The sequence below is a fragment of the Salvelinus namaycush genome, chromosome 31 (genome assembly GCF_016432855.1).
Source record: "Salvelinus namaycush isolate Seneca chromosome 31, SaNama_1.0, whole genome shotgun sequence".
Taxonomy (NCBI): Eukaryota; Metazoa; Chordata; class Actinopteri; order Salmoniformes; family Salmonidae; genus Salvelinus; species Salvelinus namaycush.
The window spans coordinates 37,303,149-37,364,096 of NC_052337.1; the positions used below are offsets into that span (position 1 = coordinate 37,303,149).

The 60,948-nt window shown below is 41.7% G+C and overlaps 3 protein-coding genes and 1 pseudogene across 4 annotated transcripts; 3 read left to right on the plus strand and 1 right to left on the minus strand.

Moving 5' to 3' along the window:
• The first annotated feature begins 5,098 nt into the window (after window positions 1-5,098).
• On the plus strand, window positions 5,099-10,110 carry LOC120026156 (eosinophil peroxidase-like). The gene is made up of 12 exons (XM_038970978.1): window positions 5,099-5,247; window positions 5,863-6,047; window positions 6,188-6,320; window positions 6,511-6,640; window positions 6,757-6,963; window positions 7,111-7,474; window positions 7,752-7,912; window positions 8,128-8,386; window positions 8,511-8,681; window positions 8,881-9,118; window positions 9,253-9,529; window positions 9,610-10,110. The coding sequence occupies exons 1-12, from the start codon at window positions 5,132-5,134 to the stop codon at window positions 9,622-9,624; spliced, it is 2,256 nt and encodes a 751-aa protein (XP_038826906.1). The 5' UTR covers window positions 5,099-5,131; the 3' UTR covers window positions 9,625-10,110.
• A 15,947-nt stretch (window positions 10,111-26,057) lies between these two features.
• LOC120026143 (protein-lysine 6-oxidase-like) lies at window positions 26,058-38,738 on the plus strand. The gene is made up of 7 exons (XM_038970964.1): window positions 26,058-26,829; window positions 27,018-27,126; window positions 33,456-33,587; window positions 37,097-37,250; window positions 37,446-37,541; window positions 37,781-37,896; window positions 38,077-38,738. Exons 1-7 carry the CDS (start codon window positions 26,202-26,204, stop codon window positions 38,081-38,083), a joined length of 1,242 nt encoding a protein of 413 aa, XP_038826892.1. The 5' UTR covers window positions 26,058-26,201; the 3' UTR covers window positions 38,084-38,738.
• Window positions 38,739-40,720: 1,982 nt separating this feature from the next.
• LOC120025883 (sorting nexin-24-like) lies at window positions 40,721-49,583 on the plus strand. 2 transcript variants are annotated; one of them, XM_038970596.1, is made up of 7 exons: window positions 40,723-40,902; window positions 41,446-41,529; window positions 46,016-46,120; window positions 46,256-46,350; window positions 46,475-46,504; window positions 47,646-47,710; window positions 47,887-49,583. In XM_038970596.1, the coding sequence occupies exons 1-7, from the start codon at window positions 40,834-40,836 to the stop codon at window positions 47,955-47,957; spliced, it is 519 nt and encodes a 172-aa protein (XP_038826524.1). In that variant the 5' UTR covers window positions 40,723-40,833; the 3' UTR covers window positions 47,958-49,583. The 2 variants fall into 2 exon arrangements, with proteins under 2 accessions (XP_038826525.1, XP_038826524.1); XM_038970597.1 differs by lacking the exon at window positions 41,446-41,529 and having other exon boundaries at window positions 40,721-40,902.
• Window positions 49,584-49,829: 246 nt separating this feature from the next.
• Window positions 49,830-60,668, minus strand: LOC120025595 (annotated as a pseudogene).
• Window positions 60,669-60,948: the final 280 nt, after the last annotated feature.

The following is a 60,948-nucleotide window of genomic DNA, read 5'->3' on the forward strand; positions in this document are numbered from 1 at the left end:
ATGTTGCGCTTGGTGACCTCTGACTGTTTCATCCTAACATCGTTGGTGCCGACGTGGATAACAATATCTCTATACTCTCTACACTCGCCAGTTTTATGCACATACTTTCACACAAACAGTAGATATCCTACGCACATACATACACACAAACAGTAGGTGAGTTTTATCCTTCTCCATAGTTCTCACCACTGTGTATCACTACCCAGCCGACAGTTCCATTCCCCCGAGATTAGGGAAACCTTGAGAAGTACTCCCTGTCCTATCATAAGTTTCTCAGAGTTCTAGCCAGGTCGGTTCAAACACAGTTTAATTGTTCTCGGTAATTTCTTAGGCACACACATGTATCTCCCTCCTGTAACGATCTGGGTGTAGTGGGTGCGAAGTCAGGCGCAGGAAGCAGAGAGTTCAGGGTAGTGCTATTTAATGCACAAACGGCGAACATAAGCCACCCCACGAAACACAGGGCGCACACAAAACAAATGCCCCAAACAGGGGGACTTAAACAGTCCAGCAAAAACCCACGAAATGGGAAACACGTGCACAAAGTGCACCCTAGTCACACAAACAATCCCGCACAAAGAGCAGGCGGGCCCACTGGTTAACATAGCCCGACTAATCAGCCAAACACAAAACAGGTGAAACCAATAAACAGAAAGGGGGAAAAGGATCAGTGGCAGCTAGTAGGCCGGTGACGACGACCGCCGAGCGCCACCCGAACAGGAAGGGGAGCCACCTTCTGTAGGAGTCGTGACACCTCCCAGTCCAACCTAGTTGGACTTATGTTTAATACTTTAATTATTCCTTATACATGCTATATAACTATAATCTCTAATGGTTAAGTTTCAGGGTAGAATTATTTAATCATTATCTCTAAACATATAAATTATTTTATCAGGCTGTTTTTCATAGTTTGGGCTAGGGACCTTAGTTCCGGTGAACAGAAATCTTAACACTACAGCATACAATGACATTTTAGACGATTCTGGGCTTCCAACATTGTGGCAACAATGGGGAAGGCCCTTTCCTGTTTAGGCATGACAATGCCCCCGTGCAGAAAGCGAGGTCCATACAGAAATGGTTTGTCGAGATCGGTGTGGAAGAACTTGACTTGCCTGCACAGAGCCCTGACATAAACCCCATCGAACACCTTTGGGATGAATTGGAACGCAGACTACGAGTCAGGCCTAATCGCCCAACATCCGTGCCTGACCTCACTAATGCCCTTGTGGCTGAATGGAAGCAAGTCCCCGCAGCAATGTTCCAACATCTAGTGAAAAGCCTTCCCAGAAGAGTGGAGGCTGGTATAGCAGCAAAGGGGGGACCAACTCCATATTAATGCCAGAACAATGTCATAAATCGATAGAATGAATGCTTCAATCCAGTTGACACTTGTAAAGTTTTCTCTGTCATCTCTGCTTCTTTCATGGAGCAAAGGACTGGTGACAAAATGCAATAACTAAAAGAAAAACAGGAATGATTTTCTGTGCAAAATTTTGACCGGTTGTAAGGAAACAGAAAGCTGTAAAAATGACCCAACGTGTTTCTGATAAGATTTACATTCGGCTTGGATGCATAGGCTATTTTGTGTGGTTGAAATAGTCTACTATCAGCTTTTATGATGTTGATAAAGATAGCACCTCTACAGATGGTATCTAACTGTGTATTTGCATGCTTCGCAAGATGCTGAAAGAAATCAATCATCTTTCTCCACTCCTGTTCCTAAGTCCAAATTTTGCATGCATTTGGTGTATCATTTCACGCAAGAAATGTATTATTCTGCAGGAGTTAATATTAAGGCTATGTGAGAGGTTATAGACCTAGTGTCCAGATTTCAGTTTCCATTTAACCTATCTGAACAGTAGGCTACATACAGTTCCCTTGATGTGCCATAGCCCTATTTGAAGTCCCCCTCTTGTGACTGTCAAATTTGTATAGCCCTCACAACCATCACATATAACATAGCTGGCACTGCTATCATCCTCTTTTACCACTTCACCAAATATTTTACAAGCATTACTTTTCTGGCATTCCCTCTCTTTATGTTTAACTCTCCATTTCACAGCTTTTCTATTGTTGAATTAAACTCTGACATTGTCCCCTCTGGATCAACGTTAACTTTTTCTGCCCATTCCCTAAAGCATTTGGCGATTTGCGTGTAGTATATTTAGCGCACATAGCCTACATTTAAGGCATGCTTCAGTTCGGCTGGCGGCTATCCGAAGTCAGCTACGCAAACCGAACGAGTGTGCTAGCATACTCCGGGGAGAAAAAAGCGGCAATAGTATTGTTTGTCTATTTTGAGATGAAGTCACAATTAATCTAACCTACTCAAGAAATCTGTCATTCATTTTGACGTTTTTGCAGAGGAGATCTTAGTCGCGCAATTTTACATCTAACTAAGATGTTGTAACGACCCTGGGTTTATAAGCGCGGAAATCGACTCTGCCGTTTGAGCATGCTTTTGCGGCACAGTCGATAGCGCGCCGGACCTCGGGCTAGGAGGTCGAGGGTTCGAGACCTGCTCCCTGCCTGTTTCATTACACTGGTGTCGGAAGTGATCGGACCTCGCATCCACGACAGTGCGTGTGCTTGGCCGGTGAGCGCGTTCCTGTAAGACGTAAAGTCGCAAGCTAGCGCGAGGACGCGCTCTTTGAAAGGAGGGAGTAGTGTAACGACCCTGGGTTTATAAGCGCGGAAATCGACTCTGCCGCTTGAGCATGCTTTTGCGGCACAGTCGATAGCGCGCCGGACTTCGGGCTAGAAGGTCGAGGGTTCGAGACCTGCTCCCTGCCTGTTTCATTACAATGTTTTATGCAGTATTTCTCAATTTTAAAAAAAATCATGAAAATGTGTCATTTCTCGTTGAATGACAATAAATACTTTATTGAATAATCCCTACTGTTTACCAATCAGCAAAGAAATGGTCTTAGACTTCAGCTACCGACTTCGGTGTGTGCCTGAAGTCCAAAACGAACAATAATGTCACAACATGTCATCATAATATATGTACAAACTCTTCCCGAACTGTTTCGACTGGAAAGCATTCAACGCCTTTAGGCCCTAATAATGCGTAGGCTTACGTACTAATGCCAGATAGGCCAAAAATAATGAAAGAAAAACCTCAATGTAGCCTATAAATTGCCTAAAAATGATACATTTATGGAGTTTTTAAGGTATTGTTTTCTCTTTATTCAACCCAGTCGCCCTTCATCCACATAATATTTCATGACCCTTAACCTGCCCAACTGCTGGTTATGAGGCAACCTTTGCATCACTAATAACTAAGATAGCTACATTATTTTAATGGTGTGTTGACCTCTTCTATTCTATACTGATAGTATCTTGTGTTGAAAAAAGACATGGCATATTACATACCATAAATTCTTCTTCATGTGTAATGTTGCAAAGTATCCTCTACCTCTAAAACTCAACTCTGGACCTCAAAGCTGGTTCCACCGCTTGTTTTCATTGTTCCCCTCTAATCAGGGACTGATTTAGACCTGGCACAATAGATGGGTGCAATTAATTATCAGGTAGAACAGAAAACCAGCATGCTCCGGACCTCGTAGGGTAAGAGTTGAATACCCCTGTGAGTCTAGGCTATGTAACTTTACCGAATGAAGAAAACTATAAGTCTTGGCACCTTCCATATGATAACATCAATAAGTGTCACTCTCTGAAATCAGGATGAAAATGTTTCAATTTCTTAACCAGGTCCAAAGCATTGGTGTGGCTGTTTTATTTCAAATTACCTTAGTCATGCTAATTACCTTAGTCATGTAAATTACCGTAGTCATGTAAATTACCATAGCCATGTTAATTACCTTAGTCATGTAAATTACCGTAGTCATGTTAATTACCTTAGTCATGTTAATTACCGTAGACATGTTAATTACCTTAGTCATGTTAATTCCCTTAGTCATGTTAAGAGTTCATGATCTTACTTCCCTATGTAGGCCGCTTCTTAAGTAACAGTTTCTGTGTGGAAATAACATTAAGAAAAACATGATGACAACAGACTAAAGCTATAGTTGTAGGATCTTGCTACAGCAAGACAATAATCCTGCAGGGAATCAAACACCATGATCAAATAGGCACTCAAGTAAAGTTGCAAAAAATGTGGCAAAGAAATAAACTTTATGTCCTGAATACAAAGCATTATGTTTGGGGCAAATGCAACACAACACATCACTGAGTACCACTCTTCATATTTTCAAGCATGGTGTTATGGGCATGCTTGTTACCAAGACGACATTGAATGTTCCTGAGTGGCCTAGTTACAGTTTTGACTTAAATCTGCTTGAAAATCTATGGCAAGACTTGAAATGGCTGTCTAGCAATGATCAACAAACAACTTGACAAAGCTTGCAGAATTTTTAAATGAATAATGGGCAAATATCATACAATCCAGGTGTGCAAAGCTCTTAAAAACATACCCCAAAAGACTCACAGCTGTAATTGCCGCGAAAGGTGCTTCTACAAAGTATTGACTCAGAGGAGTGCATACTTACTGTATGTAAATGAGATATTTCTATATTTCATTTTCAATACATTTAAAACCTTTCTAAAAACATGTTTTCATCTTGTCATTATGGGGTAATGTGTGTAGATGGGTAGATTGTAGATTGAATTCAGGCTGTAACACAACAAAATGTGCAATAAATCAAGGGGTATGAATACTTTCTGAAGGCACTGTGCATAATTCAGTCAGACACCTCAGAAATGACAGATGACAGGAGGCGAGGCCTTGCAACATTAACTATAAATAGAATAGTTAGAGAGAGCACCATACATCTTCAATAAGACTTCACAACAACAGTTGTTAAAACAAAGGTAAGACAATTGTATACACTTTTTTATGCAGTATGTTTCATTCTTGTCTATTAATCAGGTTCCATTTTTTCTCTGTTATACATGGTCATTCTGATCCATGTGCTATGAATCTGTTATTAATATTGTGTAAAAGTAGTATTTTGTGAAAAGTTCTCTCTCACACATTCTGAAAAACAGCTAAGGGCCACATGACATTTCAGAGTGCAGCATGGTTTTTCGAAAGATGATCGGATGAACCCCTTTTTGATTTTCAGAGATGAAGCCGTTTCCCTCCCTCCTGGCATTGGGGTTGTGCCTGATGTTCAGCCAGCCAGACCTGTCTACAGAGGAAAGCTTGGGTAGCCCATTCATTCAAAGTTCGGTGGAGGAGGCAAAGAGACTCGTAGATGAAGCTTACAAGTACTCCAGAGAAAAGTGAGTGAATCTGACAGTTGTCTTTGTAAATAGCAGCACTAGTATCACTGTCTGCATTTAGCAAAATTGTCTCACTCAGTCGAACAGATGGATTTGCACTACGGAAGTCTTTCTTATTCCTCTTTATTTCCATTTATTTTACTTCTTGTATTTCCTTTAGAAAATAATGGTTTCATCATTTCAATTTCTCATTATTTCTAATGATTAGGCCATACAGATTTAATGAAATGCTTAACAGATTTTTTTTACAGTGAGGCTAGAGAGAAAAAATTATAGACCCTCGTGTTAACTTCTTAGTTCAACACTGAGCAACCTAATCAATAAATACTAGCCTCTTGAGGGAGCCTAAAAGAGGTATAGTTCTGTCACAATCAAAGAGGAAGTTGTGTATCTCTTCAATGGAAGAATTAGGACCGAATTTTTGCCATAACCATGCAATTTTTCAGTAAAACTTTAACATTTTTCAGATTTGTATTTTATTTTTGATGAAGGGAAGAGGAGCCTGTTAAACATTGAATTACATTTGTATGGCATTAGTACTAAATCTGCCTCTGTACTGAGATTCTATTCAACTTCAGGAGCATGTTTCTGTTCATAACTTCATCTTCTTGTCAGGAGTCTGGAGAGAGTGCGTGGGCAGTCCACCAGGCCCTCAGATGTCCTGCGTCTCCTGAAGCAGCCTGCCAGGGACACACGCTCTGCTGTACGGTCTGCAGACTACCTGGAGAACACCCTGAGACTGATCCATGAGAAAGTCCACAGCACGCACAGGTTGCACAAACGCTCGCTCAACGCAACAGGTCAGTAATACACACCATCATACATACACAGACATTCACTCCGTGAGAAATTCGGAATACATATTCACTCAGATATAGACACACACAGTCGTAATAAGTACACATTCAAGTCTTTGTTATCCCTCTCTCTTGTTTCTCAGACCTGCTCACACCAGAGGAGCTAGACACCATTGTCCGGGTAACTGGCTGTGCAGCTCGTGTCAGCAAACCCTCCTGCCACACCACACCCAACATTAACAAGTACCGCACAGCCACTAGCATCTGCAACAACCTGTAAGAGCACCAGGGCATGGCGGGTTTAATACTTTCACGCAACAATCTGAAAGCCTTGCACACAGAAGTTGTGTAGGGTGGAATGTAAGGGGAAGTTCACTATGTGTACACCATGTCTGAGGTCGGCTGTGTATCGGCCGCAGGAGATGCAACCATACCAGTTTCTGTGTATTTTCTTCATGCTTATCAGGAAGTACCCTCGTCTTGGAGCTTCAAATACACCCTTCACTCGTTGGCTGCCTGCTCAGTATGACGATGGGGTCTCTCAACCCAAAGGCTGGGACCGAAACACACGCTTCAACAACTTTATGCTCCCTCTGGTATGATGACAAAAAATATAGTTGGAATAACTGCTACTATGTTACCACAAGTTATGTATGAAGTAACATAATTGTTACCCTCTGCCCTCTTTCTCTCCTTCCCTCCGTGTTTGCAGGTAAGGGAGGTCTCTAACCGTATCCTGGCAACCAATGATGCTGGTGTTAAGTGCGATCGCGAGTTCACACACATGGTCACCCTCTTTGGCCAGTGGAACGACCATGACCTGACATTCACGCCCTTCTCCCCCAGCATCCGCTCCTACAGCAACGGCCTGGACTGTGACGAGAGCTGTGAACGCTCCGAACCCTGTTTCCCCATCCAGGTCAGTCACAGCTCTCACATCACATCCCACAGCCTTCATATCCCACAGCACTATGACTATACAGCCATCTCTGTATATCTTGCCATTTTCTATCCATGGTCCATGGATTATTAGGTCTTCAACGTCTGTTATTTCTTCCATGACCAGATTCCTCCCAGAGACCCACGCTTGCCCACTGGCCGAGACAGCTGCATCCCGGTCTTCCGATCAGCGCCCGTGTGCGGCACAGGGGAGTCTGCTTTCAATTTCGGTGGCGTGGCCAACAAGAGGGAGCAGATCAATACCCTTACGGCCTTCCTGGACTTGGGGCAGGTGTACGGCTCTGAGGAGGGGTTGGCGCGTGACCTCCGTGACCTTACCAACGATGGAGGCCTGCTGCGTGTCAACAAAGAGTTCACAGACAATGGGCGTGAACTGCTGCCCTTCACGAAAGTGACGGGTAACATGTGTGCCACCCGTCAGAGAGTCACCAACCAAACCAATTCCAAGGAGGTGCCCTGCTTCATTGCAGGTTAGCCTTTTAACTTTGTCTGTCTGAAGAGTAGACCATCTTCTTAATACTAAGTTGCACCCCCTTTTTCTTCATTGCAGGTTAGCATTTTAACTCTGTTTGTTTGAGGAGTATAGACCAATGTACAGTATATTTAAGTGAAAGTCTAAAGAACAGAACGAGACCACGGCTCAACATTTTCTTCCAGTAACTTCACATTTTAATTAAAGCAATTCTTTAACCATCATGTACAATAGCTGCCCCGACACAGACAAACAAGTCATTCTCTGTCTGCCAGGTGATGCCCGTGTGGATGAGAACATAGCCTTAACATCTATTCATACAATGTTCATGCGTGAGCACAACCGTCTGGCACGTGCCCTGCGTCGTCTCAACCCACAATGGGATGCTGACACACTCTATCAGGAGGCCCGTAAGATCATGGGTGCCTACACGCAGGTACCACAAATAGACACATATCACTGATACTCAGGGTCTCAGTTCCTTCTCTCCGCTACTCGTCCAGTGTATACTCTCTAACACACACTCTCTTTCCCTCTGCTTCTCATTCTTACACGTAAATATTCTTGAATATTCTCACAGACACAGCTTCCCTATCACATACACATCTACAAATGTGTCTCTCTCACGCTCTTCCTTTCAATCCCTCCTAGGTGTTTGTGTTCCGGCACTACCTGCCGCACATCGTGGGCCCAGACACCATGGCCCGCCAGCTCGGCCGTTACCCTGGCTACGATGAGAAGATTGATCCCAGCATTGCCAACGTGTTTGCTACAGCAGCATACCGCTTTGCCCACCTGGCCATCCAGCCCATGTTGTCCCGCCTGGATAGCAACTACAGGGAAAATGCCAAGTTCCCCAGTGTGCCTCTGTTCAAGGCCTTCTTCACCCCCTGGAGGCTGGTGTTTGAGGGTGAGTGGTGGGAGATAATCATAGGGATGCTATGAAGACCCCTTGCCAATTGTTAACTAATTAACTTTGATGGTAGAAAAGGATAAACATTTAAATATTCAATTCTCTCTCTGTCCTCCTTCAGGTGGTATCGACCCTCTGATCCGAGGTCTGGTGGGTCGGCCTGCTAAGCTGAACACCCAGGATCACATGATGGTGGACGCTCTGAGGGAGAGACTTTTCCAGTTCGTACAACACCTGGCTCTAGACCTGGGCTCCCTCAACATGCAGCGGGGACGTGACCATGGCCTCCCTGGTACACCTGCCTTATCCCCTCTACAAACTAAACTGATACCACAGATAAATACATCTATACCGTTATACTCACATTAAAGTTTATCCTTTACGCATGTAAACACCAACTCTAAAATGTCCTTCATCTCTCTCTCTTCCTCAATATAGCTCTATCAATCTGTTCCATGCATTAATTATTTTCTTTCTGTCATCCAACCTAGGCTACAATGCTTGGCGTAAATTCTGTGGACTCTCAACTCCTAGGAACCAGGCTCAGCTGGCTGTGGTTCTGAACAACAAAGACCTGGCCCGCAGACTGCTGCAGCTCTACGGCACCCCAGCTAACATTGACGTGTGGATGGGGGGTGTGGCTGAACCTTTTGTACGAGGAGGCCGCGTCGGGCCTCTCTTCGCCTGCCTCATAGCTACCCAGTTCCAGAGGATTCGCCAGGGAGACAGGTGTGTGTGTGTCTGTGTGTGCGCGAGCTTGCATATTTGAGTGTGAGTGAGAGGGAGTGGTTGTTTGAGTGTGTGTTTCTCAGTCAGAGTATGCATGTGTGTTTCATGTCCTCATCATGCTTGTTGATCTACAGGCTGTGGTATGAAAACCCAGGCGTCTTTACCTCGGCACAGAGGGCTGCCCTTAGTTGTGCCTCTCTGGCTCGGATCATGTGTGACAACACTGGCATTCTACAAGTCACCAGTAACCCCTTCAAGATCCCCAATCGTGGGACCAACGGTATCATCAACTGCAACCGTATCCCACAATTCAACCTCCAAGCCTGGATTGTGAGACCAACTAAGACCAAACAGCAGGACCAGAACCAGGAGCAGGAACAGGAGCCGGAGCAGTCAGACCAGGATAACAAGGTAATTGGTTCAAAATCAGTTAATAACCCATCCACCCCTCTTTCCAAAAAATCACCCTCTTTTTCTGTATTCCTTTCTAGGACCCCCTGAAGTGAGGCCCCCCCGGATCCCAGGGGCCCAGCAGCAACGCCATCCAGCAGCCCTCCGCCATCTCTGTCCAGCTGGCCGACAACTTTTGTTACTTTTTGTGTTTATTCATTCCGAGGCAAAAATCCAAGGAGTAGCCTAACGTATGAAATACAATGCATTGATTTGTGCAAAGGAATGCAAAATATTTTATCAAAACGTTTACAAATTATAAAGTAAAGCTATTACTAAACAGAAAGGGAAACTACTGCTAAATTCCTCTATACACACCGCCTCAAAAGTATACATTGGCACTGAACATGTAGGACTACTGTAAATCAGTTAGTAGTTTTAGTAGCACATTTGTATAATTGTAATTAGTTTATTATCAACAAATTTAACAGTATTAGGTTATATTCGTAGCATACGTTCAAGTCAGTTATCATCAGACTTTGTTAAATGAAGCACACTTCCTGGATTGTGTAATTATTTAAATGTGTACTGCACTCCTATTTTCTTTACTGCTTTTTATGATTTATTTAACAAACATTTAATTTGATTGAAATATGTTGAATATGTCTAATTGTGTGAATATGTACTGCATCAGAAAATGACATTAAAAATGAACCTCTAACGTTTGTTTGCAGAACGCCATTGTAGCATAGAATAATAAATTGGAAGTTGCCTGTCACTTGTGCAAATGCATGTACAGATTATTTTTGTAGTAAGTATTATTGGTTTCTCGCAGTCCTAAACTGAACTGTACACCAATTTACAATCATATCATCAATCATAAATAATTATAAAATAGTGAAATCCTAAACTAGCGAAACACTTTTAATATAATACAATGTAAAATATGCAATATATACAAAACAACAATACTACAAAGACAGGAGCTGTGTTCAAATACCCATACTAACATACTGTATACTACATACTTAATGAGTATATACTATATACTATTAGTTCATTTTAGTATACTGTAAATTAACGGTATCGTTTCAGTAACTAGAGCTTCTCCTGTCTACCGTGAAGTTGATGCTGTTGCTATGATACCTCTTGCTAGCCTGTTTGCATAACAAATGCGATTTCGGGTGTTTTCATAAATTCAAAGTGCGCTCTTGGCATTCGTAAATCCAGAGCTTTGTCAGATTGTCCATTTGTAAATTCAGAGCGTTTCACTCTCGGAGCGTTCAGAGGGCACACTGGTCGAGGAGTAAGGTTGATCCGAGCTTTCAACGGCAGCCAAGCACCCAAGCTAACTGGCTAACGTTGGCTACCTACTTCCAGACACAAATGAGAGAACACCTCACTCTGCCCATTTTACTCGCCCTAGCAGAGCTGGTTAGGCTGTTTTAATGTTATCCAGGGTGTTGGTGACTGTAACTGTGCTGCTGGCAACAACTCTTTTGCTGACGTTTACTGACACCAGCCATATTCAACAGGTGTTTCGTAAATCTATCAGTTATTCTGCACTAGAGGACTCTGAAATCGCAGTAGATAGCCATTGAAACGTACAACTATACCACTTAGCTAAGAATGATGTAAATAATCAAGTCAATAAACGTTGGGTAGTAAGTTAGCAGATAGTTAATATACTACCTGGCAAGTTAGATGTAAGTTCGATGAACGTTAGGTAACTAGCTAACATACCGGTACATACTTCTGTAATGCTATGGGGTTAGTATGGATAGCATAGCTAACAAATTGTCAGACAACATAACGTGTAAAGTAACTTATTTGAAAAGTCATTACTTTATTACATTGCTCATGTCACGGATGCCTCCAGTACTGTTGCTGCACCAGTTTCAGAGGTCTACGTCACCGGCCTCTAGAAACTGAACTGTGTCATTACGCACACCTGGTCCTCATATTCTCCCCTGATTAGTAATTGTATAAGTGTGCCCTTTGTTCAACATTGTCTTGTCGATTATTGTTCCAATGTCCGTTGGTCGTGTGAGTACCTGTGCCTTGTTGTTTTGGCTTTCGGGCCACTTGTATTGTGCAGATGATTACGGGTCTTGTCCCATGTTGTATCATTGTGCACTTGTGTTTTCAGGTCTCGTCCCGTGTATTTATTCGAGGTACTCCTCGCTCTTTTGTTTGGGTCTCAACCCTGTGTTTTGTATACGTGTTTGTTTGCTCTTCGTCCCCTTGCCTTTACATGGCACGCTGTAATTTGGGTAAATAATAAAAACCCTATTACGCATTCCTGCGTCTGTCTCCTGACCCTTTTATACCAACGTGACAGCTCTACATTTTCTTAACATTTGTCATAATTAGTTAAAGCAACAAATTTGTATCCGCTGTCGTCGGACTTCGGCTGCATATTTTCTTCTATTACAGTTTTTCTCAGTCGCTTTGGTGCATTTCTTAGATCAAAAGTGCAATTCTTGATACTACTTGTACAAATTCCAAATCATCTAGTCACTTGTGCACATTAAAGCAATTTCTTATTCCTTTGAACAAATTTCAATTGATAATGTACAAGTCAGCTTTTTTCCACATTATCAATTGCTCATGTCATATTGATCAAAATATAGTAGATGGTTCTCTGTTGAATAGTCTTACCCCTCAAAACATCTAGGCATTAGTTCCTTGCATAAGCCATTACATGCAAAATTGTTGAACTATTTGTCATAAACTGTCAAGCATAGTTTTACACATTTCTATTAGACCTTTTGTACAAAAATGTGAATTGATGAATCGTGCAGGTGAAATTGACCCTCACTCATGAAGGAATGTAAAGTGTTAGTTCAACCAACAATCAACCAGTTGTCTAAATTGCTCAAAGGTGCATCTCATGAAGAATCAATTGGCAAGCATATATAGACAGACCACAACACAGAGTTGCAATTTTCCAATAATGGATGGACCAGGAAACGAACAGGGTCAACAGCCAAGAGGAGGAAGAAGAGGAGCAAGGATGTGTGGTGGAAGGCAAAACAGAGGAAGAGGCAGAAGAGGACACAGGCGCATATCTGATGACATAAGGGCCACTATTGTAGACCATGTTGTCAATCATGGCCTTACAATGGCTGAGGCGGGTCGAAGGGTGCAGCCGAATATTGGGAGATCAACCGTGTCCTCAATAGTTCAAATGTTTCGAAGAGAGAACAGGTATGTCCACCAATGTACAGTGCACTGTTACTGTATATAAGCAGTATACCGTATACTTCCTACAATGCTTCATATTACAATAGTCCACTTGTATTTCACAGCATACAGAAATATACTCTATACAGATACATACTGCACCTTACATGCACCCACCTGTATGTTTTACAGAAATGTGTGTTCGCATAGTTTTTGTCTGTGTGAAAGTGTGCGATGCATCACTGCATTTTTCCCCACATAGGACTGCAAGATTACCTCAACCCTTTTCACACAACAGGAGGCTATTTGCACCATGGTCTGAGCAAACAATGCCATGAGACTCAGGGAAATACAACGGACCATTATAGAAGACAACGATGTCTTTGAAAACATCCATACGGTTAGCATCTCAACCATCGACAGGGTGCTGCATAGAAACCAGATGAGTATGAAACAGCTGTACCGTGTACCGTTCCAAAGGAATGAGGACAGAGTTAAGGAGCTACGGTACCAGTATGTACAGGTAAAACATATGTCTATGTAACTACTTTACAGCAACATTTTATAGTGATACATAGTACAGTAAGCATAAACTGCACACATTTCCATTGCTGTGGAAGGAACATAAAATGTACATATATTGCATGTCACTCTTCCTTACCAAAACAAATTCAACTGTGTGTTCTGGGATATAGCGTATAATGGAGTTGGAATCAAGTGAACCCTCTCACAACTTTGTATACGTGGATGAGGCTGGCTTCAACCTGACCAAATGCAGAAGGCGGGGTCGGAATATCATCGGTCACAGAGCTACTGTGGATTTGCCAGGCCAACGGGGAGGAAATATCAGCATGTGTGCTGCTATTTCGGAGCATGGTGTCCTAACCCATATCCCCCTTATAGGGCCATACAACACCCAGCATCTACTCAACTTTTTAGAGCCTCTCTACAGGGCTCTCATCCCTGATGATGAGAGGGGTCTGTTTAGAGAGGATTTGCCAAAGTATGTGGTCATTTGTGATAATGTGAGTTTCCATCGATCAAGCATCATAAGGCAATGGTTTGTGACCCACCCGAGGATGCTCATAGAATTCCTCCCACCTTATTCACCATTCCTTAACCCAATTGAGGAGTTATTTTCAGCATGGAGGTGGAAGGTGTACGATCGTCAGCCACACACACAGATGACCCTGCTGGCTGCAATGGACGCAGCATGTGAGGACATCACAGTAGACGCCTGCAGAGGATGGATAAGGCATTCCAAAAGATTCTTTCCACGTTGCATTGGAAGGGAAAATATCCGGTGTGATGTGGATGAGAATATGTGGGCCGACAGACAGGAACGTCTGGATGTGTAGAGACAGCACAACAGTGCTGCGGGCAAAGTTGTGCCTTAGGGGTGGTTTCCTGTGTTTCTTTTTAATTTCGTTTTTTTCCCTTTGTGCCCCTTGGGTTGTCCAGTCTCTTTCAATCAATAACCCACATACAGTAATATGTAAATAGTACTGTTGAAATTGATATATGCCATAGAAGTGCAGCCTTGTGCATTTTCAATACAGTAACTGTCATCCAAACTGTAGCCTAAGTTTACATCAGGTAATACTGTCAAAGTACACAGTTACATTGACAACATGCCTAAACATTTTGATGACCTTGTTCGTGAACAATGACTCAATGACTTATCATTCTGATGACACTGACATGATCATTGGCATGAATATTTACTTTTGAGAGGTACTAAGGATTTTTAGTGACTGACTAGCTTCAGAAACATATCTATTGTATATTGCAGTTTGTACAAATTGTTCTGAGAAATGCACTTATTATTTTGCACATGTTAGGGATGATGTGAAAAATGCACCAAAGCGACTGAGAAAAATTGTATCTTCAAATCTGAAAAGTTATGAAGCCACACTCATTTTTTTTGAAGAATTGCATTATGGACCCTAAAAGCATGGAAATAGAGTCCACTGCATGCATACTTCGTATTTTGGCGAATTTAGTACGTCATCCGGGAACTTTTGGCATTCTAAGTATATCCATAAGCATTTTGTTAAGCTGCCACCAATAAGCATACCATATACTCAATTCACGTCACAAATAGTGCAGTTAGTATGAGTATTCGAACACAGCTAAGGTTTGGGGTGGCAGCTTAACAAAATACATCTTTAGAGTTCTTAAGTAGCTGTTTCTATGGCCCCTGGGCTATTTGTTGTGTGCATTGATCAGTTTAGTGAAGTATGTAATAGCAGAGTTCTGTGCGTGTCATGGGAGTGTTCAGTTTGTGGCTGTTGCTGGTTGCCCATCCAGTAATCTGGTGTCTGGTTGGGGGGAGCCAGTCTGCAAACGGGGAGTTCTGCAAGGATTTAGCAAATGAGTACTTGGTCAATGAATTCTTCAGACTTGCTGGAGACCCTGCTAGGGATGGAGACTCACCGCACGTCAGCCATCCCTGGACTACACAAACGACAAACGACAAACTTACACCAGGGTCTGTAAAGCTTCTCCAGACACTGTGGACATTGAGGGTGTTTCGGTTCTCTGGGCAGAGAATTCGGTGTTCTAATGTGAAACAGGTGTTCTGACCAGACATTGAATTGACCAGACATGCTAATGTGATTAGCATGAGGTTGTAAGTAACAATAACATTTCCCAGGACATAGACATATCTGATATGGGAAGAAACATAAAATTCTTGTTAATCTAACTGCACTGTCCAATTTACAGTAGCTATTACAGTGAAATAATACCATGCTATTGTTTTAGGAGTGCACAGTTATGAACTTGAAAATGTATTAAGAAACCAACTAGGCACATTTGGGCAGTCTTGATACAAAGTTTTGAACAGAAATGCAATGGTTCATTGGATCAGTCTTAAACTTTGCACATACACTGCTGCCGTCTAGTGGCCAAAATCTCAATTGCGCCTGGGTGGGAATAATACATTATCACCTTTCTCTTGCATTTCAAAGATGATGGTACAAAAAAACAGGCGGATCCTTAATTAAATTAAGAACAAATTCTTATTTACAATGATGGCCTACACTGATAGATGTTCCTATATTGTTTTACCTCCACTGTTGGCCAGCTCAATTTCAATTTCAGTGTTTTCCTCCTTGGCCATCATATATCTTATAAAGGATAGCTATGAATGTACCTATGCCCTGGACTTGCATTTTGTTGTTTCAATCCCATACATAGTCTTGAAAGAAAGGAAAATGTACTACTTCCTACCCGGACAGTTTCTGATTGATAGAGGATACTCTTTGTTGAAGGTCAAGGCTGTGTTCAAATAGTAGCTGTACAGTGCTGTATGTGCAATTTCACTGGATTTGTTTTAGGGTGGGTGAGAAGGCACTGTGTTTGCAAGACAACCTATTACGATTAAAGCTACCTGTCGTTTAGCTTTCTGTCCCTAATGTGTCATGGTGTGTCATCTCAAAATGTATATTTTGATGGAGTTTCTTGGATGTGCCTCTGACTGCAAGCCAAGGGTCAGAGGAGAACACAAACATATTCTACACGTCCTCAATACAAGGTGAGACTACACTACTAGAGACACACAAATTATGTTTTGTAGGTCTTTTAAAATGCAACTGCTCTGTAAAATGTCCACCAAGATACTATTGGTTCTCTGTTTGGTACCTGCAACATCTTTCACAAGATAAGTGCCAGTGTTGCACACCCAATAACTTCCAAAATAAAGGGCCACCACCTGTTTGCTGGTTGGCTGCAATATATTATATACCCAGTAGATGGTGTCAATGTGCTATTCATAAGCTTTGGTGAAGTGAGCTGTAGTGACCACATTATGACCACTGCTAATGCAGTGGCAGTTATAGAACTGAACAGGACAACAAAAAGGAAACTTGAAATACCTTAAAAGTGTAATTTTGCTTCAGATTACCATTCTGACCTGGCTTCTCTGTTATATCACTCTCCCCCCTCACATCTCTGTCTTTCTTGATTTTACTACATCCTGTCCATTTCGTTCCATCTTTGCTTCCATATTACCCAGACAATGCACACAGTTTATGGTGATTGTCCTGGGAAGAAGATAAATTAATGAGACATCATTACATTACACGTTTAGTATTTGCCAACATTCAAAAGTCCAGGGTTCACTTTGAGCCACAGACTGCCTCCTCCCATGTATTTCAGATGCCAGACTTTAGGAGGTTGAAAATAACTGATCATTATGGTGTAGGAGTGAAACTAGCAGCTCCAGTGTAGTTGTGGGCCGGGGCAGTACAGTGTGGGGGTCTCTGGGGTTCATCTCTGCCTCAGTTAGGGGCTCCTCCTCCTGGATGCTGTGTATAGGCCTACTGATATTTGGAAGCCTACACATGCAGAATGCCACGTAGCCTGTGGTATGTGTATATGTGTGTGCTGCCAAGATGCAGTTCTATACTCTTAAATTGAGTTGAGTAATCGAAACCAGCAGTTTATGAAAGAAAAAACGTTGACCATTTCTATCTTGATGTTTATTTGTCTGCAGTATAGAAGTGGAAGCCTAGTTTCAAATGCTTGGTGTTGTTGGAAATTATGACCACAAGATAATTTGACAATATTGCAAAGGGGATGTGGATTGGGAAACGGAGACTGGATAAAATACTTGAGGGAGGAAAATAATAAACTGTGTTGGGGTGTATGTGAGGGACAGGAGGAATACATAATAGTATCACCACTAAGCAGCCCATACTAAGCAGAGCAATGGACGTTTAGAGGTAGGGAAAACATATCCCACTGTGCCCAGACGTCATTTTAACGTCTAGTTTTGATTTACATTTGTCTGAGTTGTCAACTAACGTGAATTCAAAGTCAAATGTAAAACATTTAACCGTCATTGGATTTAGGTTAAAAGTTGGATTTAAAAAAATAAGAAATTCCCTTACAGTGATGTCTCTGTTTTTCACTCATCACATATACATATATATTATTTTTATTTTGTATTACGTGTAAACAACGTTGATTCAACCAGTTTTTGCCTAGTGGGATATCTTTGTCTTGATATTGAAAGGTGGAAAAAATCTAAAACACTGGTATATTTCTGCCATAGCATATATCCAATCCAAGCTGGCTCTGATCTACCAGTTGAAGTTGTTTGCTTGAGATATTAGGATGCAGTTGATGTCAGCTCATGCAGCCTCATTTCCTACTGCTGACAGAAGTTTCTTATCCAATACTTTTTAGAAGTGGCAGTCTTTGAATAATTCGTAGCGTGTCCACTAGGCTGTCTGTGCCCAAAGTCGGAAAGCGAGAATTCAAGCCACGTGGACAATGGAACTTGGCTAATGGCTTGCATATGTGGTTCCACTGGCTAGGAACACTGTGCTGCCCTTACCAGAGAGAGGAGTCTGCATGGAGCGATTCAATAAATTACTTGAAAAACAACAGTGGCCAGTACAGATGGTCCTGCTGTTCGGTGGAACAGAGGAACCAACCCAGAAACAACTGCGCATATTTTCACTTTTTAGGGAACTATTGGTATGCTGAATCATAAAAGTCTTGGCAAGTACAGCCAACTAATCAAATCATGTTCAAATGACTAATCAACATTTCTTTCCTCCTTTTTCTTTGGAAAGATAGACCATCTGTTCGATTTACTGGAAATAGGACTCTACTTATAATAAATCTATAGCATATATACCTTAACTGGAAAATACACAACATTTTATATTTGAATGCTTTAACAGATGAATGGAAAACCACGTTGATAAGAGTACTAGCCTGCTCCAGCGAGAAAACAATAAAAATATGTACCATTGTTTACATGTCTTTTGAGGATGCTTTTGTTTTTTTCAATTAACATAATTTGACACTGATGTACTTTCCAAAGACAGGAAAGTTAATTTGTTGTGGCAAACCTCCCGCAAGTTTGTGGCAAACCTCCCGCAAGTTTGTGGCAAACCTCCCGCAAGTTTGTGGCAAATTTGCTCCAAATTACAGTGTCTTCAGAAAGTGTTCAAACCCCTTGACTTATTCCACATTTTGTTGTTTTACAGCCTGAATTCAAAATTGATTAAATTGTTATTTTTCTCACTCATCTACACACAATACCCCATAATGAAAACAGAAAAACCTGTTTTTAGACATTTTTGCAAATGTATTGAAAATTAAATACAGAAATGTCTAATTTACATAAGTATTCACACCCCTTAGTCAATACATGTTAAAATCACTTTTGGCAGTGATTACAGCTGTATGTCTTTCTGAGTGCATCTTTATTAAGAGCATTGCACACCTGGATTGTACAAATTTGCACATTATCCTTTAAAAAAAAATTCAAGCTCTTTCAAGTTGTGTGTTGATCATTGCTAGACAGCCATTTTCAAGTCTTGACATATATATTCAAGTACATTTAGGTCAAAACTCTAACTAGGCCACTCAGGAACATTCAATGTCGTCCTGGTAAGCAACTCCAGTATAGATTTGGCCTTGTGTTGTAGGTTATTGTCCTGCTGAAAGGTGAATTAGTCTCCCAGTATCTGTTGGAAAGCAGACTGAACCAGGTTTTCCTCTAGGATTTTGCCTGTGCTTAACTTTATTCCAATTATTTTTATCCCAAAAAACTCCCTAGTCCTAGCCAATGACAAGCATACCCATAACATGATGCAACCACCACCATGCTTGAAAATGTGAAAAGTCGTACTCAGTGATGTGTTGTTTTTATTTATTTCACCTTTATTTAACCAGGTAGGCTAGTTGAGAACAAGTTCTCATTTGCAACTGCGACCTGGCCAAGATAAAGCATAGCAATTCGACACATACAACAACACAGAGTTACACATGGAATAAACAAAACATACAGTCAATAATACAGTAGGAAAAAAGAAAACAAAAAAGTCTATATACAGTGAGTGCAAATGAGGTAAGATAAGGGTGTTAAGGCAATAAATAGGCCATGGTGGCGAAGTAATTACAATATAGCAATTAAACACTGGAATGGTAGATGCGCAGAAGATGAAAGTGCAAGTAGAGATACTGGGGTGCAAAGGAGCAAAATAAATAAATAAATACAGTATGGGGATGAGGTAGATAGATGGGCTGTTTACAGATGGGCTGTGTACAGGTGCAGTGATCTGTGAGCTGCTCTGACAGCTGGTGCTTAAAGTTAGTGAGGGAGATATAAGTCTCCAGCTTCAGTGATTTTTGCAGTTCGTTCCAGTCATTGGCAGCAGAGAACTGGAAGGAAAGACGACCAAAGGAGGAATTGGCTTTGGGGGTGACCAGTGAGACATACCTGCTGGAGCGCGTGCTACAAGTGGGTGCTGCTATGGTGACCAGTGAGCTGAGATAAGGTGGGGCTTTACCTTGCAGAGACTTGTAGATAACCTGTAGCCAGTGGGTTTGGCGACAAGTATGACGCGAGGGCCAACCAACGAGAGCGTACAGGTCCCAGTGGTGGGTAGTGTATGGGGCTTTGGTGACAAAACGGATGGCACTGTGATAGACTGCATCCAGTTTGTTGAGTAGAGTGTTGGAGGCTATTTTATAGATGACATCGCCGAAGTCGAGGATCGGTAGGATGGTCAGTTTTACGAGGATATGTTTGGCAGCATGAGTGAAGGATGCTTTGTTGCAATATAGGAAGCCGATTCTAGATTTAATTTTGGATTGGAGATGCTTAATGTGAGTCTGGAAGGAGAGTTTACAGTCTAACCAGACACCTAGGTATTTGTAGTTGTCCAAGTATTCTAAGTCAGAGCCGTCCAGAGTAGTGATGCTGGACGGGCGGGCAGGTGCGAGCAGTGATCGGTTGAATAGCATGCATTTAGTTTTACTTGCATTTAAGAGCAGTTGGAGGCCACGGAAGGAGAGTTGTATGTCATTGAAGCTCGTCTGGAGGTTAGTTAACACAGTGTCCAAAGAGGGGAAAGAAGTATACAGAATGGTCTTGTCTGCATAGAGGTGGATCAGAGAATCACCAGCAGCAAGAGCGACATCATTGATGTATACAGAGAAGAGAGTCGGCCCGAGAATTGAACCCTGTGGCACCCCCATAGAGACTGCCAGAGGTCCGGACAACAGGCCCTCCGATTTGACACACTGAACTCTGTCTGAGAAGTAGTTGATGAACCAGGCGAGGTAGTCATTTGAGAAACCAAGGTTGTTTAGTCTGCCGATAAGAATGCAGTGATTGACAGAGTCGAAAGCCTTGGCCAGGTCAATGAATACAGCTGCACAGTATTGTCTCTTATCAATGGCGGTTATGATGTCGTTTAGGACCTTGAGCGTGGCTGAGGTGCACCCATGACCAGCTCTGAAACCAGATTGCATAGCGGAGAAGGTACGGTGGGATTCAAAATGGTCGGTAATCTGTTTGTTAACTTAGCTTTCGAAGACCTTAGAAAGACAGGGTAGGATAGATATAGGTCTGTAGCAGTTTGGGTCTAGAGTGTCACCCCCTTTGAAGAGGGGGATGACCGCGGCAGCTTTTCAATCTTTGGGAATCTCAGACGATAAGAAAGAGAGGTTGAACAGGCTAGTAATAGGGGTTGCAACAATTTTGGCAGATCATTTTAGAAAGAGAGTGTTGGATTTGTGTTGGATTTGCCCCAAACATAACGCTTTGTATTCAGGACATGAAGTTTATTTCTTCGCCACATTTTTTGCAGTTTTACAGGCTGCATGTTTTGGAATATTTTTATTCTGTACAGGCTTCCTTCTTTTCACTCTGTCGTTTAGGTTAGTATTGTGAAGTAACTACAATGTTGTTGATCCATCCTCAGTTTTCTCCTATCACAACCATTAAACTCTGTAACTGTTTGGCCTAATGGTGAAATCCTTGAGCGTTTTCCTTCCTCTCCGGCAAATGAGTTAAGAAGGACTCATGTAGCTTTGTTGTGACCGGCTGTATTGATAATAACTTCACCATGCTCAAAGGGATATTCAATGTCTACTTTATTTTTTATTTTTTTTATCTATCTGCCCTTCTTTGCGAAGCATTGGAAAACCTCCTTGGTTTTTGTGGTTGAATCTGTCTTTGAAATTCACTGCTCGCCTGAGGGACATTAAATGTAATTGTATGTGTGGGGTACAGAGATGAGGTACTCATTAAAAAATCATGTTAAACACTATTATTGTACACAGAGTGACTCCATGCAACTTATTATGTGGCTTGTTTAGGCTTGCTATAACAAAGGGGTTGAATACTTATTGACTCAAGACATTTAAGCTGTTGATTTTTTATTAATTTGTAAAACTTTCTAAAAACATAATTCCACTTTGGCATTATTGAGTATTGTGTGTAGGCTATTGACACATCTCAATTTAATCCATTTTAAATTCAGGCTGTAACACAACAAAATGTGGAAAAACTCAAGGGTGTGAATACTTTCTGAAGGCACTGTAAATAGTGTGCCACAAAATGTTTGTGTGCAAGTTTGTAAATGTTTGCCACTACTGGTGAATCTGCGGCAAATACCAATATGGATATCAATATGCTAGTGTCACTGTTCAGTAGCATGTTAGCTAGCACAACAGCTAAGGTTACAACAATATGAGCTGACTTGATGTCAAAGCAAGACTTTACTTTTTGCAGATGGATACCCCTCCCCTACCCGTTGTGTTGGAAGAGGCTGTATTGGGAGGAGGATGCATCAACTCCCTGGAAAGATATTTGTGGTGCAGTCCCTCATAACACTTTTATTGAGTGATAAATGAGCGTGTCCTCTTCAAGCTTGGTAAGGAATGCAAATGCATGTATTATTCTCATAAATGTAGCCAATACATTCATTCTTTGTAACAATTAGATCTTTCATTGCTTTGAACTAGTATCTAGCACATCTTGATCATGTGTTGTTCCTTCTCTCTTTCTAGAAGCAATCAGTTACAAGACAAAAAAACTGATTTTGGCCTTCAATCAATCTGAGGACAGAGAACTATGTGTTCACCAAGTCAAAGCTTCTTGCACACATGGCTTTGAAATGAAAGCTAACATGAATTCATTTTTGAATTGCCATATTAGGCATAACACCATTTTTGGTTGGTTTTCCACGCAAGCCTTATACACCTGAGTCAGGAACCAAAGACAACTAGTAGACAACTGTCTCTTAATGATGAAGTCCCCAGTCTAGATTGAATATCATAATTAGTTGATTAGTTTGAACCAATTGTGTTGAGGCTTGGCTGGAGAAAAATCGTGTATACTGTGCCTCTCTAGGAACAGTTGGCAACACATTTAAAGGGAGATTTAGTAGGCCTAAGTCCCAGTTTATGCTAGCTACATCGTTTGTTTATATAGCATTTGTACAGGGCAGAAACATTGTTTCCTTGCTGAAAAATATATAGAAAGCCAGTTTCAGTGAGAAGCATACCAACACCAAGGTAACTTCGTAACAGCTGACTCCGTTTTTCCGAAGCCGAACCCGCTCATTAGCTGCTGAGTCTACCTTTTAAGATGCCAAAATAGAAAATGTTTTCAGTATCCAAATTTGTTTTGTGTGTGTTTTCTGATTGTTTCAGTGCATGCATTCAACAAGCTTTGGACGAAGGACTTCTACAGGGTTCAAAGTTCTCCAAAGTTCACTCAAAAAAGTCAGTAGTTCTGAACTGGGTTTGAATTTTCTGTTTTAATTATTTCAGTGTTGTTAATTATCTTTTAAACTTCCATTGGTTGAAAGCTATTGCTCAGTTATCACTTGGCTCATGTAAATTCTGTAGTTGCCCCTTTAAACATCCTACGGTCAATATCCCCATAGTGTTCACAGTTCTCTAATGTAAATGTTGTAGCAACATAAAAATATTAAATAAACAATTTATTTGGGAAATATCCAGTCTTTGCTCTTTTCTTCATTACCATGCTGATGACTTCAAGTTGTATTGCATTTATTTGTATCTGTTAAGACATTGAATACATTGTTTGGTATATTTTGTACATTTAGTATGTTTAGTTTTCTCTGTGAGAAGCAAGTTCATTTAAAGTTCTATGTGATTTGGTTTATGTAGTTAACACACAGCAACCAAAAATCTGATCTAGTTTGCATATTCATACTGAGTTTGCTGCAAATTGGCTAAAGGTTTGCCACAACTGTTTGTTAGAAGCCTGTTTTTTCACTAAGGGTACTGTTCCTTTTGAGAGCCCTGTACATTTAAATAGATCATTGTATCCCCATAGTTGTCTTTGTTGCTTATTTTAGATTGAACTGTGTGTTTTGACTATATCCAATGGCTACTCCACTTCACGGGATCAAATGTCTGCTATTCAATTCCAAGACGGTTGGAGGGCACATTTTGGGGAAGTCAAATAATGCCTCTTGGCTGTGATTTGCCTTTAGAGAGCTTACACAAGGGATGATGTGAAGTCATGTGACGCTTGTCGGAAAGCAGATGTGCAAAGCAGACTTTTATAATTCACTACTGGCTGGCCTATTCTATAAAGTTGGATTTTTCCACAGTGTTAGGTCTATGTCAATGACAAATTCTATGCCAATTTATGCAAAAATACAATATGTTCATTTATTATAATTTTAGGAGGTTAAAAACAAGTGCTTCTTTCCATATTTCCTTATTTTGTCTTTTTATGTGGTTGATGAAAAGAGCTTTGTGGACACATTGATTAGTCTATCTGCAATGTACAATACTGTTGAGTTAATGATGACTAATAGAAAGTGCCCAGTGTCCAATGGAAAACATTCCTATTACAAAACTATGTGACAGATAAAAAATTATAATTATATTGGTTTGCTACAATCTGTCCCCTAGTGTCACATGTGGGTGTGGATATAACATTGCTCCCTTAGTTTCAGGATTCTTAGTGTGCATTGTACTTTGTGTATTTTGATAGTGTACAGCAGTATTGGCTGTGGATTGAGAGATTAGATTGTGTTGTATTCAAATGTTTTTTCATCTGGTACTGCAGTGCAGTCGTGGCTACTGTGGTCAGTCATGTATAAAGATGGCTAGACAGAGAAAAATGAAAACCATTGATTAAGATTTCTCAACCATGTATTATGTCCCTAGGCCTAGTGTTAACAACAGGGAAATGTTTTCAGTGGCATACTGCAAGAGAAGAGTAAAGGTTTAGATTTGTCCAGGACTTTAGGGGTCAACGTGGTCACACTGCAACCAGAGGCCACAATGAAACACTCCCAAGTGAAAGAACACAGAGACCTCAATGTGTTTATTGCATAAAATAACTGTGACATAAAATCATATTGCAAAGCTTGAAAATAAGATAATCACATTGCCAAAGAAGGGCCAAAAAGAAAGAGGGTATTGGAAAAGTATAACTAGAATATTTTGTTCAGTTTAGGTTTATTGACTTGGGAGTGGACGTTCCAATGACATGTAAACCCATCATGCAATCCTGTTTACATTTCAGAGCTCCTCCTATGAGAAAGTTGATGTGCTGAGATTTTGGCACAATGGGTTGTACTTTTGTCAGAGTTCATCCGACAGAGTAAGTGCTATTTGTCATAACATTTGCGTTCCTGTTGATCTGGCTGAGGAACTTGTTATTTTCTTATCACATACTATGAGAAAAAGGCCATCAGAATCTTCCCAACTAATGTCTGACTATAAAATACTGTGTGTGTGTGTGTATGTGTATGTGTGAGTGTGTATGTGTGTGTGTGTGTGTGTGTGTGTATGTATGTATGTATGTATGTATGTATGTATGTGTGTGTGTGTGTGTGTGTGTGTGTGTGTGTGTGTGTGTGTGTGTGTGTGTGTGTGTGTGTGTGTGTGTGTGTGTGTGTGTGCGGTGTTTTCTCCCAGGATATTCTCCTGGGTGGGGTAATTGCAGAAAGGCATTGTGCTTTTACTGTGTTGTGTTTTTCCAAGACATAAGCAGTCATTAGCAAAGTCTACACATCAGTGATTCCACCTTGATTACCCAGATAGGTCTCAATAACATATTATAAGTGTTTGCAAATTTGTAACATACTGTACAAATTGCAATTCGTAATATATCAGGGTGACGTAGGTATTTACTGAGGGACCTGTTGAAATGTGGATTCATTGAGCCACTATGTATCATAGATAAATGTATCTAAATTAAACATTCATATTTCATTTAGAAATGCTGAATAATTGTCATTTTACTCCATGGTTAGTTTTTAGGCTACACATCCTCCCCTCTTTCTAATTACATTAAACCAAGCCTTATGTCAGACAGTTATATAACTTCAGACAGTGCAAGAAAAACCATAACACATGGTTTTCTGTTATCCAACTCTGGAGCAGAGCCATTTGGAGGGTCGGTGTCAAGTAGCCTTTCCGTCTATTTATTACATGAGCACCGGGCTTGTCTAAAAACCGAATTAGAAACGTCAAATGTTCAACTCCTCCTCCCCACTCTTAGCGCATCTGCAAACCTCCGAACAGAACGATGTGAGGTTGCGTGGAGAACATAGCAATACTGGTGCAGGTTTTTCAGGATTTAATTTGGTGTAAATTAGACTTACTTTAATGTACTTTAGTTTCAAAGTACAAATGCTAGACCACAGAAATTAAAATATTTGTAATTATTAGTCATAATCTATTTAGTTGAATTAATTGTATTATGGGCGCGTGTAAATTTGGCATTTTTTATGCGTGTGCGCACGTATGTTTATTCATTTGGATACTGCAAACTGTCCAATCTCAGCAGCATCCACCCGAGACAAGACAAGTAAATAACCAAGTGCCAGGTATACGGCAGACAATACAATGGGCGCACAATGGTAACGTTTTTAGCCTTCTGAGTCACGGCTCAGAATATCGACCACCAAAGCAAAGAGGCGCCAATAAAGAGCAGGAGAGACCTGTCACCATCATTAGAGATGGGGAAGCTAACAAGCCTTCTGACTCCTCAAGACAGTCTCCCTCGTCTACCCACACAGTGTCCAGTGCAGGAGCGCGCCCGCGCTGGCTACCACCTCAAGTTCCAAGGCCCCCGAGGGGACAGGGGCGCCAGCATCAGGATGTCCATCCAAGTGGCCATGCAGAAACCAAGGCAAATGGCACGACGAATGGGACACAGGACAAACTGTCCCCATCGCCGAGAAGAGAAGACGTGATGGCAGGGGATGATCCTTACAACCCATACAAGACCTCAGATTCAGATAATCCTTACTACAATTACTATGACGTGTACGAGAGTCCCAGGCGCAGAGAGAGACCTGGATATGGCACAAGTTACCATCAGAACGGTAAGACTGTGGACTTTTGGACAGCATGTTTGAAGGATTGGAATTTGGAATGCATTTGCTGCAGTGCCAGAATATTTTGTCCAGTAGCCTACATGTAGCTGTAAAAAGATTAAAAAGATACGGTCTGTGTCATAGTTTTTTCTTGATATTACAATAATTTGTGATTAAAACAAATATATCCCCTCTAGGTCTGCCTGATCTTGTGCCAGACGCATACTACATTCAAGCATCCGCATATGTCCAGAGAGTTCCTATGTACAACCTCAGATGTGCAAGCGAAGAGAATTGCTTGTCAAGGTATTATTGGAACAAACTCTATGGGATTTAAAGAGAAGGTTATTGTCCAACAACTTCAAGGTGTGAGTCAGAATGTGTGTGAGTCGTAACACTTGAGTGTTTGCGGTTTTGGTTTACCCTAGAGCAGCATACACATCCCACTGGGCGCTAACTGGTTGAATCAAAGTCAACGTAATTTCAAAGTTGGAAAAATTACCCAATTGTCATACTTGAGTAAAAGTAAAGATACCTTAATTGAAAATGATTCAAGTAAAAGTGTAAAAATATTCGTTTTTTAAGTATCAAAAGTAAATGTAATTGCTCAAATATATTTAAGTGTCAGTATACTTAAGTATAAATGGGCTGTACTGGGCTTGCGTGGTCTGCGGTTGTGAGGCCGGTTGGACGTACTGCCAAATTCTCTAAAACGACGTTGGAGGCAGCTTATGGTAGAGAAATTGGCAACAGCTCTGGTGGACATTCCTGCAGTCAGCATGCCAATTGTACGCTCCCTCAAAACTTGAGACATCTGTGGCATTGTGTTTTCTGACAAAACTGCACATTTTAGAGTGGCCTTTTATTGTCCCCAGCACAAGGTGCCCCTGTGTTATGATCATGCTGTTTAATCAGCTTCTTGATATGCCACACCTGTCAGGTAAATGGATTATCTTGGCAAAGGAGTAATGCTCACTAACAGATGTCAACACATTTGTGCAAAAAAAAAAAGATAAATAAGCTTTTCGTGCATGTGGAAAATTTCTGGGATGTTTTATTTTCATTCATGAAACATGGGACCAACACTTTACATGTTGTGTTTATGTTTTTGTTCAGTGTATATAGGCCTAGGGTTTCAAGCATTTGTTGATTTCAAATTTAATCTTCAAGTTAATCATTAATATGTTGGTTTCATGTCTCCATCTCAACCAAATATCAAAGTTAAAGAATAGTACTAAATCAAATCAAACTTTATTTAAAGTGCATTTAAAGTTTGATTAGATTAAGTCCTATTCTTTAACTTATATTTTTGGTTGAGATGGAGACAAACTGGATATTGAATTGTGTTTGGTTGTCAATGCAACTAAATATCAACATTTGAAGGAGATGTATCGTCTGCTTGGATAGCTCCATATCTGCCACTAATTTATTCTGGCTTCAATTCCAGTTTGTTTACAAATTAATAATTTATGTATCTTGGATTCACGTCTCCATTGCAACCAAAAATCTAAGTGAATAGGACTAACTCAAATGAAATCAAACTTTAAATGTACTTTAAATAAAGTATGATTTGATTTATTCATTTTCTTTAACTGTGATTCTTGGTTGAGATGGAGATGTGAATCCAACATATAAATTATTAATTTGTAGACATACTGGAATTTGTTGACAACCAAACACAATATCACTTCTGCAATACATTAAATAGCCTATTAACTTTTTGACAAGTTCTTGCGACTACAGGGGGTGCTGTTCCGAATTAGCATTTTGTCGTCTCCAAATTAAACTGCCTAGTACTCAATTCTTGCTCGTACAATATGCATATTATTAATTCTATTGGATAGAAAACACTTTCTAGTTTCATACAACGTTGAAATGATGTCTGTGGGTGACCCAGAACTCTTTCTACAGCGAAATCCATGACAGACAGTGAAAGGTCTGAGAGCGAAGCTCTGGTTTCAGATCAGTTTTTAAGGTCTCTGTCTATCCTATGGAACGACACGAACTGCACCCGCCTTCCCCTGGATGTCAGTAACCAATGAGAAGTGGAATGGGCTTTCTGCGTAGCTCTCAGAGGTTATAAAAGGCCAAGGAGTGAGGGTAGCCCCCCTTTCGACTCTGACCATTGCGCAGGAAGGGACCTCCGGATGCCATTTTCACAGGCTCGGTTATCAACTTGAAATGTATCCGTCTGTAATTTAATTCGATATAGGACTTAGAAACATCATAAGGTAGTTAATTTAAACCGTTTTATAGAAATTTATATCCGTTTAGTGCGATTTTGATGCATTTCTATGTGAAGCACCGGGCACATTTCGGGGTCCCGGTCGAACGTTAGCGGGCATTTAGACGGACAAAGGACATCTTTCGACCAAAAGAAGATTAAACCCAAGAAAGAATACATTGCCCAAGAATCTGATGGAAGAACAGCTCAAAGTAAGCAATATTTAATATGATAAATCGTTGTTCTGTCGAAATATTTTAAACGCATATTTCGCCATTTTGTTTGGTATAGCTTCACTTGGCGAACCCTGTATTGAAAAGTAAGGATAATTTTAAAAATGTAAGTCAGCGGTTGCATTAAGAACTAATTTGTCTTTCGATTCCTGTCAACTCTGTATTTTTTAGTCAAGTATATGATTAGCTTTCGATTAAACTAGATCACTCTGAAAGCTGACGTCCCTCATTTTGATGCTTGAGTTGTGACTATTTCCATTGTATAACCACGGTTTTGTATGGCTAAATATGCACATTTTCGAACAAACTGTATATGTATGTTGTAAAATGATGTTACAGGAGTGTCATCGGAAGAATTCTGAGAAGGTTAGTGAAAAAATTAATATATTTTGGCGATGATAACGTTATAGCTCCCTTTGCCTTGAATTCATGCTCTACTAACGTTTGCACATGTGGTATGCTAACTTATCGATTTATTGTGTTTTCGCTGAAAAACGCTTAGAAAATCTGAAATATGGTCTGAAATCACAAGAACTGTGTCTTTCCATTGCTATGCTTTGTCTATTTTTATGAAATGTTTTATGATGAGTAAATTGGTCATACACGTTGCTCTATCTAGTAATTCTAGTCGATTTGTGATGGTCGGTGCAATTGTAAACTGTGATTTCTACCTGAAATATGCACTTTTTTCTAACAACACCTATCCTATACCATAAATATGTTATCAGACTGTCATCTGATGAGTTTTTTTCTTGGTTTGTTGCTATCAATATCTTAGTTTAGCCGAATTGGTGATAGCTAGTGGTGGAGAGAGAAAATGGTGGACAAAGAAAGATGGTGTATTTTGCTAACGTGGTTAGCTAATAGATTTACATATTGTGTCTTCCCTGTAAATCATTTTAAAAAACAGAAATGATGGGTTTATTCACAAGATCTGTATCTTTCATCTGGTGTCTTGGACTTGTGATTTAATGATATTTAGATGCTACTATTTACTTGTGAAGCTATGCTAGCGATGCTAATCAGTGTGGGGGGGGTGGGGGGTGATCCCGGATACGGGGTTGATACTCGTGAAAGGTTAACAAATATGTTGGATTCAAGTCTCCAAGTAAACCAAAAATAAAAGAAAAAGAATAGGATTAAGCCAGTGGCTCAGATTAAACTATCCAAGCATTAGATATCCTTTAAATGTTGGTATTTGGTAGTGTTGTCAACAAGACACAATTCAATAATATTTTTGTAATACAGAAAATAGCCTTAAATTGAGGCTCTTACAAAAACGAATGTAACAGTATTTATTCTACCTTAAAATGAGTAACACATCCATGACCACATTTTGAGGTTAGCCTACTGTAACTATAAATGTCACGGTTTTCTAAAGTAGAACCCAGAAGCAGACCAGGACAAGGAGATTAGGACGAAGGTGAGTATTTTTTAACAAAACGGAGGTAAGTTCAAGGCAAACAAGACGTACAAAACAACAAAACAAACTCTATCAAACTGGAGGCTGATACGCTGGCACAACATACTGTTCATGGCTAACGATCCGGCAGGGAATGGATGTCAGGTCAGAGCTTATGAAGTGGAGGGGTGATGATCAGGACCAGGTGTGCAGATAGCTGATGGGACACAGGTGCGGGTAATCAGAGATCTCCCAACTAGCTACGTCTCCCGGCAACCAGACAGGGTGCGTTCCAGGACACCGGAAAAACACTCCAGGACAGAACACAGGCAAAAACAGACTCAGGAAGCGGGATTCGTGACAATAAATGTCTTATGTAATCATAGAAGGTGTGCATGTTCAAGATAGCATTCAAAGGTTGTAGGTCTGTAGAGATCTTCACAATTTCTGTAATAATCTGTGCATAATCTTGAACAGCATTGATCCCTTGCACTATATAGTTTTAAATTAATCTCAACTGCTATACAGGTCATTTGGTTGTGCTATTAGATGAAGCACAGTGATACCACATTAAAGGGATAGTTCACCCAAATTACAAAATTGCATATTGGTTCCCTTACCCTGTAAGCCAGTGGTCACCAACCAGTCGATCGCGATCCAAGACATTCCTAGTCGATTGCCAAATATTTCTGTAAAAAAAAAACAAAGATAACGCCTTGGGTTCCTGTTTTTTTTGTTGTATTTGTCTCGCGCTCTTGGCGGTAGATGCACCCAATTCAGCTGCCCTGCGCGCCGGGTAGGTGAAGTGATCCAATGTTGAACCATTTCATGTGTCTGAAGGTACAAACTCTGCCTTCTCAGCAGGCCCGGAGAGCAAATCAAGTGCACTATAGGCCTACCGCTGGCCAATCGGATGGCTCAGATTACCATGTCTGTAAAGTAGCAGGCTTAAAGAAAGCTACAGCAAAGTTGTCACTGTTAGATTTCAAATCTTTTAAAACCATGACTAGAGAGAGACTGTCAACGAACATAGCAAATAGCTGCTGTTTTATGAGTGAGTTTAAGTTCTTACTCAGCACTGTCAACACTTTTTATCCAACACTTTTATAGGCTATCAAAATGCGGGTTCTTCCTACTTCCACTCGCACTACCACCAACACTGCAGCTGTAATGAGTAGGAAAGTGTATAGATAGGTTTGCGTTATTATTAGATGAATATTTCACTTTCTCTGTTCATAGGAGTAACACCATGAATTTGTGCATGAGGCAGGAATAATGCGGTGGGACTCGAGTTTCGCCATCAGCTGGAAGATACACTTTTTGGTCAGTGTCAGCAAAGGAAAGGGAGAGCGGAGGGACGTTGAGGGGCGGACTCGAGTCTCCTATTCTCTCCCTCTGCTGAGACTGACCATCAGATGCAGGCATCATCAGCCCAGTAAATATTAAAATGTACGCTCACACAGCTGTGCCTCACAAGTAATACAACAACTGATCTATTACCAATGTGATCATATAGCCTTCCTCAAATTTGAAATGTAATTTTAAAAAATTGTGTGAACTACAACGCATTGGCAGGGCATTTCAAGCAAAGCCAATATGCAGTGATAATATATTGGGCCTATAGCGTACTGCACAAACCTCATTGCTATAGAACTGTTTTAAATAGGTTAATGTTTCATAGGCTTACGTTTTTTAAGTTATGTAAAATAAAAATCTTAGCATTATATCTCAGCTTGCATTTTGACTCAGAAACTGATCTTGACTTGGTGACCACTGTATGACAGCAATCATTATGAAAGTAATTCATGCTTTGGTTTAGTTTCCCTGGCACTCTTTCCACATGCTAACATTTTAGCATTTGTTGCACAAATCCCATTCAAGTCATGGGACCGATATAACAGTGCCAGGGACAATAAACCAAAGCATGAATTGCTGTAATAGCTTGTCCTTGGACTGCTTACAGGGATAGGAAACCAATGTGTCATTTTGTAATTTGGGTGAACTGTCCCTTTAAGTTGTTGTAATAACTGACATTGTATTACCATTTTACTTTGTTGTGCTTTTAAATGGTTGAAAGTGCAGTGATAGCACATTTAAATGACAACTAAACCAAAAATCAAACGTTGTTTTTCTATTGGAATTTGGTTGTGCTTTTAGATGGTTGAAAGCATTGTGATAACACATTGGGAATTCAGCAAACTTCTGTTTGTATTTTTGAGTGGGTGAATAAAGGTTGAAATCTCATTGATCAACATCTCAATGAAATATTACCCAAATGTCCATGTTGAAATGACATGGTGTGCCCAGTGGGATGCATTTTGTGGATAAAAAGAATCCTGCCACCAGTTGGGTGGAGTGGTAGAATTCAACAAATAATTTAAACGCTCTGCAGTTTACGTGGAAAAATCATCACTAGCCAGACTGTAAACTCATTATCAAAACTAACCCAAACAGCCATATCCTTTTTGAAAGGAACCACTCCCCCCTCTTCAATCAATCAATCAATTTTATTTTATATAGCCCTTCGTACATCAGCTAATATCTCGAAGTGCTGTACAGAAACCCAGCCTAAAACCCCAAACAGCTAGTAATGCAGGTGTAGAAGCACGTCTTCCAAACCTTTCCCAGAAATGTAAGATCATACACTTTCTTAAAAAGGAGGTAGAGTGTATATGGCTTATAAATACACTCGATCCCATTCTGTGTCCAAAGTGTATTCAGATCTGTATTCAGTTCTGTATTCAAGTGTATTGTTGATGTTCCTTTGGGGGGGCAGTTCGGCTTACAGCGCCAGAGACTATGACACCCGGATGCTGCTGAGGTTCCCACAACGTGTGAAGAACCAAGGGACGGCTGACTTCCTGCCAAGCAGACCGCGCTACTCCTGGGAATGGCACAGTTGTCACCAGTGAGTCTCTCTCAATGTCTGTTTGTCTATATGCCTTTCCACCTCGCTCTGGAAATGTGTGTTTCTCTGTCTCCGTCTCTGTCTGCCAGTTACACCAACACTCTGTTTTCTTTCACTCTTTCTTATTTCTTCTCTCTCACACACAGAGTGGATTAATGTCCATATTTTTATCATCAACATACTGGTCTCATCAGACAGATTTGTCTGGCAATATGTAGCAATGCAAAAGTCTATGTCAATGTTTTTGACTCCAATTTCCACTTCAAAATATTTGACTCCAACCCATAACTTCTGCTGCATATGAGGAATGTGATGCTGGATGTGTAGCCAGAACCTTCAGAGGGAAAAGTCTCTAACCTTGTCATAATGAATACATTCAAAAGTATCTTGATTCCAGAGAAGTCTGCATTTCACATTACCTCAGCTCATAGCTATACTCTGAAGTAAGTCACATACTGTACCAACATCAAGTATGGGGTACATATTGACCTACATCCTGCAGCTTGTTTTTGTACAACTGATATTGTAGGTCTCAGCCTCATTGACTGGACCTGTACCTGAAACCGTATAAAATGCACTAAGACTGCACTCAGTCAGCTGTATAAGGAAATAAGCAAACAGGAAACCACTCACCCAGAGGCGGCGCTCCTAGTGGCCGGAGACTTTAATGCAGGGAAACTTAAATCAGTTCTAGCAAATTTCTATCAACATGTTAAATGTGCAACCAGAGGGAAAAAAATTCTAGATCACCTGTACTCCACACACAGAGACGCGTACAAAGCTCTCCCTCGCCCTCCATTTGGTAAATCCGACCACAACTCTATCCTCCTGATTCCTGCTTACAAGCAAAAAGTAAAGCAGGAAGCACCAGTGACTCGGTTTCTAAAAAAGTGGTCAGATGAAGCAGATGCTAAACTACAGGACTGTTCTGCTATCACAGACTGGAACATGTTCCGGGATTCTTCCGATGGCATTGAGGAGTACATCACATCAGTCACTGCCTTTATCAATAAGTGCATCGAGGATGTCGTCCCCACAGTGACTGTACACTGTGACTGTACATACCCCAACCAGAAGCCATGGATTACAGTCAACATTCGCACTGAGCTAAAGGGTAGAGCTGCCGCTTTCAAGGTGCGGGACTCTAACCCGGAAGCTTACAAGAAATCCTACTATGCCCTGCGACGAACCATCAAACAGGCAAAGCGTCAATACAGGGCTAAGATTGAATCATACTACACCGGCTCCGATGCTCATCTTATGTGGCAGGGCTTGAAAACTATTACTGACTACAAAGGGAAGCACAGCCGCGAGCTGCCCAGTGACACGAGCCTACCAGATGAGCTAAATCACTTCTATGCTAGGCAAGCAACACTGAGGCATGCATGAGAGGATCAGCTGTTCCAGACAACTGTGTGATCACGCTCTTCGTAGCCGTCGTGAGTAAGACCTTTAAACAGGTCAACATTCACAAGGCTGCGGGGCCAGACGGATTACCAGAACGTGTGCTAAGGGCATGTGCTGACCAACTGGCAGGTGTCTTCACTGACATTTTTAACATGTCCCTGATTGAGTCTGTAATACCAACATGTTTCAAGCAGACCACCATAGTCCCTGTGCCCAAGAGCACAAAGGCAACCTGCCTAAATGACTACAGACCCGTAGCACTCACGTCCGTAGCCATGAAGTGCTTTGAAAGGCTGGTAATGGCTCACATCAACACCATTATCCCAGAAACCCTAGACCCACTCCAATTTGCATACCGCCCAAACAGATCCACAGATGATGCTATCTCTATTGCACTCCACACTGCCCTTCCCTCCTGGACAAAAGGAACACTTATGTGAGAATGCTATTTATTGACTAGAGTTCAGCGTTCAACACCATAGTAGCCTCAAAGCTCATTACTAAGCTAAGGATCCTGGGACTAAACACCTCCCAATGCAACTGGATCCTGAACTTCCTGACGGGCCGCCCCCAGGTGGTAAGGGTAGGTAGCAACACATCTGCCACACTGATCCTCAACACTGGAGCCCCCCAGGGGTGCGTGCTCAGTCCCCTCCTGTACTCCCTGTTCACCCACGACTGCATGGCCAGGCACGACTCCAACACCATCATTAAGTTTGCAGACGACACAACAGTGGTAGGCCTGATCACCGACAACAACGAGACAGCCTATAGGGAGGAGGTCAGAGACCTGACCGGGTGGTGCCAGAATAACAACCTATCCCTCAACGTAACCAAGACTAAGGAGATGATCGTGGACTACAGGAAAAGGAGGACCGAGCACGCCCCCATTCTTATCGACGGGGCTGTAGTGGAGCAGGTTGAGAGCTTCAAGTTCCTTGGTGTCCACATCACCAACAAACTAGAATGGTCCAAACACACCAAGACAGTCATGAAGCGGGCACGACAAAGCCTTTTCCCCCTCAGGAAACTAAAAATATTTGGCATGGGTCCTGAGATCCTCAAAAGGTTATACAGCTGCAACATCGAGAGCATCATCCTGACTGGTTGCATCACTGCCTGGTACGGCATTTGCTCGGCCTCCGACCGCAAGCCACTACAGAGTGTAGTGCGTACGGCCCACTACATCACTGGGGCTAAGCTGCCTGCCATTCAGGACCTCTACACCAGGCGGTGTCAGCGGAAGGCCCTAAAAATTGTCAAAAACCCCCGCCCCCATCATAGACTGTTGTTTCTACTACCGCATGGCAAGCGGTACCGGAGTGCCAAGTCTAGGACAAAAAGGCTTCTCAACAGTTTTTACCCCCAAGCCATAAGACTCCTGAACAGGTAATCAAATGGCTACCTGGACTATTTGCATTGTGTGCCCCCCCAACCCCTCTTTTACGCTGCTGCTACTCTCTGTTTATCATATATACATATTCACTTTAACTATACATTCATGTACGTACTACCTCAATTGGCCCGACCAACTAGTGCTCCTGCACATTGGCTTACCGGGCTATCTGCATTGTGTCCCGCACCCACCACCCACCACCCGCCAACCCCTCTTTAACGCACCCACCACCCGCCAACCCCTCTTTAACGCTACTGCTACTCTCTGTTCATCATATATGCATAGTCACTTTAACCATATCTACATGTACATACTATCTCAATCAGCCTAACTAACCGGTGTCTGTATGTAGCCTCGCTATTTTTATAGTCTCGCTACTGTATATAGCCTCGCTACTGTTATTTTTCACTGTCTTCTTACTGTTGTTTTCATTTCTTTACTTACCTATTGTTCACCTAATACCTTTTTTGCACTATTGTTAGGATCCTTTAAGTAAGCATTTCACTGTAAGGTCTACACCTGTTGTATTCGACGCACGTGACAAATAAACTTTGATTTGATTTGATGTATTTCTCTGCATTGGAACAACATTTTTTTCTCACTTTTCTACCTACATGTTTGATTGAATGCCAGCCAAAGTGATGACAAAGTGATTGAATCAGTTATTTAAACACTGATCAAACTCCATTGTCCTGCTTCTCTCCAGGCATTACCACAGCATGGATGAGTTCAGCCACTATGACCTGCTGGATTCCGGTGGGAGGAGTGTGGCTGAGGGACACAAGGCCAGCTTCTGCCTGGAGGACAGCTCCTGTGACTACGGCTACTACAGACGCTTTGCCTGCACCTCACACACCCAGGTTACCGACACAACACGTGTTGCTTTATGTCATGTTGACCAATCGAATCAAAGGGATATCCAACTTTTACTATTTTTCTGTAGCTTGTATTGCTGTTCAGTACCAGGCTATGATATCCAGCAGAGATGCTTACTTACAGTTGAATACTCTGTCTGTAATGGCATGAGAGGGCTGCTTACTGTTGTCTAATCATAGGGCCTGAGTCCAGGATGTTATGATACCTATAACGCAGACATCGACTGCCAGTGGATCGATATTACAGATGTGAAACCTGGGAACTACGTCCTGAAGGTTTGTCACAAAAACAGATGACATTATTGGCACTTTGGTGCTGAACAACGTGTCCCAAGGTATTCAAACACCAGCTCTGAGAAGCAAAAAGGCTGATTTGAAATGCCTTGACTGTGTTCGGAATCAATGTTTATCCTTCCCCTGTTGCGACTCTGTTGCAACTGTTTTAGACCACATTTTCATTGTCTTTATGAAATATGAAACATTTGTACTCTCACCCCTTTCTTTCTGTGTTTTAGATCAGTGTGAACCCCAGCTATCAGGTTCCAGAGTCTGACTACAGCAACAACATTGTGCGCTGTGAGGTTCGCTATACTGGCAACTACGCCTATGTGTCAGGATGTCACGTCTCACAGTGAGTCTTGAAACTCCTCATCTCATTCTACAAACTATTGTGCATGTTTTTTAGTGCAGGAGTCAGGAGTAGGCGTAGGTCTGGGAAACGGGCCCATGATGCTTCAACACGTGATTAATCATAACTCACATTACAAGATATATTATGCTGTGACGAAATGCTTTCTTCTTTTCTTCTCAGATATTAAGAGGGGGAAGTCATTCTCCAAACCACTGAGAAGCATTTCTGTAAAAACTCCATGACAGCCAAGAAAAAGTCTTGAACAAAATGTGGGCACACATGGCTAACTGAAAATGTGTAAGAATGGTTACACTCTTGTCAAGTTGGCCTTCGTTTTTCAGGTGAACGTAAACCAAAACTCAGAGGTTCATGTTATGCCTAAGTTAAACATGTTTTTCTAAAGCCATTTTATAAGTGCAATAAACTATTAATTGAATTTATAGGTTTCAAATTGAAAGTATACTACATTACAATAGTTTAGACAGGTTTTAAATGGTGTAAATCAAATAAATGGAATTTCAGACGTTCAAAGCTCAGTGAGAGCGAAAAATTGCTTGTTTTTACATATCAATTACACAATATTCAGCACCACATTGTATGGAATCCATCTTCATTAAGAGCACAGAATGTACCGCATAGTAAGATGCTGATTTTTCAACCATGCCATTTCCCTCATCATTTTATGTGTTTTATGTCAAACATATCATCAAACATCTCATCCCTTTCACCCTGTTATTGTTAATATTATTATTTACATGTGCTTGCTACAGGTAGCTTGAACAGTTGAAGTCGGAAGTTTACATAGATTTTAGCCAAGTACATTTAAACTCAGTTTTTCACAATTCCTGACATTTAATCCTAGTAAAAATTCCCTGTTTTAGGTCAGTTAGGATCACCACTTTATTTTAAGAATATGAAATGTCAGTATAATAGTAGAGAGAATGATTTGTTTCAGCTTTTATTTATTTCATCACATTCCCAGTGGGTCAGAAGTTTACATACACTCAATTAGTATTTAGTAGCATTGCCTTTAAATTGTTTAACTTGGGTCAAACACTTTGGGTAGCCTTCCGCAAGCTTCCCACAATAAGTTGGGTGAATTTTGGCCCATTCCTCCTGACAGAGCTGGTGTAACAGAGTCAGGTTTGTATGCCCCCTTGCTTGCACACGCTTTTTCAGTTCTGCCCACAATTTTCTTTAGGATTGAGGTCAGGGCTTTGTGATGGCCACTCCAATACCTTGACTTTGCCACAACTTTGGAAGTATGCTTGGGGTCATTGTCCATTTGGAAGACCCATTTGCAACCAAGCTTCAACTTCCTGACTGATGTCTTGAGATGTTGCTTCAATATATCCACATAATTCTCCTTCCTCATGATGCCATCTATTTTGTGAAGTGCACCAGTCCCTCTCTCAGCAAAGCACCCCCACAACATGATGCTGCCACCCCCGTGCTTCACGGTTGGGATGGTGTTCTTCGGCTTGCAAGCCTGCCCCTTTTTCCTCAAAACATATCGATGGTCATTATGGCCAAACAGTTATATTTTAGATTCATCAGACCAGAGGACATTTCTCCAAAAAGTATGATCTTTGTCCCCATGTGCAGTTGCAAACCGTAGTCTGGCTTTTTTATGGCGGTTTTGGAGCAGTGGTTTCTTCCTTGCTGAGCGGCCTTTCAGGTTATGTCGATATAGGACTTGTTTTACTGTGGATATAGATACTTTTGTACCTGTTTCCTCAAGCATCTTCACAAGGTCCTTTGCTGTTGTTCTGGGATTGATTTGCACTTTTCGCACCAAAGTACGTTCATCTCTAGGAGACAGAACGCATCTCCTCCCTGAGCGGTATGATGGCTGCGTGGTCCCATGGTGTTTATACTTGCGTACTACTGTTTGTACAGATGAACGTGGTACCTTCAGGTGTTTGGAAATTGCTCCCAAGGATGAACCAGACTTGTGGAGGTATACACATTTGTTTTCTGAGGTCTTGGATGATTTCTTTTTATTTTCCCATGATGTCAAGCAAAGAGGCAGTGAGTTTGAAGGTAGGCCTTGAAATACATCCACAGGTACACCTCCAATTGACTCAAATGATGTCAATTAGCCTATCAGAAGCTTCTAAAGCCATGACATCATTTTCTGAATTTTCCAAGCTGTTTAAAGGCACAGTCAACTTAGTGTATGTAAACTTCTGACCCACTGGAATTGTGATACAGTGAATTATAAGTGAAATAATCTGTCTGTAAACAATTGTTGGAAAAATGACTTGTGTCATGCACTCAGTAGATGTCCTAACCGACTTGCCAAAACTATAGTTTGTTGACAAGAAATGTGTGTAGTGGTTGAAAAATTAGTTTTAATGACTCCAACCTAGGTGTATGTAAACCTCCGACTTCAACTGTATGTTTACAACTTAAATTCAAGGTCACTTTAGATTATTTGTATGACCCAAAGGGTTTGAAAATTATTAGATATAAGCAAGTACATACTGCGCCCGTGCTCTAAAACATTATTTGTGTTGTGAAATGCTTGTGCTTATGGTTAGTCTGCTAGCGGTCTCTTTTATCCTGTTTTGTTTGATATTTATGCAATGAAAGAAGATATAGCTGCAACGTTTTGATTTATTCCAGAAAATCTACTTGAATAAATAATTGTGACATTCATTGTGATTTTGTTTTTTTTAAATATAGATTTTTAAGCAGGTTTTCACGCAGTTGATTGATTTTAGAAACATATTGGTAGTCTCGCCTTGTAATAACTTTCCACCCCAGTAGATGGGAGCAGTGTGACTTTTTTGCCACTTCCATACTCTACAGAAACAAGAAGAAGAATCCATTCCAACACTAGCCGTGGCTAGCTACCAAAGCCTCCCTATGTGTCTGCAAGTTAATATATAACTCAGGATTTTATGCATTTAGGTTCGGGTTTGTTTTGCCAAAATGCATAACGTCAGGATTTCCATTCCATCGTTCCGCTCAGAGGACAATCCGATGGAGAAAGGGTACACGGTAAGATCTTGAATGTATTCACCAGTAAGCCTCCGCAAAACAACAATCATAGCTAACATTGCAAATTTGCAACAAATGGTTGAAAACAAACCAATAGCATATTTATTAACTTTGAGTATTGTTAGCGACTCTCAAGCCAAACTGTCAACCAATACTGTCAACTAACGTTTATTTGACGTGACTTAACCGAGTGAGAGTAGAGAAGACCCGGTTGGCGCGATCCATTCCATTTCACCAATTTTACAGACAGTAAAAACGTTTTTGACGATAACACTGCTCTTTAGTGACTTTGCTATCAAGGAAAACAACCGGGAGGTCAGGGAACGTGTTAAAGCAGTTGATTGATGTTTCACACGTTCCCTGACCGCCCGGTTGTTTTCCTTGATAGCAAAGTCACTAAAGAGCAGTTTGGTGTAATTAATGTATTTTGTTGAAAAATGTTGTTTTAAATGGCCATGACTGTCGATTGTGAATTGATTCAAGGCATATCTCTCTGTACGTTCACATTTCATAACCATGATGACTGTTTCTTTTCATCACCAGGTCTTTAAAATTGAGGTGCTAATGAATGGTAGACAGCATACAGTGGAGAAACGCTACAGTGAATTCCATAATCTGCATAAAATAGTGAGTTTGTGTACCACTGACTTGCACTACATGACCAAAAGTATGTGGACACCAGCTTGTTGAACATCTCATTACAAAATCATGGGGGATTAATAGGGAGTTGGTCTCCCCTTTGCTGCTATAACAGCCACCACTCTTCTGGGAAGGCTCTCCACTAGATGCTGGAACATTGCTGCGGGGACTTGCTTCCATTCAGCCAGAAGAGCATTAGTGAGGTTGGGCACTGATGTTGGGCGCAGTCGGCATTCCAATTTATCCCAAAGGTGTTCGATGGGGTTGAGGTCAGGGCTCTGTGCAGGCAAGTCAAGTTCTTCAACACCGATCTTGACAAACCATTTCTGTATGGACCTCGCTTTGTGCACAGGTGGCATTGTCATGCTGAAAGGGATTTCCCCAAACTGTTGCCACAATGTTGGAAGCACAGAATCGTCTAGAATGTCATTGTATGCTGTAGCGTTAAGATTTCCCTTCACTGGAACTAAGGGCCTAACCCAAACCATGAAAAACAGCCCCAGATCATTAATCCTCCTCCACCAAACTTTACAGTTGGCACTATGCATTGGGGCAGGTACCATTCTCCTGGCATCCGCCAAACCCAGATGGTGAAGCATGATTCATCAGTCCAGAGAACGCTTTTCCACTGCAATGGTGGCGAGCTTTACACCACTCCAGCCGACCATGGAAACCCATTTCATGAAGCTCCCGATGAACAGTTCTTGTGCTGACGTTGCTTCCAGAGGCAGTTTGGAACTCGGTAGTGAGTGTTGCTACTGAGGACAGATGATTTCTACGCACTTCAGCACTCGGCGGTCCCGTTCTGTGAGCTTGTGTGGCCTATCACCGTTGTTGCTCCTAGATGTTTCCACTTCACAATAACAACACGCCATTCTAAGATGGCCCCGAAGAACATGGCTGACGTTTTACATTCTACCAACCAATTTGTAATATTTTTTGCGTAACTTATTTTTTTACTTATTGTGTACACAATGTTGCTGCTAACGTCTCTTATGACCGAAAAGAACTGCTGGACATCAGAAAGTGATTACTCACCGCGGACTGGAAGAAACTTTTTCCTTTAACGAGTCTGACGAGAAGGATATCCTGCTTTCACTGGAACCACGCCTTTTGCGTGAAGAAAAGACGCCGGGAAAAGAGAACGCAGATCGGGCATCCTTCTGAGAATCCGGAGGCGAACGAGTAAACTCCCACTGCCTTCCATTCTTCTCGCTAACGTGCAATCATTGGAAAATAAAATTGATGACCTACAATTAAGATTGTCCTACCAACAGGACATTTAAAAACTGTAACATCTTATGTTTCACCGAGACATGGCTGAATGAAGATACGAACAATATAGCGCTAGCAGGATTTCCCATGCACCGGCAGAACAGAGACGCTACCTCTGGTAAGACGAGGGGTGGGGGTGTGTGTCTTTTTGTCAATAACAGCTGGTGCGTGATGTCTAATATTAAAGAAGTCTCGAGGTACTGCTCGCCTGAGGTAGAGTATCTTATGATAAGCTGTAGACCACATTATCTACCAAGAGAGTTCTCATCTGTATTATTCGTAGCCGTCTATTTATCACCACAAAACGAAGCTGGCACTAAGACCGCTCTCAACCAACTCTATAAGGCCATAAGCAAAGAAGAAAATGCTCACCCAGAAGCGGCGCTCCTGGTGGCCGGGAACTTTAATGCAGTTTTACCAAATTTTTACCAGCATGTCACATGTGCAACCAGGGGTGAAAGAAATCTAGATCACCTTTACTCCACACACAGAGATGCATACAAGGCTCTCCCCTGCCCTCCATTTGGCAAATATGGCCATAATTCTATCCTCCTGATTCCTGCTTACAAGCAAAAACTAAAGCAGGACGTACCAGTGACTCGCTAAATATGGAAGTGGTCAGATGACGCAGATGCTACACTACAGGACTGTTTTGCTAGCACAGACTGGAATATGTTCCGGGATTCATCCAATGGCATTGAGGAATACGCCACCTCAGTCATCGGCTTCATCAATAAGAGCATCAACGACCACGTCCCCACAGTGACTGTACGTACATATCCCAACCAGAAGCCATGGGGATTACAGGCAACATCCGCATCAAGCGAAAGGCTAGAGCTGCCGTTTTTAAAGGAGCGGGAGACTAATCCAGAAGCTTATAAGAAATCCCGCTATGCCCTCAGACGAACCATCAAACAAGCAAAGCGTCAATACAAAATTAAGATTGAATCCTTCTACACCGGCTCTGACGCTCGTCGGATGTGGCAGGGCTTGAAAACTATTACAGACTACAAAGGGAAATCCAGACGTGAGCTGCCCAGTGACGCGAGCCTACCAGACGAGATAAATGCCTGTTATGCTCTCTTCGAGGCAAGCAACACTGAAGCATGCACGAAAGCACCAGCTGTTCTGGATGACTGATAAAGCTCTCGGTAGCCGATGTGAACAAAACCTTTAAACAGGTCAATATTCACAAAGCTGCTGGGCCAGACAGATTACCAGGACGTGTACTCAAAGCATGCGCGGACCAACTGTCAAGTGTCTTCACTGACATTTTCAACCTCTGCCTGACCGAGTCTGTAATACCTACATGTTTCAAGCAGTCCCTGTGCCCAAGGAAGCGACGGTAACCTGCGTAAATGATTACCGCCCTGTGGCACTCATGTCGGTAGCCATGAAGTAATTTGAAAGGATGGTCATGGCTCACATCAACAGCATCCTCCCGGACACCCTAGACCCACTCCAATTCGCATACCGCCCCAACAGATCCACAGATGACGCAATCTCAATCACACTCCACAGTGCCCTTTCTCACCTGGACAAAAGGAACACCAATGTGAGAATGCTGTTCATTGACTACAGCTCAGCGTTCAACACCATAGTGCCCACAAAGCTCATCACTAAGCTAAGGACTCTGGGACTAAACACCTCCCTCTGCAACTGGATCCTGGACTTCCTGACGGGCCGCCCCCAGGGGGTAATAGTAGGCAACAACACGTCTGCCACACTGATCCTCAACACCGGGGCCCCTCAGGGGTGTGTACTTTGTTCCCTCCTGTATTCCCTGTTCACCCACGACTGCGTGGCCAAACACGACTCCAACACCATCATTAAGTTTGATGACGACACAACAGTGGTAGGCCTGATCACTGACAACGATGAGATGGCCTATAGGGAGGAGGTCAGAGAACTGGCAGTGTGGTGCCAGGACAACAACCTCTCCCTCAATGTGAGCAAGACAAAGGAGCTGATCGTGGACTACAGGAAAAGGAGGGCCGAACAGGCCCCCATTAACATCGACGGAGCTGTACTGGAGCGGGTTGAGAGCTTCAAGTTCCTTGGTGTCCACATCACCAACAAACTATCAAGGTCCAAACACACCAAGACAGTCGTGAAGGGGACACGACAAAACCTTTTCCCCCTCAGGAGACTGAAAAGATTTGGCATGGGCCCCCAGATCCTCAAAAGGTTCCACAGCTGCACCATCGAGAGCATCCAGGACCTATATAATAGGCGGTGTCAGAAGAAAGCCCATAAAATTGTCAGAGACTCCAGTCACACAAGTTATAGACTGTTTTTTCTGCTACCGCACGGCAAGCTGTACCGGAGCGCCAAGTCTAGGACCAAAAGGCTCCTCAACAGCGTCTACCCCCAAGCCATAAGACTGCTGAACAATTCATAAAATTGCTACCGGACAATTTACATTGACCCCCCCCCCCCCCCCCCCTTTGTACACTGCTGCTATTCGCTGGTTGTTTGTTACCTATGCATAGTCACTTCGCCCCCACCTGCATGTACAGATTACCTCAACTAGCCTGTACCACTGACTCGGTACCGGTGCCCCCTGTATGTAGCCTCGTTATTGTTATTCTTATTGTGTTACTTTTTATTATTACTTTTTATTTTTGTCTACTTGGTAAATATTTTCTTCTTGAACTGCACTGTTGGTTAAGGGCTTGTAAGTAAGCATTTCACGGTAAAGTCTACACTTGTTGTAGAGTTGACCGGGGCAGCTCTAGCAGGGCAGAAATTTGACAAACTGACTTGTTGGAAAGGTGGCATCCTATGACTGCGACTTTGAAAGTCACTGAACTCTTCAGTAAGGCCATTTTACTGCCAATGTTTATCTATGGAGATTGCATGGCTTTGTGCTCAATTTTATACACCTGTCAGCAACGGGTGTGGCTAAAATTGCCAAATCCATTAATTTGAAGTGGGGTCCACATACTTTTGTGTATATTCCTGGTGCAAGAACAGAGCCCACAATACTTTCAGAACATATACTGAGCCATCATTGTCAATAATGTTATACCGCTGGACTAGGTTAGTGGGGTGATAATTAGTGGAATAGCCTTAGTCTATGGGTGAAGGATATGAAAATCATAATAGCTGGAATTAGGCTTGAGCTAGGCTTTGAATTTTTCCTCTACCCTAATCCATGCCCTGTAACCATGCTCAATTTGAAATGTGCTTCTTTCAGCTGAAGAAGAGCATAAAGCTGCCTGAGATCCCCTCTAAGCATGTACGGAACTGGGTTCCCAAAGTTCTGGAGCAGAGAAGACATGGTCTGGAACTCTACCTACAGGTAATGGAAAACACCTACAGGTTTACATGGACTATTTCCTCTAACCCATATTTTGTATCAATACAGCTCATTAAAATGGTACAATACATTTTTTTCTTCCATTTGCTTTTGTTTCTTGTGTTCATTATTTAACAGACTATAATTATGGAGAATGAAGTTCTCCCAAAGATATTCCTAGATTTCCTCAACATCCGCCACTTTCCCTCGCTGCCAAAAACAGAAAGTTGTGGGTGAGTTTTTATACAGTGTGCCCTATATAGAACATCTCTCCTCTCCGCAAGAATAGAGTTCATGCCTTTTATGTAAAAATCCCCAAACTGATTCTGAGTCTTGTATGTTTTTCTATCATTAAAGGTCATTTGAAATGGAATCTGAAGAGTCAAGGTTTGTTAAGTGATTTTGAAAGGTTAATCCATTTTGAATGTTATATTGTTTTTGTTCCTATCAATTCCCTGTGTCATTTAATGTTTTCATGTGTATCTGTGTTATTGGCGTTCAACAGGCAGAAATCCGTCCGGTATTACGTAGCACCGTAATAGTTGCTCTCACTACACTGGAAGCTTAATAGGAATACGACTTTTAGATTGCGAAAACCTATAGCATACATTGTCAAATTTCAATACTGGCCTATGTCATAACTCGGGAAGATGTCTTCTCTCAAATGAGCCATTGACCATATTTTAGTGATATTCCTACCTCGAGATATTTGTAATTTAATGGAGGGTCTAGCACATTTTTCCTATTTGTCTGCTTCTTTAGTCCAGGGTGCATTGTATGGTGCAGTTGCCAGAGATATTATAAAGATATTATAGAAAGGTGATAGGAATGCAGGTTGAACATGGTGAGATTGTATACTCCTAAATTGGTAGTGCAGTTTGTTTAGGCGATTTTACAGCTAACTAGCTCCGTTACATGCTGATATTGTCTTTGGTAATATTGTGTGTAGCTACTTTTTCTAGCTAGCTAGCCCATAGAGAGCATTGCATTGTGGATTTTGTAATCGACTTGAGCTGCAACGGATTTCCACAGCGATTTTATTTTTTATTTTTATTTTTTTCCGCCATGCTTCTACCAACCTTGTTATAACGCCAAAATGAAACATTTGTTCTCAAAAAATATTCTTCTCACATATTAGTGTTATTTAACACTGTAAATTAAAGGAATGAGTGGTTTTGGGTGGATTTTACCTTTGTATAGTTTGAGTTTATAGTAGTTTGTGATGTAGGTTAATTCCAAAGTATAATGTCAAAATAGCTAACTATTCGGCATAATCGGCACTATCGGGCCCCGTGTGGCTCAGTTGGTAGAGCATGGCGCTTGCAACGCCAGGGTTGTGGGTTCGTTTCCCACGGGGGGCCAGTACAAAAAAAAAAAAGTATGAATGTATGTACTTGTAAGTCGCTCTGGATAAGAGCGTCTGCTAAATGACTTAAATGTAAATGTAAATAATTTTGTCAGAGGTCTGGCTTTATCAGGCTTGTGATCCTTAACCCCCTTATCCTTCTCCTTCCTGGTCTCTCTGTAGTAAACTGACCCATCAGCCAACCATGATCTACCAGCGAGACCCCTACCTGCTCCCATCCACCCACGGTAACATATCTTTACACATCTTCACAATGCCCATGAATAGACAATCAATATCATTGCAATATTAAAGTGAGATCTCTTTGTGTAATATTTAATTATGTAAATACAATAGCTAATCATTTGAAGGGGAACCATAATATTGTATAGAACAAATCAGTTTGACTTTTTTCTCCTCATAGATACATTTTCAAATGTTGTCATAGAAGGAGTGATACATGGAATATTTTACCCAGACCTTCAACCAAGGTAGAGTTACTGTATGCCAGTTTGGAGGACTTACTACTAACTCTTGACGACAAAGGGATGATTCAGAAATGTACAACTTGTAAGCGTCTCAATTTTGTGAACATTATTCTAATAGTTGTGTGTGTGTGGATATATACAATTTTTATCTATTCATAGTCATTTTGTAGTTTGTTTCCCAGCATTAATGGATATGTTGATGAGATGCATTTTCTGAAGTATTGTTACTCAAAGATGAACACTACTGTATCATGATCATGGTTGCAAAGGGAGGGTATATTACTGAACATTTTAAAAGTTACCAGTAAACTACCAGAATTTGGTAATTTTCAAGGATTTTATTTAATCTACTACAAAACATCTAGTGGCCCATTTGGGTACATCACAGGTGTCTAATCTCTGGCCTTCTGTGTGGCCTTATCACATGTAAAATAAATAATCAAATAAGATCACTTTAAAATAAAAAATTATGACAACGCTGTCAAGGATTATCCTAAATGTTAACCATCAATTTAGTGAACAACATTGGTGTTTAATATTAAATATGCTTTTTTTCATTAACTAGGCTATTTTCTCTTGATCTATCCACTAGAAACTCATGGATACAGATATATAAAATTAATATTATACTGACACTCAAAGTTTATTAGGTACACTACCCCGTTAACAAAAATGGAGCTAAGGCATATGCATATAGACTCAGCCTTATGGACCGGCAGGCTGTATGCATCTACTAATGGTATTTCCCTAAAATGAAGGTGAGACCTCACAGTTTTACACTGTGATATGTTGATGAAATAACCTTAATAGGTCAAACGGTTAACTCTATATATTAGCTATGAATTAATGAAGGGCAACCGATCAAGTGCGTCAAACGGCTGGTTAAAAAGCTGAAATATAAAAAGGGAAGCTGAACTTGTCTGTGTAATAAGATGTCTTTTGTTTGTCTGCCTTTATCTTAGAGTGTGTCTCTATTGTAAAGAAGAACAATGTGGTTCATTGTTGCTCTTTTTGAACGTGGGGCTGCTGCTGTAAACCTACAACAAAGGGCCATTTTAAAATGCCAGAGTTTTGATGCGACTAAACCTCTCCAGATGTAAACTCTTAGCGGTGCTGTAATGTTCCACTGATGGTAATGCACAGTTGATACTTTTTTTGTAGAGTTTAGTTGGTCTAACATTACTTTGCACTTGTCATTCGTTAGACAATTATGGATGGTTAATACTATAGATACTCTAAAATATGAGGATGGCCTGGGCATTCTATTGACTAGAATTCTCTGCCATCCTTTATTTCTATCCAATGTGTTCTCTGAATTGAGACCAGGTGGACCCTGGTGAATAATTTTTAATTTGTTAAATGAAAGGTAAATTTGGGTTAGTTTAAGTCATGTATAGAACTGCCCACTTCAACTGAGATAAAATCATGCCCGGTGTTAACAAATCCAATGATTTTTTTTTGTGTATCTTCCTTGTGTATATAGCATATGCATGTCCTGTACAGTATGTATCTTGTGCCATGACACCCTACCATTAAAGACACTGTGGCGTTGTACTGTAGCACTTTAGGCAGAGCACAGTAATCTGTAAAATATCATGATTAAGACAGACCGCAATAAAGCATGACACTTCAATACCGGTTTCTCTTTTTTTCTCAACTAATGAGTGAAACTTCCTGGCATTTGTGTGGACTACATATTCATAAAACTTTTTCATTTCACCCGTTTAAGGTTTACCCAAAATCTGAAACATACATGAGCGTTCACGTTCAAACACTGAGAATGCGAATTTTGTTTCACGTTCATAGAAAAGTACCAGCTGCATTTTGGAATGCAAATGGTGACAAGTCAAACATTTACCATAGGTTTCATAATGCACAATGTCATTTGTCTCATAGTAAAGCTAGCATATGAAGTTCAGCTCCACCACTACTTGACAACTTTATTTGTATTGCTTTTAAGTCTTTTAATGAATTTCTTGTTAACACATTTTATTCTAGCTAGCTATGTGTAGGTACCTATCAAGTAAACAAAATGATTACCCTCAATCAAATGACCTCATTAAAAGTTAGGCATAGCAAAGAGATACCTTTTGTGAAGGTGCATGTTGGATTTAACTTATGAAAAATGGATACTTCTGACAATATGCAAAATTAAACAACCTTGGACTATTTTCTTTTGTAAAACAGAAGGATCAGTCGTAACACAAAGTTGCCCCTGCACAATTTCAAACACCATGCAGGCTTTTACAAAAATCCTTTGGCAGTCTAGCATCTTCTCACTGTCATTCAAACACATTCATTAATTTACTAATACATTTTCTCACACAAAAACAATACTCCTAGAGCTCATCGTGGCCGACCTCGTCCTGGTTGGCCTCTGTCTCTGGTTCCTTCATGGTGGAAAAGGCCACTTCCCTGGTCAGCTGCTCCAGAGGAAGGAGGCCCACCGCCAGGTTACGCATAGCTATGGCTGTCAGAAACCTACAACACAGAGCGCATGGTACCCTCAAAGATATGTTCCTTATATTTACAATCTATGACATGTACTCCTTCCTAAAATGCTAATGTCTACATTAAAGAGAATTCAGTTTCCACATTTTTAAACATCTCCAGCACCATCCGAACATTAACCTTGACGGGATCGGTCCCCCCACCCCCATGGCACGGTTGAGCTAACGTGATTAGCATAAGGTTGTAAGTAACAACAACAAAAAATCCCAGGGCATAGATGTCTGATATTGTCAGAAACCTTAAATTCTTGTTAATCTAACTGCACTGTCCAATTTACAGTAGCTATTACAGTGAAATAACACCATGCTATTGTTTGAGGAGAGTGCACAATTATGAACTTTAAATGTATTAATGCACATTTGGGCAGTCTTGATACAACATTTTGAACAGATGTGCATTGGATCAGTCTAAAACTTTGCGCATGCACTGCTGATATCTAGTGGCCAAAATCTAAATTGTGCATGGGCTAGAATAATACATTATGGCCTTTCTCTTGCATTTCAAAGATGGTGCAAAAAAGAAAACATCTTTTACCAGATTTAATGTATTATATTCTCCTACATTAATTTCACATTTCCACAAACTTCAAAGTGTTTCCTTTCAAATGGTATCAATAATATGCATATCCTTGCTTCAGGTCCTGAGTTACAGGCAGTTAGATTTGGGTATGTCATTTTTGGTGAAAATTTAAGAAAAGGGTCAGATCCTTAAGAGGTATTAAGATACACTACATGGCCAAAAGCAGCCACACACAAGCCTAAGATCACCATGCCAAGCGTAAGCTGGAGTGGTGTAAAGCTCGCAACCATTGGACTCTGGAGCAGTGGATAAGCGTTCTCTGGAGTGATGAATCACGCTTCACCATCTGGCAGTCCGACGGACAAATCTGGGTTTGGCGGATGCCAGGAGAACGCCACCTGCCCGAATGCATAGTGCCAACGGTATAGTTTGGTGGAGGAGGAATAATGGTCTGGGGCTGTTTTTCATGGTTCGGGACCCTTAGTTCCAGTGAAGGGAAATATTAATGCTGCAGCATACAATGACATTCTAGACAATTATGTGCTTCCAACTTTGTGGCAACAGTTTGGGGAAATCCCTTTCTTGTTTCAGCATGACAATGCCCCCGTGCACAAAGCGAGGTCCATACAGAAATGGTTTGTCGAGAATGGGTGTGGAAAACTTGACTGGCCTGCACAGAGCCCTGACCTCAACTCTATCGAACGCCGACTTTGAGCCAGACCTAATTGCCCAACCTCACCAATGCTCTTGTGGCTGAATGGAAGAAAGTCCCTGCAGCAATGTTCCAACATCTAGTGAAACGCCTTCCCAGAAGTGTGGATGCTGTTATAGCAGCAAAGGGGGATCAACTCCATATTAATGCCCATGATTTTGTAATGAGATGTTCGACGAGCAGGTGTCCACGTACTTTTGGTCATGTAGTGTATGTGAAAATGGCACGTTTCTATGTTTCTATGTACTGTTGGGGGTACAGGAGGACCAGGGTTGGGAAACACTGGCTTAGCACTTCCTTTATGTTACGTGCTAGTTCCTATTGTGTGTGTTAGTTCCATTTGTGTGTACAGTGCATACGGAAAGTATTTAGACCCCTTGACTTTTTCCACATTTTGTTACATTACAGCCTTATTCTAAAATTGATTAAATTAAATATTTTTTCCCCCTCATCAATCTACACACAATAACCCATAATAACAAAGCAAAAACAGGTTTGTAGACATTTTCAGAAATGTATAAAAAAAAATGTAAAAAGATGTTATTTACATAAGTATTCAGACCCTTTACTCAGTACTTTGAAGCACCTTTGGCATCGATTACAGCCTTGAGTCTTCTTGGGTATTTAGCTACAAGCTTGACAAACCTGTATTTGGGGAGTTTCTCCCATTAGTCTCTGCAGGTCCTCTCAAGCTCTGTCAGGTTGGATGGGGAGCATTGCTGCACAGCTATTTTCAGCTCTCTCCAGAGATATTTGATCGGGTTCAAATCTGGGCTCTGGCTGGGCCACTCAAGGACATTCAGAGACTTGTCCCAAAGCCACTCCTGCGTTGTCTTGGCTGTGTGCTTAGGGTCGTTGTCCTGTTGGAAGGTGAACCTTCAACCCAGTCTGAGGTCCTGAGTGCTCTGGAGCAGGTTTTCACCAAGGATCTCTCTGTACTTTGCTCCGTTCATCTTTTCCTCGATCCTGACTAGTCTCCCAGTCCCTGCCGCTGAAAAACATCCCCACAGCATGATGCTGCCACCACTGAGCTTCACCGTAGAGATGGTGCCAGGTTTCCTCCAGACGTGACGCTTGGCATTCAAGCCAAATAGTTAAATCTTGTTTCTCATGGTCTGGGAGTCCTTTAGGTGCCTTTTGTCAAACTCCAAGCGGGCTGTCATGTGCCTTTTACTGCGGAGTGGCTTCCATCTGGCCACTCTACCATAAAGGCCTGATTAGTGAAGTGCTGCAGGGATGGTTGTCCTTCTGGAAGTTTCTCCCATCTCCACAGAGGAACTCTGGAGCTCTATCAGAGTGATCATCGGGTTCTTGGTCACCTCCCTGACCAAGGCCCTTCTACCCCGATTGCTCAGTTTGACCAGGCGGCCAGCTCTAGGAAGAGTCTTGGTAGTCCCAAACATATTTTATTTAAGAATGATAGAGGCCACTGTGTTCTTGGGGACCTTCAATGCTGCAGAAATGTTTTGGTACCCTTCCCCAGATCTGTGCCTCGACACATCCCGTCTCGGAACTCTACGGACAATTCCTTCGACCTCATGGCTCAATTCAAAATCAATTGAATTGACCACTGGTAGACTCCAAGTTGTAGAAACATCTCAAGGATGATCAATGGAAACAGGATGCACCTGAGCTCAATTTCAAGTCTCATAGTAAAGGGTCTGAATACTTATGTAAATAAGGTATGTTTTTAATTTTTAATAAAGGAGCAAAAATGTTACCAAAAAAACTGTTTTGCTTTGTCATTGTGGGGTAGCGTGTATATTTTTAAGGAACATTTATTTAATCAACTTCAGAATAAGGATGTAAGGATGAAAAAGCGAAGGGGTCTGAATACTTTCCGAATGCGCTGTATATTTAAGCCCTGACCTGTTCTGTTGCGGACCCGCTCCTGCAGTTCAAACAGCTTAGTGAAGTTCCTCTGTAGCGCTGCCTCTGTGGTGTTGCCGTAGATGTACATGTAGCAGGACGGCTCCTCAGACACTGTGTACACCTTATGGTAGGTGTACAGCAGGAAGCTGCTCACACACACATACAATGAGTACTCCTAGCAACATCATGGCAACTGGAATGTGAAACTTATGTTTAGCAGTAAGTTCCACACCATTATAATGACTACAGTACAGCTGTCATCCATTGAAGGGTGGTATTACAGGCTGGCTGAAGCAGGTAGGGTGATGGAGTATACCTGCTTCTGCTCTCCAGGTTGGAGCATGTAGTTCTTCTTCTCATCCACTATCTCAACATTCAGCAGGCCCTGCAGCACCTGCACACTAGTGTTGCCCAGGTCCTCACTGACATAGTTATCTAGGTGGAGACCTAGAGGAAAGACGAACCAACACATGCATGATTAGGATTGAAATGTACTTTGGGTGAGGAATCAGTAATCACCATGTTGGCCCTTTCCTATTCTATGTCACTCGGCTCCGTCATATCCTCACATGGTCTCTCCTGTCATTCCTATGAGGATGACACAACTACTTTTCTCCTTCTCCCCCCTTCTGACACCCAGGTGGCGACACCCATATCTGCGTGCCTGGCAGATATCTCAGCTTGGATGTTGGCCCACCACCTCAAGTTCAACCTCGACAAGACGGAACTGCTCTTCCACCCGGGGAAGGCCTGCCCGCTCAAGACCTCTCCATCACGATTGACAACTCCACAGTGTCAGCCTCCGAGTGTGCAAAGAACCTTGGTGTGACCCTGGACAACACCCTGTCGTTCTCTGTAAACATCAAAGCAGTGACTCGCTCCTGCAGGCTCCCAGCTTGTGCCATCAAACCCCTGCAACTTATCCAGGACGCTGCAGCCCTCCTGGTTTTCAACCTTCCCAGGTTCTCCCATGTCACCCCGCTCCTCCGCACACTCCACTGGCTTCCAGGCGAAGCTTGCATCCACTACAAGACCATGGTGCTTGCCTACAGAGCAGCAAGAGGAACTGCCACTCCCTATCTTCAGGCTATGCTCAAACCCTACACCCTCAACCCTACACCACCTCTGGTCTCTTGGACCTCCCATTCCTACAGGAGGGCAGCTCCCGCTCAGCCCAGTCCAAACTCTTTTCTGTCCTGGCACCTCAATGGTGGAACCAGCTTCCCCGTGAAGCTATGACAGCTGAGTCCCTGCCGATCTTCTGAAAGCACCTCAAACCCTACCTCTTCAAAGAGAATCTTAAATAATCCCCCTCCTTACTCACCTTGAGTAAAAGTCTATTTACTATGTCTGTGATGTAGTTGACCCACCTAGCTATCTTAAAATGAATGTACTAACTGTAAGTCGCTCTGGATAAGAGTCTGCTAAATTACTAAAATATAATTACTCTCAATGGAAAACAATGAGGGAGAGGGGGAGACCCCGAACCTGGGAAGTCTGCGGTGAAGACTCTGTCTGGTTGTCCAAAGAGTTCTCGATCTCCTGAAACTTGGTCCTCCAGGGAGAGAGGTCCACCAGCAGAGGTGTGAGCCATGGATTTGGGCGGAATGGTGACCAGTCTGCCTTCACAATGTTCACACAGGGGTCAAAAATCCTAAACGGATGGGAAAAGAGAATTCAAGACCAAACTGCGAAGAACATTTCTATCCATGTGGAGGATGTGAAAGATCACAAAAAGGCCATGTAGTACTGTTGTTGGAAGCATTCATTGATGGACACCCAGATGTCAAAGTAGATCTCTGGGTCAGAGATGTTGTAGTGAGGCAGGTGGTGGCTCAGGCAGGTGGCATACTGCTTTGACTTTCTTATATGAACTGTAACTCAGGAAAATTGTTGAACTTGTTGCATGTTGTGTTTATATTTCAGAAAATTATGTCATGGCTTTAGAAGCTTCTGATAAATGATGTCAATTAGCCTGAGTCAATTGGAGGTGTACCTGTGGATGTATTTCAAGGCCTACCTTCAAACTCAGTGCCTCTTTGCTTGACATCATGGGAAAATCAAAAGAAATCAGCCAAAACCTGCGATTTTTTTTTTGTAGACCTCCACAAGTCTGGTTCATCCTTGGGAGCAATTTCCAAACGCCTGAAGGGGTACCACGTTCATCTGTACAAACAATAGTACGCAAGTATAAACACCATGGGACCACGCAGCCGTCATACCGCTCAGGAAGGAGACGCCTTCTGTCTCCTAGAGATGAACGTACTTTGGTGCAAAAAGTGCAAATCAATCCCAGAACAACAGCAAAGGACCTTGTGAAGATGCTGGAGGAAACGGGTACAAAAGTATCTATATCCACAGTAAAACGCGTCTTATATCAACATAACCTGAAAGGCCGCTCAGCAAGGAAGAAGCCACCGCTCCAAAACCGCCATAAAAAAGCCAGACTACGGTTTGCAACTGCACATAGGGACAAAGATCGTACTTTTTGGAGAAATGTCCTCTGGTCTGATGAAACAAAAATAGAACCGTTTGGCCATAATGACCATCGTTATTTTTGGAGGAAAAAGGGGCAGGCTTGCAAGCTGAAGAACACCATCCCAACTGTGAAGCACGGGGGTGGCAGCATCATGTTGTGGGGATGCTTGCTGAGAGAGGGACTGGTGCACTTCACAAAATAGATGGCATCATGAGGGAGGACAATTTTGTAGATATATTGAAGCAACATCTCAAGACATCAGTCAGGAAGTTAAGGCTTGGTTGCAAATGGGTCTTCCAAATGGACAATGACCCCAAGCATACTTCCAAAGTTGTGGCAAAATGGCTTAAGGAGAACAAAGTCAAGGTACTGGAGTGGCTATCACAAAGCTCTGACCTCAATCCTATAGAACATTTGTGGGCAGAACTGAAAAAGCAAGAAGGCCTAAAAACCTGACTCAATTACACCGGCTGTCAGGAGGAATGGGCCAAAATTCACTCAACTTATTGTGGGAAGCTTGTGGAAGGCTACCCAAAACGTTTGACCCAAGTTTAAATTGTTTAAGGCAATGCTACCAAAAACGAATTGAGTGCATGTAAACTTCTGACCCACTGGCAGTGTGATGAAATAAATAAAAGCGGAAATAAATCATTCCTTCTACCATTATTCTGACATTTCACATTCTTAAAATAAAGTGGTGATCCTAACACCTAAAACCGGTAATTTTTACTAGGATTAAATGTCAGGATTTGTGAAAAACTGACTTTATATATATTTGGCGAAGGTGTATGTAAACTTCTGACTTCAACTGTATATAAGGAATATCAAAAGGGACAGTATAAGATCCCTTTCTACTACCCCTGAACAAGGCAGTTAACCCACTGTTCCTAGGCCGTCATTGAAAATAAGAATTTGTTCTTAACTGACTTGCCTAATTAAATACAGGTAAAATAAAAAATAAAAAACAAAACTGCACTCCAGATCAGGACAGCAGGATTTATGGATCAGTTTTACTTCTACAAAGCCTCCTTCCACACCCCTCTGCAACTCCCATCGTTCTGCTGACTCAAGCTAGTCTACACTACTGTTTGGCGCTGACGGATAGCAGTGTTGACACTGATTGAGCAATTATTCTGGTAACCCGTAGAGTTGGGAAATAACTTTAGCTGACAGTGGTACACAGTGACTCCCAACTGTGACATTCAAATCAGGGCTTTTTCTTAATTCAATACATGGAAAGGACTACAAGTTTATCACAAACTCATCCTCCATTTCTACAGGAGTAGTACCTGTGTGATGAAGTGAGAGTAAGGCAGGAAGAACTGTTCAGCCAGGTAAAGAATGGTGAATAGAGTTGCCAGCTTGTGTTTAACCCGTGTTTTAGAGGCCTTGGGGGCAGAGTGGATCCTGTAGAGGTGTTTTGGGTCTCTGGGTAAACACAGGAGATGCTGGGCTGTGGGGGAGGAGACGTGAGCGGCAGCACTGGCCTGAGGAACTCTGGGAAGCGACTAAAGAAGTGCCTGGGCCAGTCGGGGTAGCAGAAGAGAGGACTCGTGGCCAGCATGGTGTAGGCAAACATACCTGGAGATAAAATAAAGGACAATGTGATCAATAGGGGATTATAGATTAACTTAAATAGTGGATCATTATAGAAAAGATAGCTTTGAAAATGCTTTCTGGGTCACAGGAGACTGCTTGCATTGTGTTGCCCTCAAGGTTAGGCCGTCATTGTAAATAAGAATTTGTTCTTAACTGACTTGCCTAGTTAAATAAAGGTTAAATACATTTTAAAAAGATAAGTGATAAGGAAATACTTATCAATGCAATCGTTTAATGACGAGGCTTAGTAATTACAAGCAGCCCTCATGGATTTTGTAGTTTGAATTATAATATTTGATCATTCGTTTCGATAACTAAATACAATTAATCAATGGGTTCTCATCGATGCTGAAGAGTTGGGAATTCATACAGTGAAAGTAACTGACAAAGAAAATGCCAAAAGGGCGTGTAGCGTCGAAAAACAGCAGATAGCCGGCAGACAGATCCAGACAAAGACCACCTCCATGGACAACCAGTAGACTCACCATTTCATTAGGCAGAATCATCCTGTGGGACAGACACACAGGATAAAACCCATACAATCTTGTGAGATTGGGGCAGTTTGATAAGCCGCGCAAAACATGACAGAGCAGGGCCCTGTTTAACTAACCTGAAAGGGTCAAAAAAGCCAATGGTGTGCCAAGTATGACATAGAATATCCCCCCACCCAGTCTGCATCCAATTTCTTGATTCCAGCAATGAAGTATACTATGAAAATCTGCCAAGGACATATATCAAGATATTCATATTATAGGAGCATCCTAAAAGTTTATCACACACATGTAATTAGGCAGATACGCTTAATAGAGTAGTGATGAAGACAAGTTTCCATGGATTCAATATAATGAATTTGGCACAGACCTGAAACCTCAGAAGAGTATAGTTCCAAAGTGGCACTTGGGCATTCTTTTTCTTAGGATTACGTAATCCATCTATTGACCTGAAAATAATAATATACAGTACCAGTCAAAGGTTTGGACACACCTACTCACCTACTCATATGGAAAAAGGTGGCTACTTTTTGATGACAGGTTTGCACACTCTTGGCATTCTCTCAACCAACTTCATGAGGTAGTCACCTGGAATGCATTTCAATTAACAGGTGTTCCTTGTTAAAAGTTAATTAATGTGTTTAAGCCAATCAGTTGTGTTGTGACAAGGTAGGGATGGTATACAGACGATAGCCCTATTTGGTAAAAGACCAAGTACATATTATGGCAAGAACAACTCAAATAAGCAAAGAGAAACGACAGTCCATCATTACTTTAAGTCATGAAGGTCAGTCAATCCGGAAATGTCAAGAACTTTTAAAGTTTATTCAAGTGCAGTCGCCAAAACCATCAAGTGTTACCAGCCTCAGAAATTGCAGCCCAAATAAATTCTTCACAGAGTTCAAGTAACAGACACATCTCAACATCAACTGTTCAGAGGAGACTGCGTGAATCAGGTCGAATTGCTGCAAAGAAACCACTACTAAAGGACACCAATATGAAGAAGAGACTTGCTTGGGCCAAGAAACCCAGGAGCAATGGACATTATTCCAAATTTGAGATTTTTGGTTCCAACCGCCGTGTCTTTGTTAGACGCAGACTAGGTGAAAGGATGATCTCCGTATGTGTGGTTCCCACCGTGAAGCATGGAGGAGGAGGTGTGATGGGGTGGGGGTGCTTTGCTGGTGACACCGTCTGTGATTAATTTAGAATTCAAGGCACATTTAACCAGCATGGCTACCACAGCATTTTGCAGCGATACGCCATCCCATCTGGTGCTGCATCAGATGACCTGGCCTCCAATCACCCGACCTCAACTGAAATGAGATGGTTTGGGATAAGTTGGACCGCAGAGTGAAGGAAAAGCAGCCAACAAGTGCTCAGCATATGTGGGAACTCCTTCAAGACGGTTGGAAAAGCATTCCAGGTGAAGCTGGTTGAGCGAATGCAAAGTGTGCAAAGCTGTCATCAAGGCAAAGGGTGGCTTCTTTGAAGAATAAAAAAATATTTTTTGTTTAACACTTTTTTGGTTACTATATAATTCCATATGTGTTATTTCATAGTTTTGATATCTTCACTATTATTCTACAGTGTAGAAAGTAGTAAAGATAAAGAAAAACCCTTGAATGAGTAGGTGTGTCCAAACTTTTGACTGGTACTATATGTACATAAGTGTGCATTCACTGACACACACACACACACACACAGAAAGATACTGAAAAAAAAGAATGTCAATTAACCAAATATATTATACCTAACAACTCTTTAGTACAATGGTTTCATAAGAGATGAACTACTCACCAATATCTGTTGGCGTCCATGAATGTCAGCTGCAAGCCAATGAGGCCGTAAAGGTAAGAGTGGTTGTTCCATGCTGTTTTGTCCAGGAAGAAGATGTACCAGTAGGTGGATATGAACATGAGACAGGAGAGGCGGTAGAAACAGCCCAGCATGATTCCCACAGCACCTATAAAGAAGACACAAACATGGAAATTGAACATTGATGCTCTCATTAAAACACACACACACAAAGGGGACAGCATACAGTTGCTGTTCTAATCACTGAATCAGAACTTGACCTACCAAAGAGCATCACCACATAGACCAGGTACATATAATCAAGAGGCAGCAGCTGCAGGAAGTTGAAGAGAGGGAAGCGGCACACGGGAGCCCCATCCAGGTACTTGTAGTCCAGGTGGCTAAGGCCTCGCTCCTGTGTGATGTCTATTGTCATTATCATGCCTGCAGGACAGAGACAGGGGAAGAGACAGAAGATGATAATATCTTTCATTTAGCAGACGGTTTTCTCAAAAGCGACTTAGTCATGCGTGCATATATTTTACATATGGATGAGCCTGACAGCTCACCAAACAGGAAGTGGAAGATGCCCAGAGAAGCAGGGTCAGTCGGGCGGTTTAGGAGATACACCAGGTGATGCCAGGAGGTCAAGTCTTCCTTCTCAAACCCAAACAGATGCTTCATCCTGCTCTCACTTTCCACTACCCTCTCTGCTGTTGGTGCCGTCCCCTTGTCCATGGTCCCTTCATCACTACTCCCAGAAGAGTCCCCCTGTTCTGAAGACTACTCAATGAAAGGAGCACCTAAGCGAGAAGGGGAAAGATGTATACCAATTCACACTTCAGAAGAGAACCATCTTTACCCTACTGTTCACAAGAATGCAATAGGTATGTGTTGTGTACTGTATGTAAATTCCACAATGCACTATAAACCATAAGACACAATGAATTGTTTTTCCTGATTATAAACTCATTGCGTATGTTGCACGTATAAGGATGTAATGCAACTCACTTACCGT

Bases quoted from the DNA above. Each gene is read 5' to 3' on its own strand.
- LOC120026156 (XM_038970978.1), top strand. From the start codon at position 5,132: ATGTTCAGCCAGCCAGACCTGTCTACAGAGGAAAGCTTGGGTAGCCCA. The intron at 6,048-6,187 runs GTCAGTAATACA...CTTGTTTCTCAG, and splicing joins ACGCTCGCTCAACGCAACAG to ACCTGCTCACACCAGAGGAG. The intron at 7,475-7,751 runs GTTAGCCTTTTA...TCTGTCTGCCAG, and splicing joins GGTGCCCTGCTTCATTGCAG to GTGATGCCCGTGTGGATGAG.
- LOC120026143 (XM_038970964.1), top strand. From the start codon at position 26,202: ATGGGCGCGTGTAAATTTGGCATTTTTTATGCGTGTGCGCACGTATGT. The intron at 33,588-37,096 runs GTGAGTCTCTCT...GCTTCTCTCCAG, and splicing joins GAATGGCACAGTTGTCACCA to GCATTACCACAGCATGGATG. The intron at 37,542-37,780 runs GTTTGTCACAAA...TCTGTGTTTTAG, and splicing joins CTGGGAACTACGTCCTGAAG to ATCAGTGTGAACCCCAGCTA.
- LOC120025883 (XM_038970596.1), top strand. From the start codon at position 40,834: ATGCATAACGTCAGGATTTCCATTCCATCGTTCCGCTCAGAGGACAAT. The intron at 40,903-41,445 runs GTAAGATCTTGA...TTTCATCACCAG, and splicing joins CGATGGAGAAAGGGTACACG to GTCTTTAAAATTGAGGTGCT. The intron at 47,711-47,886 runs GTAACATATCTT...TTCTCCTCATAG, and splicing joins CCTGCTCCCATCCACCCACG to ATACATTTTCAAATGTTGTC.